At 34.0% G+C, this 69,554-nt stretch overlaps 9 protein-coding genes, 1 long non-coding RNA gene and 1 other non-coding gene across 18 annotated transcripts; 4 read left to right on the forward strand and 7 right to left on the reverse strand.

The window, feature by feature from the left end:
• The first annotated feature begins 1,627 nt into the window (after positions 1 to 1,627).
• LOC105122311 (proteasome subunit beta type-4-like) lies at positions 1,628 to 4,402 on the forward strand. The gene is made up of 7 exons (XM_011021350.1): positions 1,628 to 1,738; positions 1,838 to 1,913; positions 2,043 to 2,119; positions 2,328 to 2,457; positions 2,568 to 2,727; positions 2,847 to 3,032; positions 3,999 to 4,402. Exons 2-7 carry the CDS (start codon positions 1,846 to 1,848, stop codon positions 4,110 to 4,112), a joined length of 735 nt encoding a protein of 244 aa, XP_011019652.1. The 5' UTR covers positions 1,628 to 1,738; positions 1,838 to 1,845; the 3' UTR covers positions 4,113 to 4,402.
• Positions 4,403 to 6,523: 2,121 nt separating this feature from the next.
• LOC105122312 (uncharacterized) lies at positions 6,524 to 11,135 on the reverse strand. 2 transcript variants are annotated; one of them, XM_011021353.1, is made up of 13 exons: positions 11,070 to 11,135; positions 10,275 to 10,882; positions 9,842 to 10,001; positions 8,881 to 9,081; positions 8,737 to 8,801; positions 8,402 to 8,429; positions 8,236 to 8,318; positions 8,080 to 8,166; positions 7,927 to 7,977; positions 7,554 to 7,775; positions 7,290 to 7,383; positions 6,992 to 7,132; positions 6,524 to 6,898 (listed from the first exon to the last, which is right to left on the reverse strand). In XM_011021353.1, exons 2-13 carry the CDS (start codon positions 10,494 to 10,496, stop codon positions 6,813 to 6,815), a joined length of 1,440 nt encoding a protein of 479 aa, XP_011019655.1. In that variant the 5' UTR covers positions 10,497 to 10,882; positions 11,070 to 11,135; the 3' UTR covers positions 6,524 to 6,812. The 2 variants fall into 2 exon arrangements, with proteins under 2 accessions (XP_011019655.1, XP_011019654.1); XM_011021352.1 differs by lacking the exon at positions 11,070 to 11,135 and having other exon boundaries at positions 10,275 to 10,889.
• A 16,286-nt stretch (positions 11,136 to 27,421) lies between these two features.
• LOC105122314 (pentatricopeptide repeat-containing protein At1g62930, chloroplastic-like) lies at positions 27,422 to 31,598 on the reverse strand. Of its 7 annotated transcripts, none has more exons than XM_011021360.1 (4): positions 31,399 to 31,598; positions 29,724 to 31,362; positions 29,561 to 29,641; positions 27,422 to 28,210 (listed from the first exon to the last, which is right to left on the reverse strand). In XM_011021360.1, the coding sequence occupies exons 1-2, from the start codon at positions 31,585 to 31,587 to the stop codon at positions 29,758 to 29,760; spliced, it is 1,794 nt and encodes a 597-aa protein (XP_011019662.1). In that variant the 5' UTR covers positions 31,588 to 31,598; the 3' UTR covers positions 27,422 to 28,210; positions 29,561 to 29,641; positions 29,724 to 29,757. The 7 variants fall into 7 exon arrangements, with proteins under 7 accessions (XP_011019662.1, XP_011019661.1, XP_011019664.1 ...); XM_011021359.1 differs by having other exon boundaries at positions 29,724 to 31,368; XM_011021362.1 differs by having other exon boundaries at positions 29,724 to 30,696; positions 30,781 to 31,598.
• A 6,163-nt stretch (positions 31,599 to 37,761) lies between these two features.
• Positions 37,762 to 39,754, reverse strand: LOC105122313 (putative pentatricopeptide repeat-containing protein At1g12700, mitochondrial). The gene has a single exon (XM_011021354.1). The coding sequence runs from the start codon at positions 39,458 to 39,460 to the stop codon at positions 38,048 to 38,050; it is 1,413 nt and encodes a 470-aa protein (XP_011019656.1). The 5' UTR covers positions 39,461 to 39,754; the 3' UTR covers positions 37,762 to 38,047.
• A 1,859-nt stretch (positions 39,755 to 41,613) lies between these two features.
• On the forward strand, positions 41,614 to 42,889 carry LOC105122318 (uncharacterized). Its single transcript, XR_841680.1, has 2 exons — positions 41,614 to 41,797; positions 42,154 to 42,889. It is a non-coding gene; the product is annotated as an uncharacterized LOC105122318 (long non-coding RNA).
• A 285-nt stretch (positions 42,890 to 43,174) lies between these two features.
• On the reverse strand, positions 43,175 to 47,345 carry LOC105122317 (proline-rich receptor-like protein kinase PERK1). The gene is made up of 8 exons (XM_011021365.1): positions 46,329 to 47,345; positions 45,648 to 46,151; positions 45,465 to 45,551; positions 45,096 to 45,166; positions 44,681 to 44,766; positions 44,165 to 44,312; positions 43,880 to 44,041; positions 43,175 to 43,646 (listed from the first exon to the last, which is right to left on the reverse strand). The coding sequence occupies exons 1-8, from the start codon at positions 47,233 to 47,235 to the stop codon at positions 43,398 to 43,400; spliced, it is 2,214 nt and encodes a 737-aa protein (XP_011019667.1). The 5' UTR covers positions 47,236 to 47,345; the 3' UTR covers positions 43,175 to 43,397.
• A 427-nt stretch (positions 47,346 to 47,772) lies between these two features.
• On the reverse strand, positions 47,773 to 50,170 carry LOC105122316 (pentatricopeptide repeat-containing protein At2g30780-like). The gene is made up of 2 exons (XM_011021364.1): positions 49,795 to 50,170; positions 47,773 to 49,285 (listed from the first exon to the last, which is right to left on the reverse strand). The coding sequence occupies exons 1-2, from the start codon at positions 50,152 to 50,154 to the stop codon at positions 48,290 to 48,292; spliced, it is 1,356 nt and encodes a 451-aa protein (XP_011019666.1). The 5' UTR covers positions 50,155 to 50,170; the 3' UTR covers positions 47,773 to 48,289.
• A 1,759-nt stretch (positions 50,171 to 51,929) lies between these two features.
• On the reverse strand, positions 51,930 to 57,343 carry LOC105122315 (adaptin family protein). Its single transcript, XM_011021363.1, has 11 exons — positions 57,153 to 57,343; positions 56,562 to 57,078; positions 56,340 to 56,464; positions 56,026 to 56,224; positions 55,053 to 55,281; positions 54,770 to 54,936; positions 54,390 to 54,599; positions 54,009 to 54,119; positions 53,703 to 53,879; positions 52,699 to 53,148; positions 51,930 to 52,503 (listed from the first exon to the last, which is right to left on the reverse strand). The coding sequence occupies exons 1-11, from the start codon at positions 57,203 to 57,205 to the stop codon at positions 52,213 to 52,215; spliced, it is 2,529 nt and encodes an 842-aa protein (XP_011019665.1). The 5' UTR covers positions 57,206 to 57,343; the 3' UTR covers positions 51,930 to 52,212.
• Positions 57,344 to 61,354: 4,011 nt separating this feature from the next.
• On the forward strand, positions 61,355 to 64,607 carry LOC105122319 (P-loop containing nucleoside triphosphate hydrolases superfamily protein). The gene is made up of 5 exons (XM_011021366.1): positions 61,355 to 61,941; positions 62,158 to 62,227; positions 63,143 to 63,305; positions 63,712 to 63,975; positions 64,226 to 64,607. The coding sequence occupies exons 1-4, from the start codon at positions 61,458 to 61,460 to the stop codon at positions 63,928 to 63,930; spliced, it is 936 nt and encodes a 311-aa protein (XP_011019668.1). The 5' UTR covers positions 61,355 to 61,457; the 3' UTR covers positions 63,931 to 63,975; positions 64,226 to 64,607.
• Positions 64,608 to 65,491: 884 nt separating this feature from the next.
• Positions 65,492 to 66,689, reverse strand: LOC105122320 (60S ribosomal protein L37-1). The gene is made up of 4 exons (XM_011021367.1): positions 66,576 to 66,689; positions 66,354 to 66,489; positions 65,860 to 65,961; positions 65,492 to 65,748 (listed from the first exon to the last, which is right to left on the reverse strand). Exons 1-4 carry the CDS (start codon positions 66,576 to 66,578, stop codon positions 65,705 to 65,707), a joined length of 285 nt encoding a protein of 94 aa, XP_011019669.1. The 5' UTR covers positions 66,579 to 66,689; the 3' UTR covers positions 65,492 to 65,704.
• Positions 66,690 to 68,186: 1,497 nt separating this feature from the next.
• On the forward strand, positions 68,187 to 68,259 carry TRNAF-GAA (transfer RNA phenylalanine (anticodon GAA)). Its single transcript has one exon. It is a non-coding gene; the product is annotated as a tRNA-Phe (tRNA).
• Positions 68,260 to 69,554: the final 1,295 nt, after the last annotated feature.

Below are 69,554 nucleotides of genomic sequence, written 5' to 3' on the forward strand. Positions count from 1 at the left end.
AAATAGGATAGAAGTTAGTAGCTGAATTACATTCGTTGGTGAGTTAAATCATCAAAGCTAAATATTATTTAAGAGGAGATTTTTTAAATGCCAATATAAAGTATGAACCAAGCTTTGTTTGGCATAGCATTCTTAGTTCTCAAGGGGTTTTAATGAGAGGTTATGGATGGCATATCAGCAAGGGTATGAAGGTGAATATATAGAAGAATCCGTGGTTGCGTATGGGTCCTAACAAATTGCTGAGAACACCTATGAATAAAGGGTTGGATTCGTTGTAGGTATGTGATTTGATGATTGAGGGGGTAGCTTGTTGGGATGAAAATTTAGTTGAGACATTGTTTTCTTTAGTAGATGTCATTACCAGCTTAAGCATCCCATTATTAACAAGACAAGTAGATGACAACGTCATTCGGCACCATACCAAAACAAGTGTTTACTCATGTAAATCTAATTATCATGTTGTCGTTGACATCAACAAGCCTAATCTAAAAGATCATATAGATAAAGATTGACGTAAATTATGGAATTTGAAGATCCCTCAAGGATTAAATATTTCCTTTTGATGTGTGTGTGTCAACATTGCATTCTAACTCATAATCGATTAATTAAAAAGGGGAATGGAAGTTCCTGGTATCTATGTTGTTTGTGAAGGGATAGGAGAATCTAGAGAATATATCTTCTTTCAATGCCTATTCAAAATTGCATATTGATAAAAGATGGATATGGTCTTTTTATATATCAGGCACGATTAACTTTCAATGGTTATTCTTTATTTTGTTTGCTATATTGTATGATGAGAAAATAGAACATGTTGCTATAATTACTTGATTGTTATAGAATAAAATGGTGATGGTATCAAGTGTAGTAAATAGGAGAATTGATTTTTTAAATCAGTGAAAAATAACTTATGTATATCGAGATGGATCCTTTATCAATCATTCTTTTATGTCATGATAGGAGAAATCAACACTAGGAAAGTTGACATACAACATTCATGCAATGTTTTTTTTATAATATCTTTATAATAAAAGCATGATATATTGTTAAGGATAATGATAATATAATTAACTGTTGTGGAAACCATACGTTTATAGGAGTATTCACTTCAGCAATAAAAAATGTATTGGTATTAAAAAAGGTTCTATAAAAACTGATTTTATTAAATATGAGGTGTGTTTTTATGAAAACTAATTCAAAATTTGTAATAAATCACCTAGCATCTAACAATACTGATTTTAACAAGTTTGATTTGATGATTGAAGATTGTCAGATCTTATTAGATATTGTTGAAAATTATCAAGTGTTGCATGTTAAAATAAATGTAAATGTTGTTGTTCATGCGTAACTATAAATTATAAAAATTATGATTGTGATATAAGCTAGCCTTGTTCTTATATTTCTTTTCAATGTAATGGTGATTGATAATTATAAATTATAAAAATAGTAAAACTATTAAAAGTAACATGTTTCTGGGAAAATTATTTTTCATGAAAAATAATATAAACCTTGTTCAAATTTTCAAAAAAGGCATTGAGCCCAAATTAGCGCAAAATTTTAAGCCTGTGAAATAAGCTACGTGGGCCTAGAGAGAGAGTTTCGAAATCCGAATTCTTTCGGATTTTTTTTTATTAATTTCTTTTCTTGTGCAAAAATTAAAGTCTCATAAAAGAAAAGCTTCTAATGTCCTTCACCATACAGATCACAGGCACCTTACTTCTTCCTCGATCGAAACTAAAGTGTAAGTCTTTCTTCCTGAAAACCACTTGTTCTCACAGATTTGTAATGGGTTTTTGTTAATAATCTTTTTTGCTTCTTTTTTGTTTATTTTTTAACACAGCTTAATCAATGGAGTCTAATTCTGAAACCAGACAGCACACCCTTTTGAGCTCTGACTATGGCATTCAAAGAACCCAGTATGCCACCCTTACCATCTCTTTCTATATCTGTCAATGTTTAAGTCTATTTTTTGTTGCAAAATAGACACATTTTAGGGATTTAGCAGTTTAGTTTTTGAGTGGATTTGTTGTTCTATGTCTATGTAGGTACCCATACGTGACTGGAACATCTGTTGTTGCTTTGAAATATAAAGATGGGATTTTGATGGCTGCTGATATGGGTGGTTAGTTTCTCTAACAACCCACTATCTTGTTATAATCTTTGTGGGTTTGTTTGTTATGCTTGCCTGTGGATATGCTTATGGTTAATAGGGGAAAATGTGATCTTTGGCCTTATTTATACCTTATAAGTGAACCGTTTACAAATAATTGCCTCAAAGTACTATAATAAGTCCTGTTGTTGATACATTTTGTGACATTGATAATTGCTAGGTTCTTATGGGTCCACACTTCGATATAAGAGTGTGGAGAGAATTAAGCCTGTCGGGAAGCATTCTATTATCGGTGCCAGTGGAGAAATAAGTGATTTCCAAGAGATTATGCGATATCTCGATGAGCAAGTGTAAGTTTTAGGTTGTGTTGTTGGGGGAAGAATTCATTTTTTTCCCTGTATTGTTGTTTTTTTCTCTTATGTTGTTTTAATTGTTGGTTTATATTGTTTAATATCTGCAGCCTGAATGACAACATGTGGGATGACAGAAACTCTTTGGGGCCCAAAGAGATTCACAGCTATTTGACCCGAGTTATGTATAATAGGCGTAACAAGTTTGACCCACTTTGGAATACACTTATTCTCGGTGGTGTGAAAAAAGGACAGAAATTTCTTGGCATGGTAAGGCATCTGTTGCATAGGTTGTTTTCTTTTCTGTTTTTAAACCTCGAAACAGGAGGGGTGAAAAGGTGTGTGCATTTTGGGGACATGGGTCAATTGTGTTTTTGAGTGTGTTGCAGGTCACTATGATAGGAGTAAACTTTGAGGAGAATCATATAGCAACTGGATTTGGAAATCACATGGCACAGCCATTACTTCGTGCTGAGTGGCATGAGAACTTGACATTTGAAGAAGGTGTTACATTACTGGAGAAATGCATGCGAGTGCTTCTGTATCGTGATAGATCTGCTGTCAACAAGTTTCAGGTTCTGCTCCTTTTTCCTTGCAACTGTATGAGATTAACGTGTTATGGAATGCAATTTCTAGGAAAGTAATTGAATTTCATGTTAACTTGCTGGAATTGCTGCAATGTTTGTGGGTGCATACGTTATTGCTGTATTCTCTTTTAGTTCAGTTTTTTTTCCCTTCTCCGCTACTCTTCGAGAGAACCTCTTGATCATGCTTTCTCTTTGCTTTCGCTGAATTGTCACTGTTTTCAAAATTTAGATAACAACGTGGTTATCAGAATCTTATCACCTCTTAAGATTTTTTTATGTTTAAATTCTCTCTACCTGTCCGCAAAATTGGTGCGGAGCAAAATCAGAATGACAAGCTTTTAATTAGTTAAACACCTTGAAATAATGTTATTTTAGTGTTCTCCCCTGATCCTAGTTAAAAAAGCAACCCTAACAATTTTTGGCAACACTAACTTAATAATGGGGTGAGAAAGATGAAATGAATCATTTTATTTTGTTGAAACTTGAAATAATCTCAATTCTTTTCAGCTCTTGTATGATGGGAATAGACAGCATTTCATAATGCTTTGTAATGAATAGAGACTTTATGAAGGGAATGCTGTGCGTGTTAAAATCTTGTCCACTTGGATCTGCTGAGCATCCATGCAGTCACACACCTTAGGAAGACTTTTTTATAGTAAAAGAACTTCAATCTGGTAACTGCGGCAAGCCGCTTTGGGACTCCCTAAAGTATATCTTACAGGGGCTTAAACTGGATGGCTGAGGAACATCTTGATCTTGTCATCTTTCTATAGCTGTTTGTGCTCAGGGTCTTGTGCATGTCTAATATGACTAAGGATAGAATGCAACTAAAGGAAACCATTCTTCCAATTATTGTTGTTGGGTATGTTTTGTTAGTTCTAATATCAGATAATTACGTGAAACAATGTATTGTCTGATTTGACATCTGACAAGTTCACAATTTCCCAACTGCAGATAGCTAAGATTACTGAAGAAGGTGTAACAATTTCTCAGCCTTACGCATTGAAGACATTCTGGGGATACAAGGCATTTGAGAATCCAACTGTTGGTGCTGAAGGATCATGGTAGTCAGCTAGGAAGCAGCCACTTCGGAAATCTTCACTCAGTCTACAAATGGGACCTAAAGACATGATGAGCTGGAAGTTATTGAAAGTCCTTTTAATGTTCAATTAATGTTTAAAACCTTGAATTGTTAGCTTGGCTTGATCTATGCCACACCAAAATTTCTGGTTTAGGGTTGGTGGCTGGCTTGTGAGGAAAAGGAATATTTTGAAATCATCTGAACTATAAATGCTCATCTTCCTTTACTCTAGCTGCTACTTTTACAGCTATGAATTATGAAGTTTGCTTTTGTAATTTTTTGTTTTTAAATTTTTTAATTTTTTAATTTTGCATCATCAAGTAAGGGTTTAATTTATTTGATGCGTTCATGTCATTCCAATTAAAAATGGTGGGCTGGGAGGAAAAGCTAAGGGTGATTGTGAATAATAAACTTTTCTAAGTTAAAGTTTTGTAAATGTAGCAGGTTTGATTGATCATTCAATTCATGTTATACTTTGGAGGAGTTGTGATTCGGTTGTGAATTTTGCTTGTATTGGCAGCTCTCAGCTCCAGTGGCTTGGTTTTTTCGGCCCTTCTCTTCCCTTTCTCTTCTCCCCTCTCTTTACTTTCCTGGGTTCAATTGGCTTTTCTTTCCTTTACCTCTTCTTGTTTCCTTCTCTCCTCCCCTTTTCTTTCCTTCTTTTGTCATTTTGGAGCCCAAACAGGCTTTGTTTATCTTGCCCCGTCACATACGAAGAAGACACTTGACCTGAAATGGGTAATGGTCCTATTTGATCTATGCTATGCTGAGGAGCTTTCATTTTTTTATAAAAAAAATTATATATGCAAGGTTTTTTATGGAAGGTTTTTTTTGATAAATATTTATATATATAATCTAATGAACCAAGAACTATTCATGTTAACAAAAATCATTAACAATAAATATTAATGAAAATAAAAAAATTTAATAAATATGAGTTTCAAGATATTTGACATTGCAATAAGAGTAATATATACGTATGCTCTGAACTGGTTATATTAAATAAAAAAAATAACATAAATTAAATAAAGATACGAATAAAACATACTTACACTATGAGTTAAGATGTGTATTAAAGGTTGTTGAAAAATAAAAAGATCATATGATTGATTTATATGTGTTGAAAAAATAAATTATGAGGTAAATTATATAAGTTGTGAAATAATAATATTAATATAAATTGAATATATTTATGAAGTGAAAATAATTATGAAATAACTTGATATGAAAAGAGACATTATATGAAAGTGTTTGAAGGAAACCAATCAATTTTAAAATTGTAAGGAATAAATTATATAATAATGAGTTAAACTAAACTAAAAATGAAACAATTATCATGATACAATAATGACAATATAATAAATAAAATGATGGGAAAAAAGTTTATCAGAAAATAATAAAAAATAAAAAATATTAAAAATTAATATAAGATTGGTGTTTTTAAAGAAAAAATTACAAAGTTGGTTTTCATCATAAAATTATTAAACACTAATAACTAGGATAATAATTAGGATGATTAAAATATTTAATATAATTTATTTTATAATTTTATGCTCTGAGGATATCCATTTTGTAAGTTCATCAAGCTACCCTGTATTAATCATAAAGAATATTTTTATTTAAAAAAAAAACTTATAATGAATGTAATTTTTAATAAGAATTGTAATAAATTATATATATTTATAAAATTATTGAGATATATATATATATATATATATATAATTCCCAGAATTTTTACATATTTGGTCATCGAAATCAAGTAAAAACGTTAGAGGGTGGATGGTTGATAATCAAATTTAAAAAAAAAAAAACAGAAGTTGAAAAGTAAATCCTTTTAAAAAAAAACAGAAGTTGAAAAGTAAATCCACCGTCAAATATAAAAATATAAATAGTGGTGTGTGCCCGTTATATTAGCCGTATCTTTTAGATTTTTATATAATTATTATGAAGGAAATATTCAACCAGGGCCCACTCTCGATTCCTATCAGAAATCATAAATCCCGAGCCAGAGACGTTACGGGCATGACTTGTCCGCAGGCAATGACTTTAGAGCAACCTGTGGACCCTCCGAATCTTTTTTTCTTTCTATTTTGTCCCCAATCATGATAAAGAGGCTCTCAACCATTTGGGAACATGCTGAGGTGTAATTATATCTTTATTTTACTGATTAATCACGAGATCATTATTAAAAAAAAAAAACATTGATGGAGCAAAAACTATAATTTATAATTTTTTTAAAATTTCTTTTCTCAATCCGGAATAGCTATCTGTCTTCAGGAAACATTGAATCTCCCCCCCCTCCCCCCCGAATGATCAACAGAAGGCGCAAAGGTGAGAAGTTCAAGCATGGATCCAACGGCAGGCTGCAAGCCGTTGCAACATGCAAACTTGAGGTTATGTGAAATTTCTTCATTCTCTGGATGCTTGTTGCTACAAAATGTAACTAGAAAACAAAGTTCAATGGCATTTTCAATCTCTATCTTCTTATCAGAACTATTGTTTCCCGCAAATAACACTGTCCTACAAGGTCATGAGAACTGAAATTTTTTTTATTACTCCTACATCCTACCAATCCAAGCCCTAAGAACAGAGAGGAAGCATGGGGCATGATTTGCGGCCTCAACAAATAAATTACAGCACAGGGGCATAATTTAAATACGCGATGCAAAATTTAAAGACAAATATTGTTAGCCATCATACTTGCAGAGGTTCTCAAATCCCATGTATTCATGACGATGAATCTTTCCTATCATGTTTGCTACACCAACACCACCTGCGAAGGGAAGCGAAGAACTCTTTGAGAATTCATAGAGTTCAAAGAATTTATAATTTCAGGCCTCAACTAGCAGGAAATAGAAGAGCTCACCTAGTGAGATTGCACTGATAAATATGGTAGATGCTAGAATGAAGATGATAAGAGATGCCCTTCCAAACATAATGATCAACCTTCTCACAATATGCTGCCCTATGAAGGCAGCAAATGTAGCAACAGCTACGAAGTAAACAGCTGCCAGAAAATTTGAAATATTTGAGTCCATTGGAGCTAGCATAAACTACATTCCAACATACCTTAAGAAAATAACCATATCTATCACTTTACAGGGTGTCTTTAGACTGATAAGAATAAATAAAAGAAAGGTTGTATGGATGTTGAGGGCACTTACCATAAGGAACAGGAAAACGTTTCAGAAGGTAGTATTCCACAACAGACATGGATGACGAGAAAGTCATTGCAAAGGTGGCAGTTGCACTTGAGACCTGGATGGAAATCGTAAAGAAATTACCAAACTATTTGGCCTTTCATATGGCTTTGTGATCCGTAAAAATCCCGCCTCTTAGAAATATACAAGCTTCAGTTTTTCCAGTTTGTAGCTTTACACATCATACACTATTACACACTAGAATGTAATAAAACAAAACAAGCTAACCTGAGGAGGGATTCCGAGCTCCAAAAATAGTGGACCCATGATAAATCCTCCTCCCAGTCCAAGCAGCCCACCAACTACTCCAGCTAGTATACCAAAGAGACAGTAGATCACAAGCTGAAGGACTGTGAAATTTGTGTCTTCAGTTCCCTTGGATGCAATTATTCTGTGTCCCTTGTACAGACTGACTGCTTCATACATTGAAACCCCAACAGAAACTGGGATCTGGAAAACAAAGAAAGGATGATTCAAAGAACTGTTTTATTAAAGAGGAGGACAGATTTTGATGCTACAAGATCATTCCCCATTTCACATACAGACACAAAAAAGAAAGCACAAAAAGAAAGGATAGAGACCACTGTTGTGATAAAAGTACCTGTAACAAGTTTAACACCCAATATGCTGTCGAACAGGTAGATGTACCCTCCTGTTACCAAAAGAAAAGGGTTTCTCATTATGTATACATTGATTGAATATAAGCTAGGAAAACAAATGTAGGATGTAATCATTATGATAAAGCACAACAAACCTTTGTAATCTGCAGCACGAGGAATGCAACCCAGACAAAAACAAGAAGTCCAAGTTCTTTCCAGTAAACATTCTCAAGAATAGAGACCTATGGTAATGAATTGTATTAGTTTTGAGAACTCTTTGATGCTGATTTCAGCTGACAAAGTGTACTCACCTCTTCTTCCTTGTCAGCCTTTTGAGGGCTGTTGCTCGGGCCACCAGGAAGAGGCTTGTATTCCACTTCCCCAGCGCTGGCACCTGGTACAAAGGAAAATATATACTGAGAAGCAGGAATCACTCGCTGGGCTTCCATAAAATACGGAAACAGCAAGTCAACTCACCATTTGACTCCAAACGCTTTGCAGCCTCCTATAATGGGAGAAAAAAGGTGTCATTCAAATGGTTAGACTTAAATTTAAATGTTTCTAACACATAACTACGTGAAGCTCTAGTCACAAAGCCTTCCTTTTGTTTTGAAGTTCATGAAAGCACAAATATATCCTCATGGGGCAGTTACCTTGGCAGCTTGAGGACAGTGCCACATATAATTTGTTCTAAAATTAATGATTGAAAACCTTGATAATAATAAGCAGGCAATGAAACAATTTCAGTTTGAAATGCAGCCTGTGCACGCCCAAAACCTATGCATAAATCATGAACAGGCTGATGAGATTACCCGTTTCATTATTGTTTCCTTTTTCCATGTTTCAACACCCTTCAAGAATGCCTTTGTTGATGTGCCTGCAAGCCATTGCAATTAGCAAAAAGAATTAGAAGAGAGAAACATGAGTAAATTCCAATGAAATTCAACTAACATTACCTAAGAAAAGAATGATGAGCAGTACTGTGACCATCCAGTCTGCAAAAATCACATTTAAAGCAACGCCTAGACTAATACCAAGCATAAGCATTGGTTGGATGAGCAGAGCCAGATCATAGTCAATAAGGGGCATGTGAAGTGTCGGATGCCTTAGCTTAAGATTATAGTAAACTGTTGAGATTGCTGCACCCATAATCATACCTGCCAAATTTATATATACCAAAAATCCATTACTTTGTAAGTAACATATGAAAGAGCAATTTATTTTCCAACAAACCAGCCCTTTCACATTTTCTGTAAGCTACCTCACTGTTCACACGACACATTGCATCTAGTTAACAGCTTACTAGTCACACTGATAAATCACAGCAGATGGATTAATTACCCATACTTCACTGTGCAATCTGAATCGAAAAAAAAGGCATTTGTAAATGCTGAAAGTCTCCTCCACTGTTCAGTAAAGCCCATCCCTCCTTAACATACAGAGGCCACATGGACAAATAAAATTTCAACTGTCACAGATCTTTTGAAGAAATAGGCACTGCACCTTCCCCTGACTGTGCCTCCAAGTTTCTAGCTCTAATTCAACATTTTCAAGTTTAACAAAAAATGCCATGACAAGAAGAGCTAGTGAAAGGTGCCAGTCATGGTAATAAATTAGTTCTCCGACTCGAGAAAATCTTTGTACTTGAAAGTTTCAATGATTAAAAAATCAGTTAAATAGTCATTACATTTATGTAAACTGAATTTTGAACCAATTAAGTAGTAGATTCAATAATTTAGTTAGCTTCCCTCCCTATCCTCTACCTCTCCCCATACTCTAACCTCCCCCCCCCCTATCCTCTACCTCTCCCCATACTCTAACAACGAATCAAAAAGGTTTTCCTTTCTCTATGGTGGGGAAGAGCGGCGTAAAAACAAAGGTCACCCTGTTCACACAGAAGATTCAATGGTTTCTTACATTTAGAAATAGCTGTTGCAGATTTTGGATCAAACCCAATTACCAGGCTAAGCATGGGAACAAAAATGCCGCCGCCACCAACACCGCCTACACTCCCAAAAGCAGCTCCAAAAAACCCAATAATCGAACCCAAAACAATTTGCCAACCAAATTTCATTTCCTGCCCACACAAAAACATTCATATATCAATAATTAAAATTAAAACCATACAAGACAATCACTTTCTGATTCCATCCACAAAATGATCACATAATCTAACAAAAAAAGAAGAAGTTACCTTTCCTACATATCAATCACCAACTAAATATATAACTAGCATATAGAAAGTCACCCGTCTTCTCATTTCATGTTATTTTAAAGAACACTGAACATTCTTACAGGAAAAAAAAATACTTAATTCAATAAGTTAAGAAAAGGGTATCAGAGCTTTTACCGGCCAAACATGTTGATAGCCTTTCTGATCAGGCTGCCACAAGAAATTCACAGCTTTGAGAACATAACTTGACACAGAATCTCCTGTTTCATTCATTCTAGTGGATGTTGCTTCACGTTTCAAGCCCCTCTCAGCTGAAACGAACACAAAAGCTAACAAAAAGTTGAGCAAAACCACTAACACCGATCTTAAACCCCTCCATTTCCCTCCAAATTCAGCCATTGATCAGATCCTGGATTCTCTCTCTCTGTAAAAAATTTCTCTCTTTTTTCCCCTCCTCTCCCTCTCAAAGAGTTGACCTTTAGCCAATCCTCAATAACTTAACACTAAAAAAACGAAAACCTCTATAACAAAGAAACAACGATAGCATGCAAATGGTTGGCTGATCGGAAAACCAAGAGGAGAGATAAAAGGAAAGGAGATGCTTGTGACTCGGAGTTATGTTCCTACGAGAGATAAGCGAATAGATCCTTGAAAACAGGAAACAGGATGTTTGTGACCAAGAAAGTTTAGAGTTGAAACAAATAGTCTGCGTTTGGTCTCTCTTCTGTGCTTTGAATGTGGGAGGGGAAGAGAGAAATTATGAGTAGTGAATATTCATAGAGGTGGTGGCAGATATGATATAATTTTTTTTTATGTGTGGTGTTTGGGTCAGTTTACGTTTCTCATGGCTAATTTTCACGACTTATTGAATACCCTACAAATCCAGTAGATATATAAAATACCACGTAGATAATAAACATATATATTAGAGTTAGAATCAGATGTAATGAAAGAAAATAAACTTTTTAAAATGCAGATATGATACAATCCTGCTCTTCGACAAGAGGAGGAATGGCATTAATTTGTTTCTATCTGTGCTAAAGATAGCTGCATTTTTTTCCACCAAAATTAAGCATTGTGTTTGTGTAATTTTTTATTTTTTTTACTTTTGGTGGGACGGACTTTTAAAAAATGTTTGGTTACAATGCAAACCACGTGATTCACGTGTGATTTGAGGTTTTGATTAGGTTAGATTTTAGTGAAAATAAAAGGAAAATTAATCTGTTGTGATCTAGTAAAAAAATCTAGATTAACTTGTTATTTGATCAATTAGGAAAAAACTAGATCAAAACATATGAATCTTTTTATTTTATTTTTCAAAATAATGTGATTTTATTTTAAAAAAATCAAAAAATAAATTGACATATGTTAACTACATGGATTGTTTAAGAATCATGGAGAAAATAATGATTATTATTATTTTGCCATCAACAGTATTGTAATTAGTTTATATAAGTAGAATTAATCCAGTATTTATATATTTTATTTAGAGAGTTTTTGGAAATACGATAAAAATCGTGTTCTCATAAAATTTAATTTTTTTATATAAGATAATTTTTTATATATATTTTTGGATTATTTTGATGTAATAATATCAAAAATAAATTTTATTTTTTTGATGCATTTTTAGACAAAAAAACATTTTAAACCGCTGATATTATAATTTCAAATATATTTTTAATAAAACATGATTTGAGTTTTAACAAAATAGTTTCTTGTTTATAATTATTTATCAACAAACCTTTCACTAGTTACAAAAATAATTTTTTTCATCCATACTTGCTTTTTCAAGGTTCTTTTTTTCCCTGTATGACAAACATATAGAAAAACAGTTAATTCTAAAAAAAACAATTAAATAAGGATAGATACTGAAAGTACTACTATAAATAATGATTTATAAACAAACTTTTCATGTTCAATTTTTATTTAAAGTGATATTTCATCATAAGATGTAAAATTCATGAATTTTAAATGATTTAGATTCTATAAAAAGAATTGTTTCATATATTTGTATGTTTTTATAATGTAATATTAGTAGCAGGATTAATAGGATAAGGTCTTGGAAAAGTTGATTTAAAATTTGCCTATGTGGTTAAAATTACATTTTACCTTAATCACAATTTTGAAAATATTTAATTAATTATCATTCATCATAGTTTTTTTTTTAAAACTTTCTATTAAAAAATTTATTAAAAAAATATATAATTCATAATTTTTTAATTTATTTTTTAAACCACAACTAAAAAATTATTAAACAATGTTAAGAAGGTAACAAATGCAAATGATTTGTAGTTATAGCATAGCAGTGAAAGAATGGGAAGAGAAGACTATGACCTAATAATTTACAGTTGTAAAAATATTATCAATTTCATTAAAAACTCTATTTTTAAATTTTAATTAAATAAATTTATAATTCATAGTTTTTTTTTTTTTAAAAAAAATCCAATCTCTTTAAAGTTAAACCCACAGTCACAAAAACTACTGTCGCTTAAGATAGTGACGAATGCAGAGGATTAGTAGTACGGAGAGAATGGGGGCAGAGGACTGGGACCCCCAGCGACCTAAATGAAACGACGCGGTTCAATGCTCTTGTCTGCTGGTTATTCAATGGAACCCATTGGTGTATAAGTAAATACTACAGCCGATGAGGAAAAAAATCAAATATACCCCTAAACTATAATAATTATTTAAATTGATTTCACAACTTTCTTTTATTCTTATATATATATATATATATATATATATTGCAGAGAGAAACAAATTGCATGTTGCCTTATCGCAAAAGAACCCATTGATTTAAATGGATGGACGGTGCGAAGAAGAACGACCCAACATTTACTGTTTTTAGTCTCCGTTCGGTATTGTGGTTGGGATTATGTTTTATTCCAACCACAATTTACAATATTTTGGTAAAAAATTAAAATGTAGTTTTAAAAATAGGTCCCACTAAGAATTAAGTTCACATCATTGATTTTGCAAAAGTAAAAAATTGCTGCTTTTCCTGTCCATCATTGCCCACTTTGCCTGCGTTGCATAATTAATTCATTCTATTATTGAACACAACAAAGTGAACTAATTAATTTTATATTACTCATGTGAATAGTACTTGTTGAATTAATTCACTTGTTATTGTTCATATAAACAGTAATATCATTGTTTATTATACTGTGTCCAATCTAATAAAAATTATGCTTTAGTATAAAAATTAGTATTTAATATTATTTAACAATAGTACATAAATTAAAAGAAGATTATATAATAATATTTATGAAATTTAATTGTAATTCTAATTTTTTTTATGATATTTTACATGATTTTGTTGCATAATCAAAATACTATAAAAATTATAATTTTTATCAGATGAATTTCATATGTGATGAAATTATAGATAAGTTAATGAAAAAATAAAAAATATTTAATATAAAATATTATTTATTTAATGATATAATAGTGATAGTTAAATTTATAATATTTAAATTAAAAACCATTAATATTAATGTATATATCTTTTTTAGTTATTTTATAACATTAATTTCAAAAATATATTTAACCAAACACATTAAACTAATTTTTATTCAACCTTAATCTCAATAATAATTTTAACCAAATATATATAAATATCAAACCAACTTTAACCAAAAATATTTTTTATAAAATATTTTTTTTCTAACCACAACTATAAAAACTATTACAATATGAAACGATATTAGTAATAATTATTTTTTAAAATGATATTTATTTTGAAATTTATTGAAATAATATTTTTTTTATTTTTTAAAAATTATTTTTAATATCAACATATTAAAACGATTAAAAAACACATAAAAATATTAATTTAAAATAAAAAAAAATATTTTTTTATAAATATGTTTTCCAACCACAAAAAACCAACAAGATCTAAAATTTTATGATTTTAAAACTTGTTATAAAAGCAAAATCTAGGTCATGGGCAAAGAAAGTAAAAAAATAAAAATTGAAGTCAAGAAATCTGTAATGGGATTGTGACTGCGTTCTACCAGGTTGATTAGGTCTTGAATCACCTTTTTTTTATCTAGTTTAGGTTTTATAACTATATTAAATTATGCCAACGTTCTAGACCATTTATATTTTAAAAATTCAAGGAAGCAAGTTGTGGTGATATTTCTCAATCTTTACAAGCTTGCTTTGGTACGAAAGAAACAAGAACCACAAATGTTAAGATAGATGTCCTTGTGTACGTAAATGTCTAATCAAACATCCCTGTAATACATACATACATACATATATATATATATATATATATATATATATATATGCATTGTTAAGTCGTAACCTCCTGTTGAAAATCATGAACATAACTTGTAGGAACATAATGATGAAGCATGTGAGATGCATTGGCTATAAGTTTTCAAAATCATTTGGTTTGATCGCATTTAAGAAATGAAGTACGTACGATGGCTAATCTTCAATCGTGAGAATTTTGAAGAACAATTAATTCAAGCTACTTGTAAATTTAAAACCTTACTTGAGTTGAGAATATTGAAGAACAATAATCAAACAGCATTCTAACAGTCCCTATCGCATCTAGGCGTGTTAAGGCTCATGAGCATTGGATATGTATCGATGCATCGGTGGAGCCAAGGGGTTAAGATTATGAAAGAAAGTCTTGGGATAAAAACTTCAACTTCTACTTAGTTTTCGCTCTAAAATTTTAAACTGTTCAAGAATTATTTTTTTCCAGGAATCCTAGCTCTTGCCACACTCTCCTGCCCTCGCCCTTGTGTCGATGGGATGTGTGTGTGTGTGCATGCATTGATCATGCATGTTAAAATAAAATAAAATCACGAGCATTGTTCGTCGTGATTTTGTGATATAGTGTCTCATCTCTATTAAATATATTAAAAAAAATCATTCATTGAACATGTATGGTATGGTTCACTTATAAATAAAAAGGTACGGCTAAGGTTTTTCTTTTGTTGAGAAATAATTAAGCATGTATATAAATTGTAGATGGTGCAGCAAAAGAGAAGAAGGAAGAAAACTTAAATAAATAAAGGGTCCATGCACGCCATGGACCACGCAACATGTCGTGATGAAGGTAGCCACGATTGCTCTTTTGGTACAACAATAAGAGAAGAAGATAGAAACAAGCTTGCTAGCCATACAGAAGATTGGTAATTATGTTAATCAATGTGTATTTAATGTTAGTGCCTTTGTCAAAATGTGAAAGTATATAGCTGCTGATAATTAATCTTTTATCTTCAAAATCTAAGTAAACAAATAAATATTTTAAAGACATTGTTTTTACAACTCAAAACCAATTGATTTTATAACTTTTTATTTGTTTTCACATCGAAACAGACACTCTTGCGGGTGATTTTCAACCTGGTCATGTTAAAAAATAGAACAAATATTGATATTATTAAAATACCCAACAAAATAGTATTGAAATTTAGAAGGTGTTTTTTTTATATATATATAGAATCTATTAGAGTATTTACAGTCATTTTCTGCGTGTTGAGAAATTGGGTGAACTTCAATTTACTGTCTAATAATTGGGGCGAATCCATTGTTTTTTCCCTGAGATTTTAATCTTAAATTATAATCATGAACCAACCAACATAATTTTTAAAAATATTAAACTTTCGAATTTGACTTGATGAGTTTTATTCAAGACTTTGATGAGATTAAATCTTATACTCCCGACCAGAAGATTTAAATGATCCCACCTCGGTTGTTTGTTTACATTTAAAAATATAGATACGAAAAATATCAAACAAATAGTAAATTAAATATATATCAAGATAAAATGTGTATATATACATGAAGAAATTCTAAACTATAAATTCATTAAAAAATAAAATGAATATAATTATATATACAAAAGACTAGGAATTGAAAATTTTATTTTTATTAGCTTGGATAAAATGAAAGGGAACATTGATTTTTAATGAAAATGTCATGAAAAACAGGGGTAAAATCGAAACCTCATAAAGAAAAATCACATTCCTTCCAAATTTCAAGGAGTAAATTGAAATTAACCCTAAAAAGATTATTCTGTCTAAAGTATTGAACACGTTTTCATGCTTGGGTTACCTACCGCGTCCACAATTCTCCCTCCACAGCCTTCATCATCCTATCTAAAAACAAAACGTAATGTTTTTAAAAGTATTTATTATTTTAAAATAAATTAAACTAATTATTTTAATATTTTTTATTTTAATATCAACATTAATATTATTGAAAAAATATTTTTTAAATATTTTTCAAGTGAAATATATTCTTAAATTAAAAAAAAATCACTCTCAGACACCACACAAATCCAAAGAAATAAATTTAAGTGGTTAATTCAGATAATAATAATAAAAAAAAAAAGAAAAAGAAAAAAGGTGATATATGTTGAAGGTCTCACTATTAATATGCGTGTGAGCGCTTGAACGCCCACCTTATAATTTTCTTTGAAAGGGACTCTTGGAGGAGGTGTGTCCTACGTGGTAAAAAATAAGTCAGAGAAGGGAGATGACCACGATAATAATGCACGTGCTATTCACCGTGGTTTAAGCTCTGCATCTCTGACAGGTGTCTGGCCCGCAGGGGTTTTGGACAGTGGTAGGTGGGAATGCAATTAGTAGCCTACGAAGGGCTATAAATTACAAGCACCACTCAGCCACCACGTTTTTTGATCCACGGGGCACTCTTGTAAATGTCGTAATTACAAACATAATGCCTTTGACGTCAACTTCTACGCATGGTTATGCCTTTTTTGAGATTTTTAAACTTTTTCAGTTTTGATTTGATTTTTTTTAATATATTTAAATCATTATTGATTTTAAAAAATTTAAAAAATAATATTATAATATATTTTCAAACAAAAAATATTTTAAAAAATAATATTTATCACACTTATAAACAAATTATAATTTTTTTTTATAATTTAAAAATATAATAAAATTACTTAACAAGTCAATCTAAAATTTCATTGATATGAGGTTTGAAGAGGTTGATATGATATAACATAATAAAAACTATATATTTTTTAAAAAATAAATTCTATTATTTTAATCTTAAAAAATAGATTTATGTTTAAAATTTAATAATCCAAAACTAAGTATACAAGTCATCTTAGTATGTTGGTGTGGATCATGCAATTAGTTTGGTAATCAAAGTTAGAAGTGTATATATCATACTCTTTTGTATTTTATTAGTGATTTTTTAAAAATATTTTTTTATTTAAAAATATATTAAAATAATATTTTTTTGATTTTAATATCAGCGTATCTAAATAATATAAAAATATTAAAAATAAATTAATTTAAAACAAAAGAATTTCAAACAAAAATATACAAAAAAACACAAAAGGTCGTTGTAGACCAATAATTAAAAATGCAGTGGCTGAGCAACTCCTAAACTGAGGATCTTGATAAACTAAGGGACAACATAATTATTCCAAGATCCAACTCATGTGTAAGTAGGCACTCTGTTTACATCACATGTCCTTTGTCCCCACACGGACTGCCAATCCTATAACGTGAAAGAATAATTAATTCCTTCTTGTTTTCTTCGAAACCACGAAAGGTTTTTATTATTTTTTTTCAACGGGGAGAATTAGTCATCATCCCGTTCTTAAAACATTTAATATTTTCTTATTTCATAAAATTATAGAACGTGGCCCATCAATCCCGCATGCCTAGAATTTGAACATGGCATTGATCCCGAGTTAAAAGTAGCTAGCTAGCTAGCTACTCAAGGCAAAAAAGAAAAAAAAAAAGAGAAAAAAAAGGAGTATTTTCGAGACTGAAACTCCTAATTAATTGTTTTCCTTTGTAAAAATAAAAGAATTTATGAAGACATGTTTTCAGATAAAATATTAATATTATTATTGTTATTGTTATTAATATTATGAAAATATTAACATCCTCCGACCATGTAGATTTACCTGCTTGCCTGGCTCTTCATTCATTAATAATAGACGAGTCAAATCAAAGATGAATTAAATAGATTTCTCAAAGAAAATAAATACTTAGAATTTATAATCAATAATTACTATCACGATCTCTAACATGTATGCATAATGCAAGCAACTGGGATCTCCCTGTCGTCGTCTCGTTCATGATTAATTCCACTGTAACTTTGTTTTACCTGGATGATTAGCATTTTGATAGCAACTTTCATAGGGTGATCGATATATTGTGAACTTTTTTAAAGTATTTTTTATTTAAAATATATTAAAATAATTTTTTTTATATTTTTTATATTAAAATAATCTTAAAATATATAAAAAAAGTTGAAAAAATCAATTAATTCTAAAAAATACTATTACACTGAAAAAACAAAGAGTTTGAAACTGGACAACTTAGTAAATTATGTCGACGTGCATGTGAAGTCAAAGAAAAAGATATATCTGTACACGTCATGAAATGTTGGAGCTCTTATCGCTTCTACCGAACCAGAGAGCCAAGAAAAAACAAAAAAGAACAGTCATACCCCACTCATTTCCTTGCTTTATTTCTGTACTTGGTTTTATTTCAAAAAGAATATTCTCATATTTTAATTAAATTTATTTCCTAATTCAGTTAAAAATATGCACGGGTCGTTCCTCACTCAAAAACTTTTGTTTTTTAGGTTTTTTTTTAAAGTATGTTTATTTAAAAAAATATTAAATTAATTTTTTAAAATATTTTTCATGTATTTATATTAAAAAATATTTTAATATATTTTTAAGTAAAAAAATACTTTAAAAAAATATATGAATCATAAAATTAAATAAATAATAAATATTTTTTTCATAAAAACTATTCATAGTCTAGTTTTTTATTTCAATGATCATTGACGGGGAAAGCCCTCTCGAGAAAACACTCAAATCTCATTAGTTATTGCCAAGGTTATAAAAAATATATTTTTAACGGGGTATGAAAAATATAAAATAAATTTGAAATATAAAAATAAATTATAAAATCATAAAAGAAAATTTTCATATAGAATTCATGCATCTTAAAATATATGATTTAAATAAAAATTTATGTATAATTTAAATATCTTAAAATACATGGTTCAAATATAAATTTAACCTTAAAATACATGGTTCAAATATAAATTTAAATAACTTTTTATTAATTAATAATTAACAAATTTAAAACAAACAATTTACAAATGTTGAAACAATTCAAGAACCAATAAAATCATAAAACCATGTAATTTTTTAATTATTATGGAATCATTCATGTTAGAGCTTAGATGATTCATTTATATATTTAATTATTTATCAAAACCATTAGATATTTACAAAAAAATCCTGAACAATTAAAATCATGAAAACTAGAAGTTATATCCTATATTATGTCTATTCTCCACGTTATTTTTTCTACTAATTAATGGAAAGATATATGATTTCTATGGAGAAATTTTGTTTTCACCCTTGGACATTTACTCTTGAAAAATAAGATACATACAATACATGATTATTATTTCCACACCAACCAAACAAGCTATATGTATTCTTGTTCCAGCAACCACATGGTGGTGTCCACACCAATTCAAACATGAAAAAAAATAAAAGATCCAGAAAAGTCAAGACCACACTTCCCCACCAACCATTACATAGACTGCTGTTGCTGTTGAATGGTTTGCTATTGGATTCCCCACCAACCATTACATAGACTGCATGCTGTTGCTGTTGAATGGTTTGCTATTGGCTCAGCTGCTAGGACAAAGATGGGACTAGGCTGCATCGAATGCCATGGTTCTTGTTCGCAGCTATTAAAGACGGTGTTCAGGATTTTCCTGTTAGTCCTGAGATAAGCATTTTTTTGGCTTCCTTCTTTGTAAATTGTGTATTCCTATTCTACCTCCGGTTCAAGTTTTTTTTGGCAATCTCAGTTATCACGGAGAAAAAAAAAACCTTAAAAAAGCAAATACATCAGCATCATCAAATCCCACATCATAAGATTCAGCATTAGATACCATGTTTCCAATAAAAAACCCATCCCAAATCTATTCTTTTTGAGTGATTGCTGCACTTTACTGGTGGTGGGTGGGTGCCCATGAACATGATTGGTTTGTACACTGGAAACTGGAGATCGGGAGACAAACGAGATGGAGAGGAGAGGATTGAGAAGAGTCAATAAATTTTATTAATTTTGTCGATAAACTCGATTCAAGTTTACCAAGTTGAATCAAATTTGTTAATTTTCAAGTTTTTTATTTAATTTAGTATATTATATTTATATTAACTCGTAAAATTATATAATATTATAAGTTAACTTATGAGTTTACAAGTTTAATTAATTTAGTTTGCTTACCTTCTACTAATAAAACTAAATGATCCTTAATCTTGTATTATTTATTGTTTTTATTTTTTATTTAATTTTTGCTTTCATATTTTTTAAAACAGAAACCTAAAACTAGTTTGTCTTGAAATTTTTTGCTGAAAAAAACCCAAAAACAATTGAGAATCATTTTATCTGTTTTTGAAAAATTTTAATGGACCAGTTATTGAATTTTTATTTTTTAATAAAATAAAAAATAAAAACAAACAAATCTTTTTATTTCTATTTTCAAATTTAATTTTAAAAAATAAAAAGAAAAAAAAAACAATTCAAACCCCCCCTTAATTTGAAGGATTATTTTCCCCCCTTCTCCGTGTTCGTTCTCTTGAACGAAGCAGCCTCCAATTTCTTATAATTATCTTTGATACGAGACTCGCCCTCTCAAGTGTTGCATGCAATGTCAACCCTGGATTCTATGCTACTAAAATCTCAGATCCTAAGTCTCATTGTACTATATTCTCTCCATTATCTGCCCTCACCTTGAACCTGTCTTTCGGCCAGATCCCATATCCTAGCATGTGATCCACTTTTTTCTCAAGTTCTTCCCGACTATTAATGAGAAAAATAAAAAAAAATGAAAGAAAAACCCGCGACAGCATCTTTATAATTATTTATTTTGAATAATTATTTGATAAATTATGATGTGTGTAAAGGATTCACATACATCTAGCAAAAAAATATTGCTTCTCATATTCAGATTTGTTTTGTGGAATCCTAATACCTTTACCCTTGATATAAAAGGTTTGTTTTTGTGATTAAAATTATTTTTAAAAAGGTTTTTAAATTATTTTTTACTCGGTGAAACATCAAATTTATGTTTTTAAGGATTTTAATATGGTAATGTAATTTTTTTAATATAAAATAATATTTTAATATATTTTTAATTAAAAAATATTTTTAAAATACATCATATTCACTGCATTACTCCCTAAGACCTCAATCTGAAGGGATGATAAATGCATCACACTCGTTGGAAATGAATTACAATAACTCAAAACACAGTATTAAAAAAAATCATAAATAAAATATTTAAAACTATAACAAGAGAAAGAAGAAGAAGAAAAACATTATCATGGATCTGAAACCACCGATCAAAGAGGAGGGGGCACCGTAAATTAAGCTCAAAATATGCTAATAATTGAGGCAGAAAACGGCACTCATTTACTAATATTTTTTTTTCAAATTTATCTATCATACATAGAATATTAAATGTAACTATTTAACCACATAGAAGGAAAAAAAAAAGAGATATAAAAAGGTGTAATGGTAGATTTTTTTTTATGATGTCATATATTTATTTATAGTTTATTTTATAAAATATAACTATATGTTTAATATAAACAATTTAAATATGATATTATAGACAGATAACTAATTTTTGGTGTTTGTAGAGCATTGAAAACAATTTTTTTTACTATGATTTACATGTATGATTATTGTATATAATATAACATGTTTTATATTCAAATGTATTTTTATAAGCAATATTATTTAAATTAAAATATTATAAGCACTAACATATCAAATTAATACATCATAATATATTATTTTTTATATAAATATATTAATAATTTATTATTTTCTAATACTATTATATTTTAAAGTATTTTATTAGTGTGTATATAATAAAGTATTGTATCACTTTAGTTTTTGAGTAATTCATAAAAAGCTTTTTCCGATCTTTTATAACTAAAAAACACTTTTCTCCATCTTAAACGTATGTTTTTCTTTAATAGGAAAGTAAATTTTGATGATCAAAATATAGTAAAACATGAAAAAACCAAGAAATTTCTTTTGTAGAACATGTAAGAACTCTAGCATCTGCCTACAATCTGGTGGCTCGGATAGAGCACATCTTAACCAGCACCTCGACTCGAAGATATACGATCATGCCTGAGATAGATTAACCTGAACTCCGAGGAGATCTGTGTTAAATTCGTGGTGTTTTTTCGAGGCAACCCAAGGGATATTATCCTGCGTCTTCTGTCAGACTGGGAAACGAGGGCAGATCACTAGGCTTTCTTGGTCCCCATTTTCATGTCGCCAAGCTTTTATTGCCACTTCAATTACAGCTGGCACCCGACAGGTATGGCCACCATGATGGGAGGCAAGGAGATTCACAATCAATGCCAGCACGTATAAACACGCATGATCTTCTCTTTATGGCCAAGCTTGTATTGCCACTTCAAATTCATTGCATAGTACGGAAGCAATTACATAATTAGGAGTTAATTACTGATAATCATGCTAATTCTACCAAAAGGGTTTTCTTATAAATTCTAATTATTGAATTACCGATCGAGTCCATTCTTTCTTAGAAGTCATTTGGAGAGAAAAATATCCAGTTAGTGAAGAGAAATTCTAAGAATCACTTAATGCCATGAGGCAATGAAAGAAGTTATTTTAATAATTATTCCTACTAATTATTCATTAAAAGAGAATTAATATTGTATTAAGTATAGGCCTAGTGCTAGGGCCGGATTGGTGGAGTAATGTACAGTCCACTCCACCATGAGCTCTCGATATTTTACTGTTTTGGCTGAGATTATGATGCTCCTCCTTCTTCCTCCCTTTTTTTTCTTGTTCTTGTTTTTGAGCAGTTAACCATTTTTGGAACTATTTAATTTCTTTTCCCTCGTTCCTCTGGCAATCAAGGATATATTACTTTATTTAGCTAGCTTTTCCAATCAATCACCTGCAAGCACATGGTGCTGATAGCTCTAAATTTACCAAAAATATTAACACTGGCCAGTGGCCACCCCCACTTGATTATTTTATTTATTTTTGTCAGAACCCTACTTGCAGTTCTTGAATTCCCAGCAACAATAACGCAGACAATTTAACAAAAAAAAGAAAAAAGAAGATAATAATAATAAAATATCGTGATCAATCAAGGTAATTAATGACAAGGGAAGTGCAAAATCAACCCTGCCCTGTGAGAAGATGGACTCCGATGCTAGTTCGACACGATCTTAATTAATCAAAACAACTCCTGAGATCGTTCTCTTCTGGTGGTGGCTACAAAAACAAAGAAACGAGACTTCATCATCTCGATCACAATTTTTTAATTATTACACTCCTTGAGAAGAGCATATAGATTATGCAGATAAAAAGCATTAATTGACTGCTTGCTTGCTGATATATTTTTTTTTTTTTATTTATTTGGGGTGTCCGGGCCAGCTTGTGCGCACCACGACTAATCCCCACGGCCCACTAAACACCCTGCAAACCCAGTAAACATATAAGATATCACGGGGATGACAGACATGCACGTCAGAGCTCGAACCCAGGTGCAGTGGAAGAAGACAAGCCCCTTCCACCACTAAACCAAGTCTTGGAATGCACTTGCTGATATTTTTATTTAGCTGAGAACGTGCGAGAAGATGCATGAAGGAAACTATTATACAAGCTCTCAGCAGAAACTTGTCCAGATAAATCTATACAAATTAAAAGGAATGTGATAATTCTTGTTCACGAACGTGTTCGTTTATCGTAGATGATGGCGTGGATGAATGAAATTCATGTGAGGGTGCGAAGGGCGAACTTTAAAAAGTAAAACGACAGAAATATTTCAGAAATTCTGTGCGCACAAATTAAAGTCGGCTTGACATAACATTTCAAGATTTTATGTTCCCTTCAAGCATGGGAAAAGAGACTCTTTTTCTATACGGGGTAGTTCAAATAGTTCTTCATCCTCAATGGTGCTGAAATTTATAACATAACCATATGTATTAAATCCAACTAACCTGATGGGTTCTACTTCAATTAATTGATTTGATGACTGAATAAATCCGAGTAAAGTAAAAAATTAAAATAAATAAAAATTTGATAAAATCTAGTTTATTTTTTGGATTGTCTCGTGATCCAACAAAATTCTAATAAGATTTATTTTTTTTAAATATGTTTTTTTTAATTAGAGATTTTTTTATATTTTTAATTAGTTATTAACTATTTTCAAAATTTACTGTATAAATAGTAGAAGAATATTTTATATATATATATATAAAACTTATATTCATACAAATTATTTTTTAATTTTTTTATGTTAAATATTAAAACTTTAAATATATATTTTTTAAATTTTTTTAGATTAACCGAGTCAGCCAGTATAATTCAAGACTCGACTCTTTAATTAGTTCAACTCTTGATTGAGGTTTAATATCTATGATCCAAAATTAAGTGGAGAAAAAGAAACTCTTTAAATTAGACCCAAAAAAATCTTGTAAAATCAACAGAAGCATGGGCATACACCCATGCACTGGGCATACGTGTTGTCAGGGCACGCTCCCCGCTGGTGGTCGAGTACCTTAGGTGTTAGGTGCACGCTCACCTCTTGGCTGGGAGTGCTGCCTAGCAAGGATGCTGAACATGCATCTCAATATCTTTTTGGGCTTAGATGTGCCCTAAGCTCAACACATCCAGGTTTAGATGGGTTTCTCAAACCTAACATGTTTGAATATATACACCATGTTTGGATTTATGATTTTATTTTTAATAATTATTAAATATTATTTATTACTAGCAATCATTGAGCTTTTTATATCTAGCGAACAACCACCTAGTTAGAAATAATAAATTAGGATGAGATTATCTAATTATTCAATGCGTTAGACTTATTTCTAAGCTATCTGGATCTTGGAGCTTGTCATTACCCATCATCAATGTATCAACTTGATCGATGTGTCAGCCTATGAATGGGTAGATAAATTTGGCAAATCTTGAGCAGGTGAACAATTTGCCTGGTCAAATATATTTATTTCAGTAGGTTGGCTGCTGGGGTTTCCTTCCTTCTGCAGAAATTACTTTCATTTAACTTTCCAGCTGCTATAAATCTATATGGTCTGGTGTGTTGCGAACCACATATTTAAAAATGTTTAATTAATCAACACGTTACCGTATAGACTCTATAGTGAGATTAAAAAGAATTATAAATTATAAATTTAAATCTTGTAATTGGAAAAGCTAACTTGAACTCGAACTTCTACTTTCTATATTTATATTTATCCCTGGGAGACCAGGCAGATAGCTCAGCATAACGTGTTTGCCATTTAAGAACATGCATGTTTGACATTTGAAGAGCGCCGAGGGGCAAAATCTTGAGAAGCAAAAGCTGGAAACCAGGCTTTTATGAAGACAGAGGGGGGAAATCTACAGGAACACAAGTGGCCATTCTCAGGCCACTACTGTCATGCATTGATTATCTATCCATCCATTTAGAGGAGACAAACATGGATAATTCTCCGATCTCTCCCCTTCCTCTTAGTTTTTGCTCTAGTGGGGTTCTCTTGGATCCATGTTTCCCCTTGAAGACTGCAGCCATTCATGGAATACCTTGAATCTGGGCTCCTTGGTCAACAGCAATCAGCAAGTCACAGCAACCAGCCCACTTAACCTAGCCATTCCTTCATTATTGCTAGGAAAATTTCTTTAAACCGTGGTACAACTAATTACATTAAATACCTTTCAAGTAGTATGCCTGATGCATAAAATACAAGATGAACTCCTTAAAGGAACCATGATAACCTGCATAAAAAGAACAAGAACGCTTGCTAGTAAAAGTATATTATAAAAAAAAGTATATTATAAAGTTCAATTTTTAAATAATTTAATATTAAAAAATAATAAAAGTATATTATAAAGTTTAATTTTTAAATAATTTAATATTAAAAAATAAAATAAAAAATAATTCAAGTTCCTTGAGCTCAAGATAATCTCTTGAAAAAAAAAAAAAAACTTTATAATGGCTAATCCCTAACAACTCATAGGTAAAATAAAAAATATTAAAAACAAAATCAATTAGAAAAAACCACCAACAAACTTGAGCAAGCTTGTCAAATTCTATAAACCAGATTATGAAAATGAAATAACCTAGCAAAAAATAAAAATAAATAAATTATAAAGTTTAATTTTTAAACCAATCTAATATTAAAAGCCAAAACAAATAAATATTCAATCTTACAAAAGCAATTCATTTAACAAACTCGAGTTAACTCATGTTAAATCAAATTTATAATTTAAGTTATAAAGTCATAAAAACTTCATAAAATAAAAAACAAAAAAAATTATGAAGCTTAATTTCCAATAAATTTAGTTTTAAATAATTCAATTTTAAAAATATTATAAAAAAAATCTAAAAATTTGATATTAAACTATTCTAACCTTTCAAACTTATAATCTAAATCATAAAAATAAGATCGTCTAATTAAAAAATTATAAAATTTTATTTCTAATAAGTCCATTTAATTTTGGCTAGGATAATACAAATTTCAAGGAGGAAAAAGAAAAATAAATCGGATCCCCACTCTGCCATGCTAGCTGGTGAGATCTTCATGTTGTTTAAGCTAGCATTGAATGTTGTTTAAACTTCAAGTACTTGATAGCGTTTATCTTAAGCACACAGTATCATTGTGGAAAAACCCTGTATTTTGATTGTGAGGGGAGTCGTCGTATTGCACATTTCTCTGCTGTGGCATTGGTATGGCTCGTCACCAGAATTCCTTCTCCTCCAGATCACGAGGGATCAACTTTGCAAGGAAAATCAGGCAAAATTCGATTGACGAATTCATGCTTTGTATATCCAACGAGTGTATATACATGAAAGGAATCCATGATGTAATCTGTATCTCAATCCTTGCGCTAATTTTACATGTTGGAGATTTGTGAATTGTTTAGCACGATATAAAACTTGAACTGATCAATAACGTAGCCCAATTTTCTTTTCTTGTTTAATAATTGTTAATTAATGGTTTAATGAATATCATCATGAAGAAAAGATGGCCGTGATAAACAAAAAGATGTTCTGGGTTCGACAACGGACTCCTCTTGGACTGAGCTTGAACGGCTGCTATTTTCTAATTGTCTTGTCCTAGTTGGGTAAAAGTCTAGCCATGTCCTACGATAGTCTGGTTTTGCTATCATTTGAACAATCTTGGTTTTTTCTTCTTTTCTCATTTACAAGTCATTGATAATGGCCAACGAACTTAAATTTAACGGCGATAGGGAAAGGTAAACATCATGAGGTGTTATAAAGCAATGAAGAGCTCGCCTTTCCTTTTGCTTCATGGTTATCAACGAATTATGAGTAGATACATGGCAGCAAGCCCCAAAGCAAAATATATTCCTATAACTATATACAAAAGTATGATGGCAAATTCTTTTAGGAGATATGGACGTACACCGCTGTACATGACTGTGCAAGCTGGCCAGACAGACCAGGCTGTGCTTGGGACTGCTTGCGACGAGTAATTGGTAACCTTCCCCAAAATCTACAACTATGAGGAAGCGACATGTTTCTTGTGGCAAGCCATGAGCACTCTACTGAAAAATCATCATCTCTCAACACCATCCTGCCTTTTCTATGAGTTGCAGGAGACCCTTAATGGTCACTTGTAACTGTACGTGGGTTCTGCAAGATATTGGAGTACGGGACACCTGTTGTTTGCTTTTGATACAGTTTCTATAGGTTTCCTACTGGTATTTGATTTTCCAGTCTCTTTTTGGCTGGCCATTTCTTTTTTGATTATTGTACCAAGAATTCTACCTGCCTCTTCTGTCATTCCAGCAGCGCACCATGCTTCGGTAACAAGCAACATGGTCGATTTCTCAGGCTGAACCTCAAATTCTGTCATAACCTGGAGAATTTCTTCTGCCTTCCAAGGCTGCTTGGCTTCAGCAAATCCAAATCAGGGTCTCGAAAGTCTTCAAATTAGGAGTGATTCCATGTTCACATATCTTGTAAAAAATTCTAATTGCATATTCTGCCAGCATTGCACCTGCCACTGATAACAGTCTGCACGAATCGAAGCACTTCTGCATGATCAAAGCAGCCAGGAGAGTTCTGTATGATATTAGTCCAAGCACTATCTTTTACAATAAAAATAATCATTCTAATTTTTGTTCAAATAGACTTCTATAAAGCCATTTCAAGTTTCTTATTGGATTTATCCTTGCAAAAAGCCCAGATAAAAAAGTCCATGAAACTGAAATCTGAGAGAGTTTTCACTCACTATCGAACTCACCTTCTGTTTATTTTTTCCCATTCAATGAATGAGACATGAAACAGACACCCCCCCAGCCATTCAATCAATAAGTTTCTACAGCCCTATAAAATGTCTGATTTCTCGTGAACCTCTTTTCTCATTCTTTGTACACCCTTTTTCGTCGTCTTTTTTCTTTTATTTGAGGTTTTGCTGAGTTAACTACCCTAATTTTTGTCGATTCTTTTTGGATTTTTGAGTGTTAACTTATAAATATTTCATTTTTTTATATAAATTGTAATAATCTCTCTAATATATTATGAATCTAGAGAAACCATCCAAAAAATTAAACATTTACCATCCTCACCCAAAAAATCAGACTTTTCTTACACACTACAGCACAGCAACATAGACCTCTCATATCCCAGCTCAAAATCTTTCTTGTAATGTAGATATGAGCATAAAAGTTCCCTGAACTGCATGCTATCCTCAAGTACTTTCCACACAAGTTTGTACATCCAACTCTATGATTAAAAAAATAAAAATCAGATACTTGGATGTACTAGAATTTCCTTTCCCAAGCATATGAAAATTCCCATAATTGATCATTCACACACACACAGAGACTCAGAAAAAAAAATGCCCAAGAGGACAATATAGATCTTCACAGACTCAAACAATCAGTGAAGCTCAGCAGCACAAAAGATTGAAAGGCAATGATCTTTTTAGGAAACATAGTGTTGGTGAATTGCATAACAACAGCAATATTTTGCTGGCTACAGAAAACATAATATAGAAATCTGATCACAACCATTCATCACGACAGAAGTGTTTGTGAGTGTGATAACAGTTGTTTTTCAAAATATTTTTCGTTCAGAAATACATTAAAATAATATTTTTTTTATTTTTTAAAATTTATTTTTGATATTAACACGTCAAAACAATCCAAAAATATAAAAAATAATTTTAAACAAAAAAAAAAGAATTTTGACCAACCTCTGTTTGGGCCTCAATCCCAAACAGACACTCACACAAACTATTAGTTTAGCAATTGCAATGATTTGGTGCCAAGTAACTAGTTTCATTGTTAAGATATTGACAAGGTTGAACTAAAAATTAACTTGCATGTTGACCAACAATTACTTAATATTTGTCAGCATGGAGAAATAAAAATTTACATCACCTTTTCACCATGACGAACTTCACATAATCCTGCATGCTCCTTCAGAACAAGATTGTCTTCATTAGAAAACAGATCTTCTACCAAGTTGTGGTCCCTGCTTGAAATAAAAATTTACATCACCTTTTCACCATGACGAACTTCACATAATCCTGCATGCTCCTTCAGAACAAGATTGTCTTCATTAGAAAACAGATCTTCTACCAAGTTGTGGTCCCTGCTTCTGCAACAAAACCTCTGTCTCTCATTTCTCCAATAAGTTGTGCTGCCCTTGATTCATCCTTGTGCTGGAGAAATCCTCGAATAATAACATTATAAGAAAATTCATCCGGAGGGCAGCCATCCCCTTCCATATTTCGGAAAGCTTCCAATGCTTCATCTAACAACCCTTCTTTACAAAGATTATTTATTATTGTAGTGTATATCTGAACATTAGGCAGCAATCCTTGGACAAAGAGTTCTGAAAACAGTTTCCTTGCATCTTTAAGATTCCCAAATTTGCACATGGCATCGATCAGGATGTTATACATCGCTATATCAGGCTTCAAGTAAGTACTTTGCATTGCTCGAAATAGTCTGAATGCCTTACCAAGATACCCTTCTTTGCAAAAGCCATCAAGCAACATCGAGTAAGTAAATAAATCTGGGAGATTGCCATTAGTGTGCATATTCTTGAAAAGATCTTGTGCTTCCCTAAGTCTGCCTAACTGGCACAAGCCATGAATAAGAGTGTTGTAATTAACATTGTCCGGGGTTAAGCCTTGATGAATCATTTCATTAAAAAGCTGCTTGGCCTCATCTATCCTTTTGGCCTTACAGTATCCTTTAATTAGGATGTTATAACTAAAAACATCAGGTTTACAACCCTTGGTTATCATGGCTTCAAACAGCTTTCTAGCTTCAACAATTTCCATCCGCAAGGAATATCCATACATCAAAGAACTATAAGTAACAACGTCAGGCTCCACACCCATTTCAGTCATTGTTTTAAACACTCCTTGAGCCTCTGAAACCTTGCCTTCTTTACAGATTGCATCAACTAGCACGTTGAAGGTGAAAATATTTGGCATGATATTCAAACTCCTCATTTCATTTAGCAATGCCGAAGCCTCCTTCCATCGCCTGAAATTGCATAAGCCCTGGATTAAAGAGTTATAAGTGAAAATATCAGGGGAAATGCGTTTAGCCTTCATATAAGAGAAAATATCTAAAGCCTCATTCACCAGCTTATCTTTGCAAAGACTGTCAATGAGTATATTGTATGTCACCACATTCGGCTGGCAGCCTGCCTCTTCCATTTTCTTAAACAACCCAGCAGCCGCAGTAGTTTCCCCGATCTTACATAAGCCATTGATAATCGTAGTATAAGTGTAGACAGAAGGTCGACACCCGCTTGCCTCAAAATCATCAAAGAATTCCACGGCTTGGGCAAATTTGCCAACTTTACAGAGCCCATTGATTAAGGTGTTAAATGTGACAGCATCGGGTTGAAGACCAAGTTTAATGATTTTGGAGAAGACAGAGAAGGCAAGATCGACACGTTGCAAGTGGGAGAAGCAATCAATCAAGATAGAAAGAGTATAAATATCAGGAGAGAGCCCAGCTAATTCCATTTGTTTGGAAAGAGAAATCACAGCACCGTAATACTGTCCCATTTTGACAATTGCAGACAATAATTTAGTGAATTGGATGATACAGGGCAGGGGTTCCCTACGAAGCATGTGATTGAAAGAAGCAAGGGCATCATCAATGTTTCTAAAAGAAGAAGCATCATCATGTTTGTGTTTATCTCTACTGCTTCTGCTGCTGCTGCTGCTATTGCTAGTGCTAGGGCTAGTGCTAGTGCTAGTGCTAGAAGAAGAAATGGAGCTGGAGTGGTTGCTAGACAGCAGTGATGAAGTGGTTGGAGATAGAAGAAGAATCATACCCATCATTTTCATTTGACATCGCTGAGTTTGGAACCCAAAAAAAAAGGTTTCTGAACCTCCTAGTCTCACCGCCGCAGCCGCAGCCGCAGCCGCCATCATCATCGACCTTCCTCTGTGTTTTTTCTTCTTCTCGTCGTCTTTTTTTTTTTGGTGAAGAATTTATCAAAACAACAGAGGTTGAAGAAAGGGATTTGGGAAAGCAGAAGAATGAAGAAATTTCGGGAAGAAAATTGGGTGCGAATGAACGGTTGGGATGGGCACTTCTAAAACGCTGGCGTTTTGAAGAGGAAACACAAAATTTACAGCTAATACAATCCAGTCCACATTTGCTTTCAAATTTTAAATTGCGTCCATTTTCAACATTGGCTTTTATTTTCTTCAGGGAACATGTTCCGAGCAATCTTTTTTTCGGGTGCATTTTCGGCGAGAGTTTCCTCACTCTACTTGCTTAGAGCGTGTCTGTTAACCAGGATTCTGCCTGAACATTGTTCTATGAAGAGGGAAGCTTGTTGATGATGAGGAAGGAAAATTTTCTCCGATAGCTTTGCCCAGAAATGCAGTTTCTGTTGAGCTTCTGGTACCGCTTATGGACTATCTGCCATTGGTGTCCTTGTAAAGGAATCAAACATCTTGCACATCTCTCTGGAAGCAGCTCGAGCTTCCGCAACAATGCCAGGCCCATTAAGTGGAGGCGGAGTGTCAATCATATTGCACATCTCTCTGGCGCCCTTATTGGTGTGGTTTTGGTATGGTTTGTCAGCAGAACTCGTTCTCCTCCAGATCTCGAGGGATCAACTTGCAACTTGGCAGGGAAAATCAGGCAAAACACGATTGAAGAATTCATGCTTTGTATATCCCACAAGTGCGTGTACATGCAAGGAATCCATGGCGTGATTTGTATCTTAATTCTTACGCTAATTTTATTAAACTGATTAAATTGCATAGCAGATTTTCCTTTCCTTGTTTAATAATTGTTATTTAATGATTCAGTGAAAATCATCATGAAGAAAAGATGGCCATGATAAACAAAAAAATGTTCTGGGTTCGAAAACGGGTCTCCTCTTAGACTGAGCTTGAACTGCTGCTATTTTCCACTGTCTCGTCTGATACATCCTCAGGATCGTTATCGTGAAAAGCATCATGAAGAAAACAGTACTTGGCTTTCTTTCAGTTCAAGAACAACGCTGTACACGGCTGTGCAAGCTGACCATAGATACCAAGGCCGTGACTGAGACTGCCTGCGGCATACAATTGGTAACCTTACCCCAAATTTGCAGCTACAAGAAAGAGACATGCTTCTTGTGGCTTGCCATGAGCACTCCATTGGAAAATCATCATCTCTCAACACCATCCTGCCTTTCCTAAGAGTTGCAGGAGACCCTTTATGGTCACTTGTAACTGGTCTTGGTATCTGCAAGATATTGGAATACAAGACATGAAAGAATCATCCAGAACCAAATACAAAGCTTGCATCACATTATACATTACAACAACATGAACTCTCAAAGGAATCGTTACTCATAATTTTCATCACGGCATGGCTAGTAACAGTAGATCATTATCATCTTTTAGGTAAGCCAATTTTCAATATCAAAGTTCACCTTTTCTATTAGAATTACACTATAGGCTATAATATATAATTAGTTAGCTTTTTTTTCTTTTTTGATAAATGGGATCATTAAGGATAAAATAAGTTAATTGCAACAGACCAAAAAGAGAATGGCTAACTAAAAAGACCACGTGGTATCTAATACCCACTGCACTAGAAACACAAATTTCTTTCATATTTCATCTTGTCACAGAAATTTCCATGATAGCATAGTATATACTAGTATAATGCCTGCACTCCACTACGAGCTAATGAAAAATAGTCAATGATTGATAGGGGAAAAAAACAAAGAGATGCAGAAGAAAAAGGGAAAACAATCCACACAAGAGAGGGAAAAAAGGAAAGGAAAAAGAATAGCTATTTAGGCATTTTAAGCAAACCAGCAGGCCAACACTGCCACCACCTTTGTCTGGAATGAGGCATCATCTCCAGATGAGCTATCAGCATTGAACGTTGCATTTATCTTCTTCCCTATCTTAACTGTATTGAAGCCATTTAGAAGAGAAAGAAAAAATGTAAGGAATATATTCCATGGCATCAAATTCTTCAACAAATCATTAAGAAAAGAAGGATCAGCAATCAAAAGAACATTTATTAGAAGAACTATCGCATAGGAATTAAGGCCAAATAGCTGAGATTTTCTAAAAGCCAGGAGGGATTAAGAAAGTACGCAGATAAAGAAGATGGTTAATTTAGCACATCCAATGTAACAAACTGAAATTTTCATATCCGTGCTGTGCAAGCTTCTTCTAGGAATTCGATATGACTCCGTCATCCTCATAAATTTATGGACAGATCACAGAAATAGTGTTGTTCCAATTTACTTGAACATGCTAACAATCTTTTATGGAAAGAAAACAAAAAGAATGGTGCAAGTAAAAAAGATGACTTGACCATTCTTAAAATATAAAGCAATCTTATTTTCACATCAATGTTTGGCATTTGTGGACTGTCTTGCCATTTTGGTGGAAATCGTAAAAGAATTACAAAAATGATTGGTCGTTTGCATTTTATTCCCTATGAGTAGCAAGACGACCCAACCAAGCAACCCTAGTGTACTTTTACTTAACTCATTTAAATAAGCATTGCAAGTGGAACAAAAACTATCCAAATTTTGGTACATGGCCATGAATTCAGAAATCTTTCCCTTCATTTCACTAACAAAAAAATCATAAATCACAACTATTGAATGGACAGGTCATAAAACGATTTGATAAACCAACTCAAGCTGCATTTTAAGCAGAAAAGTGTGGGATTTGGAAGCTTGTTATACATGCCCAGAAAGCTGCGTGTTTAACAAATTACCTCGTTCCAAATCTAAAAACACACCAGGCCCAAACAAAAGAACTTCAAAAACATGAAGGAGATTCCAAATATTAACCTGTATAGAGAAAAGTTAAAGAAAAGCAACAAACAATGTGGGAGGGAAAGTGAGGAACATGTATAAGCAGCAAAGAGAAATTGAGAAGGGAAAGGAAAACACAAAGAACAAACATACAAGGGAAAAAAAAAACAAAATAGAAATGACTCGATATGACGGAGAAGCTGCTAGAGGTAAAAAAATCACCTTGTTCATCAACAGAAAAAGAACCACGCCCCCACAAAAGGGCATCTAAAACCCCAAGGAGAATACACAACAAATGACAACCTGCAAAGACACCAGATAATTTATGGTTGTGAGGGTAAGCATAAGGACACATAATTTAGTACCAATCAAAGTTGACTCCCATATATTTTCATGGGATTTCTATTTTTTATCAACAAAAAATGCAGACGAAAAGTTTGTTCGATGATGTCAACCTAACCAATTTTTCAATTAAAATTTTATAAACTGAAGAAGAGTTTGAATATAAATATGAACAGAAATTGACATGCAAGGATATGGAGTAAGAATACTTGCATGAATGCAACATTACTCAACTGAATTAGAACCCGATAGAAAAATCCATAGGTATTTGAAAGTAGGAATAGAGAAGGAGCTTGTTTAGATGGATAGTGGTGTCATTTGTTTGATACTGTTATGTTGCAGGGATAATAGGTGGGAGAAATTAACTAAATGCCAATAGTTCGAAACTATATTCTAAAAGTTGTAACAGATTTACTTCCTGTTTTTTTCTTCACTATAGTCCAGTTTGTCATGTTCTCTTGCTGCTAATGCTTAGTTTTCTGTCTTTTTTATTTGCCATATTGCCACTATTGATTTAATCTGTCACCACTCAACTTTCATAACTCTCATCCTACGTTTCTACTGATTATTTTATTCTACATACCTTATAATTTTGTTTAGATTTTACTTCAATGAGATACACTAAGCACCGGAACCAGATAGTATCAAATTTAAAATTCACTATTGTTGGATGAGTTATAACCAATGTACGACACGACACCCCTCCTAATCCATAGCTTGTTACACTACCTATCCAACTTTCTTTTCATGATCCACTAAGAAACTTTTTTTCTGAAGAGTACATGCGTGAAGGATTCCTTTCCATAACTTTCACCATGATAGTTGTTTTCAAAATTTTTCATATTGGTTAGCTAATTCGATGGCACTAAAATTGCAGATATTGCTAGGGGTGGTTCTAGCTAATAAAAACAAAACCAAAGAAAACAGAGCACCTGTATAAACACTGAAAAGAAACGGCACGGAGGTGTGTGTTCCAAAAGTCAGGGGATGAAATCCACGGTCAAGAACCTCTCTGTCTCCAAATCATTAATGGCCTCATCAAGAAAATCTGTGATGGCTACCACCGCTTGCTGTGTTGTTCCAAATCAAGGAAACCCCAACTCCCAATTATAAAACAAATCACAAAACCTAAACCATTGGCCCCTTTTGATTAACGGCTCTCCGTGGTTGTTGAGGCATTCCTGAATCCAACCACCCTCTCTACGCTTCTCTTAACCAAACTATATACATAGACTCGTTGTTGCTGTGGATTCACACAATATAATGAGTTTTTCCCATCGATTCACTTCTCTTCTTTGGGTGACTGGGGAGCATACTTACAATGTTTTTTTTCCTCCCTATTCTTCTTTGTCCCAATGGCAAGACCCTACTGTGCTGAAAAAAAGGACAAAACACAGAACAAGCTAACTATCACAGGGCAGCGTAGAACCCCCAGTCCCACGTCAAATCAAAGAAAATTAAGCAGCTGCAGGAATCAAGGAGCTGCACACAATACCAAAAAAACCCAATTAAATGAGCAGCCCTAGGAATTGAGGAGCTGCGCACAATCCCCAAAAAACCCAGTCCTCGAAACACACATATTGCAAGTAGGCTGCGCTTCAAGAAGAAGACACCCATGAATGAGAAGAAAAATTGAGGATGCCAGCCACTATTTGAATCCACAGTGATTCTGTCTCTGGGTGTATAGTGAAACCATGAGCCCATTTAGTTTTTGTGTAATGTAGATAAATTAGCCCAGGCAGTATCCAATAAGCACTATACTTGATTTCCAAATTGTTGAGAAAAATTGAGCCTCCACAGGTTGTCTAGTACCCACCAATATTCACAAATTTCAAATACTGTAAAGAACATTTCTTAAAGAAGTTTCAAAAACAGTATGACACATGGATCCTAAGCTACAACCTAAGGGACTACTTGTTTTAAAGAATTTTCCTTTCACAATCTAGATACATTGCAAGTATCAGCAGCAAATTCCAGTTCTATAAATAAAGCATTCAACCGATCCAACAATTAGCCTTTCACTGAACTGCCACTTTCAAAGCATGGTTCTTTTCACTGACTATGGGGTCACACTTGTTGCATAAGTTGGGCTGTTCACTCCATGTTCAATATGTTGGGCCATTCACTTCCACATTCAAGGACTATGATTTTCATCGAAACCAGCTTGGAATATTTGGAACCATGACAATATAACAGCAACAAGCACATCAACCAAACCATTTACTGTCACCGGACAAATACAAAAAGGACAGGAAAGTGTTTGGTTGGACGGATAGAGATATAAAATAAATCCATCTTTGGAATAGTTTTGGAGTAATTTCCTGTCCTTTCAAATCAAGAGGTACATGGGACACGTCCCCTCTATCTCCACTATCTTTGTCTCTTCACCAAACGCTACTTACAAGAACCTCCAAAAGCACCAATAATTGACATACAAGGAAGACCATACTTTAACATTCAAATTCCAATATGTCAATGATTTCTGATCAATTCCATCAAACCTTGCTGTATAAATCAGCATAGAAGAAGATGAAATATGCACTACATTTTTTTCAGACTTTTCTTACAAACTATAGCATAACAACATAGACCTCTCATATCCCAGCTCAAAAGCTTTCTTGTAAAGTAGATATGAGCATAACAGTTCCCAGAACTGCATGCTATCATAAAATACTTTCCGCAGAACAAGTTTGTACATCTAGCTCTATGAATAATTCATAAAAATTTCCTTTAAAAAAAATCAGCTACCTAGATCTGCTAGAATCTCCTTTCCTAAGTATCTGAAAATTCCCATAATTGATCATTCACACACAAACAGACTCTAGAAAAAAAAGAAGCTCAAGAGGACAATATAGATCTTCACAGACTCAAAATATCAGTGAAGCTCAGCAACACAAAAGATCGAAAGGCAAAGATCTTTTTAGTAAACATCTTGTAGGCAGATTGCATAACAACAACATTTTGCTGGCTACTGAAAATATATATAGAAATCTGATTCAATGTACGACCACAACCATTCATCAAGATGAACATTTAGTTTAGCAATTCCAATTATGTTGTAGCAAGTAACTAATGTCATTGTTCAAATGTTGACATGATTGAAGTAAAAACTAACTTACACATTGAGGAAAAATTACTTACTATTTTCCACATGAATTTGCAGCATAGAGAAATAAAAATTTACATCACCTTTCAACCTTGACGAACTTCATGTAAGCCTCGATACTTCTTCAGAACAAGATTGTCTTCATTAGAAAACAGATCTTCTACCAAGCTGGGGTCCCCACATCTGCAATGAAACCTTTGTCTCTCATTTCTCCAATAAGTTGCACTGCCCTTGATTCATCCTTGTGATGGAGAAAACCTCGAATAATAACATTATAAGAAATTTCATCTGGAGGGCAGCCATCCTCTTCCATATTTCGGAAAGCTTCCAATGCTTCATCTAACAATCCTTCTTTACAAAGTCCATTTATTATTGTAGTGTATATCTGAGCATTAGGCTGCAACCCTTTGACAAAGAGTTCTGAAAACAGTTTCCTTGCATCTCCAAGGTTCCCGGATTTGCACATGGCGTCAATCAGGATGTTATACATCACCAGATTAGGCTTCGAGTAAGTACTTTCCATTGCTCGAAACAGTCTGAATGCCTTACCAAAATACCCTTGTTTGCAAAAACCATTAAGCAATATTGAGTAGGTAAATAGATTTGGGAGGTTGCCATTGGTGTGCATATTCTTGAAAAGATTGTGTGCTTCCCTAAGACTGCCTAACTGGCACAAGCCATGAATAAGAGTGTTGTAACTAACATTGTTTGGAGTTAAGCCTTGATGAATCATTTCATTAAAAAGCTGCTTGGCCTCATCTATCCTTTTCACCTTACAATATCCATTAATTAAGATGTTATAACTAAACACATCAGGTTTACAACCCTTGGTTATCATGGCTTCAAACAACTTTCTAGCTTCAACAACTTCCGACTGCAAGGAATATCCATACATCAATGAACTGTACGTAACAACATCAGGCTCCACACCCATTTCAGTCATTGTTTTTAACACACCTTGAGCCTCTGAAACCTTGCCTTCTTTGCAAATTGTATCAACTAGCACGTTGAAGGTGACAATATCTGGCATGATATTCAAACTCCTCATTTCATTTAGCAATGCCGAAGCCTCCTTCCATTGGCTGAAATTGCATAAGCCCTGGATCAAAGAGTTGTAAGTGATAATATCAGGGGAAATGCCTTTAACCTTCATATAAGAGAAGATATCTAAAGCGTCATTCACCCGCCTATCTTTGCGATGACTATCAATGATTGTACTGTATGTAACCACATTCGGCTGGCAGCCTGCCTCTTCCATTTTCTTAAGCAATCCAGCAGCCGCAGCAGTTTCCCCGATCTTACATAAGCCATTGATAATCGTAGTATAAGTGTAGACATCAGGTCGACACCCTCTTGACACCATGTCATCAAATAATTCCATGGCTTGGGCAAATTTACCCACTTTACAGAGCCAATTGATTAAGGTGGTAAATGTGACGATAGTGGGTTGAAGACCAAGTTTAATGATTTTGGCTAAGACAGAGAAGGCAAGATCAACACGTTGCAAGTGGGAGAAGCAATTGATCAAGATAGAAAGAGTATAAATATTAGGAGAGAGCCCAGCTAATTCCATTTGTTTGGTAAGAGAAATCACGGTATCGTATTACTGTCCCATTTTGACAATTGCAGACAATAATTTAGTGAATTGGATAATACAAGGCAGGGGTTTCCTATGAAGCATGTGATCGAAAGAAGCAAGGGCATCATCAATGTTTCTAAAAGAACAAGCATCATCGTGTTTGCGTTTATCTCTACGGTTACGGCTACCGCTGCTGCTAATGCTACAGGTAGAAGAAGAAATGGAGTTGAAGTGGTTGCTAGACAACAGTGATGGAGTGGTTGGAGATAGAAGAAGAATCATACCCATTATTTTCATTTGGCATTGCTGAATCTGGGACCCAATAAAAAAAGCTTCTGAACCTCGTCTCATTGCCGCCGCCGCCATCATCACCATCGACCTTCCTCTGTGTTTTTCCTTCTCCTTGCGGTCTTTTTTTGGTGAAAAATTGACCAAAACGACGGAGATTGAAGAAAGCGATTCGTGGAAGCAGGTGCGTCTCGCTCTCAAGGAATGAAGAAGTGTCAGAAAAGTAAAAATAGATGGGAATGAACGGTTGGGATGGCCGTTTCTAAAACGCTGGCGTTTTGAAAAATAAGAAACAGAAAATTTACTGCTAAAACAATCCAGTCCACATTTGCATTTTATCACATCCATTTTCTAAAATGAATCATCTATTTTCTCTTAGGAATAAAGGCGTGTTGAGAGTCATGAAACTATTAATTTAGCAATTGAAGGCCCTGAGATACCTCAAATCTTTTCAGAAATTCTTTCTTTTTTTCAATGAAGTCCCTGTTAGTTTTTCATTCAATAAAAAATTATATATTTTTTAGTTGCAGCATTACAAGTCGATTAACATGCCATGCTTCAGCAACAGGCAAGATGGTCGATTTCTCAGGCTGAACTTCAAATAGCATGCCATAGGTTCTTGATAGAGGCTGTTCCTGTTTGATTTTTGTTGGAGGTTCTAGCAAAAATTCTCTTTATCAAATTCTCCCATTCAGGAAACACCTTCTTGCCAATTTCAGAGCCTTTATTAGATCTAACTTTACATGGAATGCAATCAAAATATAGAGCTTCAATTTTTGTCCACTCTCACATTCCCTCTTGGGGAGTTCCTGGAACAAAAAAAAAACAAGAAGAAAACTGAAACAGCCAGCAATTTATGGAATATGTTGCTTGCCATAAATTCAGCAAAGAAGAAAAGAAAAGGAAAAAAGCATCAGGGAAAACTGTAGATTCGGAGCTACTTTGGCTTTTTGATTTTCTAAACCAATGTCACCCTCATCCCTCCTCTGTTAAAAACAAATACAAGCAACCCTCTCTCCTCCAGTGTCCATCTCGGCTAGAAACAGGCTGCCTAGGCAGCAGACCCATTACCAAAAATTAGCATACCAACTCCTACTCATAGCTCTCATCTCCCTCTCGGTGCAAAGCACAGCCTCCTTCATTTCCACAGTCACCACCACCGATAGCCTCCCTTCAAAACCCACGGTAGCAGCTCACAGCAATATCCATGTGTTTATTCTCGGCCCATAAGATGTTGAAAGAGAAGAAACTAGAGAATGTACTCGGTTTGGGTCTTTGGACATTGCTTTATCCTGGGAGGGAGATTTTACCAAGTCCTGGTGGATGAGCAGCCCCACTAGTGGATCGGCCAAGTTTCCTTCTCAGGAGAAGCTGGGTCGCCTTTTGCCGGGAACTCCTGGTGGATGAGCAACCCCACCAGTGGACCCCAAGGTTGTTAAGTGAATTACTTGCCAAATTGATTAGGATTGCTTTCGAGAAGAACTGGAAATGGGGGTATTTCAAGGAGTTTGGACGTGCGCTTGAAACATAGAATTTTGGCAAGTGGAAAAAAAGACTAAGAAGAACAATACTAAGAAAACGAGAGCAAAGGAAGGAAAGTAAAAGAAAATTTTATTTAACGAAAGCAAAGGCAGTCAACTAGAACAATAGCACAATCACATAATGTAAGAACGAGGTCATTATCTTCCTTGCCCGGAAAATAGCCAGCCTCATCTCATTTCCCCGGAAAACATGGGAAAGAGAAACAAGAGAATGAGAAAAGCTTCCAACTTTATAACTAAAAATTAGATTCAAAAGAAACACTTTTGAATATTCACTAATCCATGTAGAAAGAATCTGTCTTTTTCTTTGGAATCTCTCTCTTTCTCTCTTAAAGAAAATATATAGGGAGAAATGTCGGAGTTGTGGAAATGGTACCAAAATTGCTTAGCTGTGCACCCAGCTAAGAAACAAGTGATTAGCTCAGGATTTATTTGGGGATTTGGTGATATAGCTGCAAAATCCATCACTCACTATACAGCCAAGAAATATCATCAAATCAATGTATTTATTAGCATGAGAACCTGTCATTCAAGAAAATCCTTTTTTCTTTTATTTGATGGTGTTTTTTTTTTAAATCTGTTTTTGGATGTTTTGCCTTGTTTTGGAAATGCGCATGTCTCAAGTTTTTGCCCTGTTGACCACTTCTATAAGTGTTTTCTCTTATTTTCATGTATACAATTCATTTCAAATTTGAATGGAAGTTATTTTCAGAAAAAATTGTCTTGAAAATCGTGGATCCTGGAGTTCGCACTTCACCGCTACTGTCAAAAGATTTTTAATTGATGGGACTGCATATAGTACTCTTCCGCAGAGGTGTGTAAGTCATATGTCATGTGCTTCTTGTTAAACTGTTGCAGGTATGAAGGCAGACCGATTTATTAGATCACGACTTCTAATGCGTCCAAATTCCTTGCGGTTTGTTGGTGCTAAAGAAGCAACTGATGGGTTCCTCTTTGGACCACTGGATCTGCTTGTATTTTTCAGTTACATGGGTTTTGCCACTGGGAAGAGCGTTCCCCAAATCAGGAAAGATTTGGACAGGGACTTCGTACCAGCTTTTGTTTTGGAAGGAGGTATATGGCCACTTGTTCAAGTTGCGATTTCCGATTTGTACCTGTGTGGTATCAACTCTTGTATGTCAACTCCTTCTGCTTGTTGGATAGTTGTTTTCTGTAGTGGCTTGAGCAGCAAGAGGATGTTCCTTGGAAGCAATGGTTGATATCTCTTCTCCCTTCCAAGGAGCAAAAAGATCTAGGTGGATGATTTCTTGTCTTCAAGTTCTTAATGTTTCATTCTGAGGCATAGCAATCATGGTGGGTGTACAGGTAAGAGAAAAGGGTTTCAAAAAAAGTCAACAAGGCTGAATCGGCAACTTCAAATTTTCATGTGAGCAATTCAGACAAGTCAAAGGATTACTCTTTTGCTATGCAGTTTTTGCTTCGAATACAAGGAAGCTTATATTGATTGTTTTCCCAACCCTGTCTTTTTTATTTTTTTTAAATCAAAGACATCATTGAAACTGTTTTTGTTAGTGGTTTGGAGAGTTTACCAGGTATGAAATCTTTAGAAACAGATGCTGATGGGATTCTATTTGCATTGCTGGAGTCTTCCCTACTTCTGGGGTCTTCTGTAAATTAACATTTGTAACTTGTGAAAAACACGACCAACCGATTCTAGTGTTTGATGGAATGCATTCTCATTTCTAATCCCAACATGTTTCTGGAGACAGAACTTCTGAAGAAAAGTCATCACAAGTACCTAATGAAGCATTGCTCGAAAGTGTATTTGATACACTTAATTATATCTTGCTTTCCAGGTTTCTTCTTAACTGTAACAATATACCTGGTGGCGTTCGGAAGTGACCGAACCGTACATGACTTGAACGACAACCTCATTCTTCTAATTGTTCATGCCCAGACTCGTAAAGAATATGTGTATCAGTAATCTGTATGTACATTCCACTAGTAGGCTGTATGCTTAGCAATGAAGCTAACACGATTTTCCTCTAAAAGCGTGACTGGTAGAGAATCAAGAAAGAAAAAAGGGCATTACATTAGTCATCAAAACTCTCTCTAATAACTTGGCTATACGCATGTCTTGGTTATCTGCTGCTAGCCTTGCTACTTGAGCTAGATGGGTTAAGACCATACTCGCTGGTGGTTCCAGTGTTCCCACTGATGCCACCCTGCGTGCTGCCCCTTGCCATGTTGAAACTCTCCATGTTCTCCTTGTATTGGTAGGTACTGGAACTTGAACTTATTGAAGAACCATACAGTGTGTTATTTCTTGGCCTGAATATTCCTGCATTGAGATCCTGTGCAGACATTCCGCCTTCCAAAGCATGAACAATCTGTTTGATATGAAACAACATTTTTTACGTTTCGAAGCATCTCAGCTCAATAAAGTTTGGTATAGCAAGTATAGAACAATCGTTAAATGATAAGTCATCCGTGACCATAATTTTTTTGTTCGATTTCATGTGGGTTATGGTCTCACGAGGAAGGCATTTTATGCACAACTTACATTTGTGACTGGCCAGAGGTAATCCTTATATTGAACAGGATAAGGCAAAAAAGTTATTACCTGGCTCATTCGTGGTCGGATCCAGGATGAAGGGTGCACACAAGCAGCAGCACAAGCAACCATGCTAGCCGTCTCACTGTTATTATACCGAGTCCCTAGTCGTGGATCGAGAAGAGCTTCAAAATTGCCATCTTCCAGAGCTTGAGTGAGTAAAGGCCTAGCCTGGAATACCAGTATAGTGGGAGGGAGTTTCCACAAGGTGATGTCAGAGTCATGCTAACATAGACTAACGGGCATGTCCAGAAATTGAAAGAAGATTCAAAAGCCTTGTAGAAGGGAACTCACCCAGACAACCAAGCTTTCATTCATTACTGATTCTGCTTGACTGATAGGTGGATGCCCAGTTATTAGCTCCAAAAGCACAACTCCATAGGAATAGACGTCTGATTTATCTGTTAGCTTGCCACTTAATGCATACTCTGGAGCCATGTAGCTGAAACCATAGCAAGCATTAGTGTTGAGGTTGAGGAAGAAAATGCAAGGTTTAGTAATGCACACTAAAAATTTCAAAGAGAGTGGAGACAATTTAGCATGACCTGCAAACCAGCAGTGCTTTCAAAGCAAAATGATTTTTTTTTTTTTAAGAGAATGGTTTGCCTACTAGCAAATGGAGTTCTAGGCTTTGGACAAACTGGTGTAGAACCGAACCAATATCGTTGAACACTCGGACAAAAGCAAGAGGAAGCCAGCTTAACTAATAACAATAGAAATTAAATACAAAAATCACATAGAAAATGCAAAGAAAATGGCCAAAACTCATCCCAAACAAAAAAAATATCTGAAGAGAAGACATGGCCATACCCGAAAGTCCCCACCACTCTGGTGGAAATGTGAGTGCTGCTAGCACTGGCATCAGAAAAACTTTTGGCAAGTCCGAAGTCAGAAACCTGAACAAAATATGAAAACATTAATCTATTAGTATGTGCAAGAAGACTCTTATTCTTTACCTCAAATATCATTAGACAAGATGATGAAAGGATCTCATTTCTTACCCTATGAAACCATGAATTTAATAGGACCAGGTCTAAACTATTTCTCTAGAAATATGAAAAAAGTGGGTCACTTAATCAAAGGTGGTCTTGAACTCAAGTGCACATGAAATGTTCAATGAAGTACTTAGAATAATATAGTAGTAACCTAGAATAGTTCATAGGTGAGCTTGAAAGCTACGTATCACGAACCAAAAGAATGATGAAATAAGAATTAGAAGCCCTACCTTTGCCTCAAAATTATGATCAAGGAGAATATTGGATGCCTTGATATCACGATGAATGATTTTCGGATGACCTGCATGCAGGAATATTTAATTGGAAAATGTACTATATTCACAAGCATAAGGATGTTCAAATTATTGATTCTTTTTTTTTTTTTTAAAGGCAGCATTTCACGATATAAAAATTCCTTGTGAACTCAATATTTTTACTCTAAGATAACTCCCCCCTGTTAATCCGGATGAATGGGCAGCATTCATAAACACCTACAAAATCTGATAAAGCTATTCGATATAGAAAAAAAATTGCTGAGGCGAAGTGAGGGTGGCTTGGTTGGGGAAGATCAGGAGAAGAGAGCATCCAAGAAAACTCACAATCTTCATGCAGATATGCTAGTCCTTTTGCAGACCCTATAGCAATTTTCAATCTGGTTTCCCACTCTAGAACAGGCTGCCCAGTTCCTGCAATGTGCAATTCTTACAATGAACATCCAACAATGAAATAACTCTCATGTCATATCCATTTTTGTAATAAAGTGTTGATTATCGAAATCTGACCGTGCAAGTGAAACTCCAAAGTGTTGTTTGGAACAAACTCGTAAACAAGCAGTCTAGCAGAACCATTAATGCAATATCCTACCAATGAAACAAGATGTTTATGATGCACCCGACTTATGATCTCAACTTCTGCCTGAAACTCGCGCTCACCCTGATTACTTCCCTCCTTCAGCTGCTTAACTGCAATTTCCTTCCCACAAGGAAAGAACCCCTTGTGAACATAGCCAAAACCACCTTGTCCAAGAAGGTTGGCATCTGAGAATCCATTAGTGGCCACCACTAGTTCATCATATGTGCAAGTTCCCTTCGAAAAACTAAAGGCAACTTCAGGAGGACCTTGATGTGGAAATGCATTCGCAGTCCATGGTGAATTTATGGAACGAGAACGTGTGTTGCTGGTTGAAGGAGGTGGCAGAAAGGTCTTTGTTTGCACAGTGATAACACAATCCCCTGACTGAAAACACTTCATTTCAGAATGGTGGGCGTGAGCATTTTTATTGTTATCTAGGAATGCAAAAAAAAGGACTGATTAGTAAACCAGATCATATACCCTTTAAAGGACTCATGCAATAAATTGGGAATATCGTGAATTTTTAGCATTTCTATTGATTCTGAAAATTAATTTCAAGGAAGAGAAAGGGCTAATTTCGAAGTATTGGTGAGCCAGTTTTAAATCTTCACCTGTTGGGGCCGAGATTTTTGATGTATTGTAATGCTCTTTGGTGCTGTGGTTTCTCCTTCTCTTATCTTTGCAACAGATAAAGAAAAGGCCAAGCACAAGTAGCAAAAACACCCCACCAAAGGCACATGCAACAACGAGCCCTGTTGATATATGAAACTGTTTTGAGCTCATGGGCAGACTTCCTTTTTCTAATGGGAGTGATGGTGGTGAAGATACCATAGATTTGGGTGGTGGTGGAGGTGGAGGTGGCGTCAAAGCGAGTGATGGAGGTGAAGATACCATAGATGTGGGTAGAGGTGGAGGTGGCGTCAATGCGAGTGATGGTGGTGCTGGTCGGTAACTAGGCCTTGTCAGAGGAGGCATAATGGGTGTCGGTGTTGCTGGAGATGGAGGAGCAGGTTTTGGTGGAGATGGAGGTGGCCAAGAAGTTGATGGTGGCTGAGATGGAGGACTTGTTGGCAGAGGAGGAGAAGGTAGTGGTGGTTGGGGTAGTGATGGTCTCGTTGGCAATGGTGGTGGAGAAGTAACTGATGGTATTTGAGGCTCAGGTAGCAATGTTGGAGGAGGTACTGGAATTATAGGATTGATAGAAGCCTCAGGTGGTGGAGCTAGCTCCACAGGTAGTGGTGTTGAGGCAACTGGGGGTGATAAAACTGGAATTGTCATTGGTGGTGGCGATAGGACTGGAGTCACCGGAGGAGGTGTTGGATTGGAAACAGGAGGTATTGCAGGTGGCGACACCACCACCACCACAGGAGATGGTGGGGAAGCAAATGGTGCTATTTGCGGGATTGTTGGTGGACTAGTATTATCCATCCCTGCTGGTGGTTGAGATGGTGGTAGAGGATGTGAAGTGGCCGCCGGAGAATCCACTGGTGCCGGTGACTCTAATGGTGTTGATGACATTATAAAATTTTATATCTTGGAATATTAGTGGACGTCTCTTTTAGTACATAGCATGCAATATAGTAGATCAATCAACCCACAACTTAGTGGGATTCATAGCTGTATTCCTTTATGTGGTGAATTTCTCTAATCAAATGGTTAAGCGCAGAAGCGTTGTTCAGTTTTATTATTATACTGACAGTTGCAGTTAGAATCCTGCTCGTGAACAACTAATTTATGAGCAGCAATCAGGGCAGCAGTTAGTTTTAGTCACAAACTCCAACACCTATCAAACAAAACAAGAGTTAACACTCGAGAAGGTCTGATCTGTATAATGGTCTAGCCACCGTGGGGCTAGTAGTTTTTGTGTAAAATACAAACTTTTATGCTTCTGTATACTATTAGCACGAGGCAGCTAGCCACCATATGACTCGTTGTCTTTTGCGTATGGTCATGGTCATGCCCCATTAGAGCACTAGTTCACATGAATAAGATGCTAGGCAATGGGAACTGGGAAGTACAATCCTATTGTGATTTGATTGGTAGAATATCAAACTGTGAACATAAACAAAGTCGAGCAACCATGCTTAAATTCCTCTCAGATAACAACAAATGGCAGATATTTTCCGATTAAAATGGCAGCGTAAGCAGGGGACACGACCATTAATCTGTAACGAAAAACCTCGTCTTCCAAGAAAAGGTTTTAGAAAGTGTTATCTGGTTATATCTTCACTCCATGGCTTGAGTTTTTTAAAAAAAATAGTGCAGGAAAGCTCCACTGAATGCAAGAGCATAAATGGAATCCACTGAACTACTCGGGTTTTTCCAGGAGGCTACTCGGCATCAATCTTCAGAAAATGAAGGAACTAATTAATGTCAACCTATTAGAGGATCTCATATGCCAACAGCATATCCTTAAATCACATCTTGCGAACCTGTTTTGGCAAATTCAACCCTTGAAACTTCAGTGCTAAATAGACTTCATCGTTCAATTGAGCCAGTAATATCCTACCAAGTAAACAACTTAACAGAGCCCATCTGAATTTGTTAGAGCTTAGCATCAAAAGCCAGGACACTATAATCCTGCCAATTTCATATCCGCCATCACTAAATTCAACTTCTCCATCAATCCAACTCTTCTGTAACCAGCAACTAGCAAATCATAAGTTGATCTAGTGAGCTTATAGTAGCTCTTAATATGTTCCAGAAACAAGTCTAGCCTCTCATAAGCCTCTTGCCTGAAGTAGGAAGAGATAACCTTCTCAACATCACTTGGAATTTTAAATGACATCCCCTGACTCATCATCCTCCCAACAGAGAATTCAACATCATCCAACCTATCCAGCATGGCGTAGAATCTTATAATCCCACAGTGCAGCTGCAATAATGCTTCACCAACCTGATTGAACTCCATTAACATTTCGAGTAGCATCTCCATTTCATCCACTTTCCCAAGCTCAGAATACAGCCTGACAACATTTTCAATCATATTCCCATTGATCTCAAACTTACATTCCAGCAAAAAATTTAAAAACTCTTTAACTTTATCACAGCTTCCCCGTTTGCAATGCCCTTCCAGCACCCATTCCATTATGTGTAAACTAGGCATAATTCCCAAGGACATCATCTCTTCATATAGTCTATCAGCAGTATCAAAATCTCTTGCCTTAACACAACAAGAAATGAGACACTCATAGTTTTGTAAAGTAGCAGAGAAACCAGCAGCCCTTTTCCCCACAAACCATGCTTGCATTTTATTTACATCTCTTAAATTCGAAAACCCTGCTACAAAATTGTCATAAGTTTCAGAATTAGGTTTATAGCTCTCGGAATTCTCCATTATCTCAAACAAGCTAAGAGCTGTTATCACATTGCTTGATAACAAGCAAGCATATAAAAGAGAATTGAAAACTGAAGTTGTGGGTTTAATTCCCCGAGCCTCCATCGAAGTAAACACGCACATTGCAAGGGACACATTTTGAATCTTTCCACAAAGAGATATTAAACTGGAGTATTCATCATGATCTATCTCATTATCATCAAGCATTCTCCCCAATCTCCATTCTAAAACCTGATTAATCAAACAAAAAAAAAATAAGCAACCTCTCTTCAATCTACTAAAGAAATTGAGCAAAAATCATTACTTTATAACTCTTAACAACTCAATTCAACCAAACTTTCAGTTCTGTAATAAGCAGAACTTGACGAATAATAATTCTAAAAGAAATTCCAAATATTGAAACTCTTCCAAAAATGAATTTCTTCAAAACCATCAGTCAAGATTTCAATGACAAATTGAATATTATGATACTTAACCATTTAATCATGCTCAAATTCTTTGACTTTATATAAAAGAAATAAAAAAAACATTTTGGTATTTCTCTACTCTTTAGTCTTTAATTCGTCTTGAACTTGCTATACGACCCAAGAACAGAACCAATCACTCATGTTTCCCTACCAAAACACAAAACAAGAAAAACCCATATTCCCATTTCCACTGCTTTTCTTTCTCACTTTTCATTTCTTACATTTTACAAGAAGACAAGAAAAAAAATGAATAGAGAAAGTGAGAGCAATCACCAAGTGTGCTTTCTCAGGAGAGGAAGATCTGAGATTGGTAATGAGAGGATCCCATGAAAGTTGAGAACTTTTGAGGTTAAAACTGAGGTCTGAATCGAGTGTACTCATGATTTTGGAGGTTGGTGTTTGAAGCAACTTTGAAAGAAGAGGATCAGAAGAAGAAGCGGTGGAAAAGGAGTGCTGGGTTTGGAATGGAATTGGAAATAATAATTGAATAATTTGAGGGATTCTTGAACCTCGTTTAGCTAATGAAGGAACTCCCCTGAGTACCAATGCCATGTTTTCTACATTATTTCTCTGGTTCAAGTTTCCATAGCACTTGTATTTCGCAGTGCCGGTAGAGTTAACAGTAGACGACATGTCGTTGATGCGTGTCGTGTGGCTCGTTTACTCCAACGGGTATTCAAGCACTCCCAAATTGTTTATACTGTTACGCTAAATTGTAAAATATCCCTGAAATAAATATTTTGTTTAACAAAAATAAATTCTGATTTTGCTCGCTAAACTTCAAGATTTCTTGAATTTATTCCTGTATAATAGAGATTGACAGAAAATCATAAAAATCCTCTTGATTTTATTCCATAGATTGTGCATGATATGATCTGAAAGGAATGTGTAGAGGTGGCAGCAGCTCTTGTCATTGGTCTTTGATATTTGGCTTAGAAGATTATTTGTGTTTTTATGTTACAAAGAGCGGAAATTAAGGCCTCACATTATTGTTGAATTAGTTTGAATAAACTCTCATTAATATCATGCAGCAAAATAACCATATGATAAAATAGTATGTGAAGATGTATTTAAGAATGAATATTGTAGTAATCTTGGAGATTTAATCTTACATAAAAACTTCCTTTTATTTATTTATATAAACATGATTTATAAGTGAACGATCGCTTTCAAGAATTAAATTATAAAGAAAAGCTCGTCAACTCAAGATTCATAGAAATTTTCTACTTCTAATTAACTTCTTATCACTATACTATTATCATTTCAATTGCAAGCTCACTTACATGGATTTAGATCCATAAATCATTTAATTCAAATCAGAAAAAATTTCTACTTCTAATTAACTCTTTTATCACTGTAACATTATCATTTCAGTTACAAGCTCACTTGTACAATACCTATATTTATAGATTATCTAATTCAAATAAAAAAATAAACTATCTCTTTCTAATTAACTCTTTGATCACTATACTATTTCAATTATAAGCTCTATTATCATTTCAATTATAAGCTTCCTTACATGTAACCTAGTTCATCTAATTAGTTAATTAGTTTCTCTTCCTGAATTAAACGGCTTATATCCATGTAATTTCAAGGAAGTTCGGATTGAAATGTCATCATCGTTTTTTTCTAAGAAAAACACCCATCATTACCATCTCAAGTGTTTGCAACTAGCTAAAGCTGCAAATGAGTAAGCTGCTCTTTAACTGTTCAAAAATTGACATTTACATATTTGAGTGCTTTGGGCATAGCCCAAACAGCTAGAATTGTTCAGTCACTTGAGCTAGGCTAACATAACTAGCTCAACCCAAAAGCCTTTGTGCTCATTTCCCCTGGTGCAATAGAATGGGTCCAGGAATAAGTACTGTTCATCCTTTTTTATAGCTTTTGGTTCTCGTTCCAAAACAACACAGAAGGAATCTGTACACTAGAGAGGTAATTGTTTGCGGATATATCCCTTCTCAAGGACAAATTCATGTTTGACCTGCCCTGCTCAGTAGTCACCAGTCAGAACTAACTCAGAACACGGTGGTTGTCAACAAAAACCATAACAGACTGGTTTTTTCCTTCTAACTATATCTTAACAAATAGCTATCGCCAAACAAGGAATGCTAGGTCCAGAGCTGGCTCCATTCCATGGTTCCCTTCCCACCCCACATTCTTGTCTACCCTCATTCCAGGGGCCACCAGTTTAGGATTGCTCACTCTTGGGGGGGCTACGCAGGGGCCACCAGTTTAGGATTGCTCACTTTTTTTTTGGGGGGGGGGCTAAAGTGGCAACTAAGATTACAGACACATCTTGATCACAAAGAATAGCTTCACGATGTTAACAGGCACCCAGAAATTAAAATGACTTTTGTCCCTAATTTGCTTCTTACACAACCTATGGAAGCTCAATGACATCGAAGTGAAAAAGTAAAGGGCAACCCAGTAACACAATCAATACAACAATTACCATGGTTCTATAAAATGTTGAGCAACTGAAATGGAGTTTATGCAAACAAAAATGTGACAAGAAAAATCAAAAAGGAAGAACTCTTTGTTTTCGATCTCATTGTACACTCATCTACAGCAGTCCAATAATATTTTTTTCTCCTCATTATTTCATTTTTCACTTTTCAATCTTCCTTGCAGAAACAAGAAAAAAAAAAGCCCTACCTACTGGGAGCTCGAGTGAAAAACTGTGGACATTCATGATGTGCCAAACCTGGACAAAGCTGACTGGAACAAAGTAGAGAATGCTTGAGACATGCTCTGATCATCAGCTTTGATAGTTATTTGTGTTTTAGCTGATGATGTGTTGATTTTACACTCTATAAGAAAGATCGATGACTCTTCTGCTTTTTGAGCAAAGAAGAAAAACTTCAAGTTAGGTGATTGACCGCCAGATGCAATACAGTGGATGGAATGGCCTTGCATATGCCGGAGAAGGGCCTGAGGTGTTGTTAATGCCGCAGCTCCTTGAGGACTTACAGAGAGTTCCTGTAACAATGATCGATCCATCACAAAGATGAGTACAAATCCAGTGGGGCTAACTGTAAACAAGTAAGCCTACACATAATGAATCAGAAAGCTATCTCATTCTATCCATAAGTTTCAATACCACAAGTCTTGACTTGTACTAGGAGCTGGAAACAAAAAAATGAATTCAAGCATTTTCATAAACATAAAGCAAACCTCCGATAAACATATTGGTAATTGACGCCATTTTTGCTGAAAAGTGCCAGGATCAAGGACAGCTCCGGCATTAAGCTTCAAAGAAGGAAGTGCAGGAGCAGGTGAAGGAGCAGGAGATGCGGGTAGACCCAAACCAAGTAGATCATCAATAGCCAAGCTAGATTGTGAACTCAGGCCAGCTGCTGCAGGGTTTGAAATTGGCAACTCTGGTTGTACTTGTGTAGCAGTAGATAGCAATGAATTGTCATATAAAGGTGCTGTGTATGCAGAACCATTGGTACCAGAACCTCTGCTTTCTTCCTTCTCGGAAGTACCTAGAAGCAGATCCTTGTCATTTGCCTCGACTACATGAACTGGAACATCAGATTCTGTCCTGATAGCTAAATTGCCCAGCTCATCTGAAAACTCAAATGGTCCGCGGTGTTCCTTATCGGTGAACATGTATGAGGGCTGCAAGATTCTTTTAATGTCAGTTAATTCAGAACATATCTTGAAACAATTTAAGCTGTTCTACAGAGATACCAGCCAAAAGCAGAAATATGAGGATGGTAATAATGCACGCGGGTTGTAACTAGTGGAACAAAATTTTGTTGAAGTGATTTCAATTGAGCACAATTCAATATCTTTTTGACAATAAAAAAAAAAAAACTAGAATGTGCAAGTAGGAAGGTTTGTTACGTTGTTGAGGTGTTGTTGAGGTGCTGCTAGGTGTAGGAAGGTTTGTTACGTTGTTGAGGTGCTGCTAGATTGTTACAAGAACTGCTTTCTTGATTCTTAACTACTCTAGCACAATCTGACCATGTGTTTTGAGTATCAGTCTGACACCAGCCTAGTCCTCTAAACCTATTTCTTCTTTCTAATCTCTAGATGTTCTTTCAGGTGCCCCCCCACCCTCCCACCCAACAACAAAAACTTCAAAACAATTCTAAAGGATAATGGCAATGGGTAACCAAGAAGTAAGGATGAGTTAATTTCAAGTACCAAGGGTAGCAAACAGCAGTTACCTTCTGGTACACAACAGAGAGGCTATTAAATTCATCAAAAATGCGGTCTTTGACTTCACTGCTCTGGGTATCAGCAAAGACAGAAACAGCTTGCTTTGGAGGATTCACAACACGTTCTGCAACTGTTACATTGTGTTGCAATAACCTGTAGTAGAACAAGGCCCTGTCATGAACATCCTGCAGCCAAATGTGGATTAAATTGAATATTTGAATAAAAACTAACTATTATTAAAACTAGGATAAACAAAACATGTTGATCCATAAAAAACAAAAAATTGGGAGAGTGAAATACTGATCAACCCACACCTGGTGAAAATCAGCAAGACCTGCAGCCAATGCAGCTCCTAATGCTTTCTGAGTCTCAGGTGGCCTCTTGAAAAAACACTTCATTACTGCTGTGAGAAGATGTAAACGGACCTGCACAATTTGATAACTCATTACTTACATGGTGAACAGTATTTTGTTATTCCAATGAAAATGTTTTGCTATAAGCAAACGCCAGACAAACTCAATCACAGACATGGATGTGGAAGATTAGGCAAATCATACCCTTGTTCTGTATAATGAAAAACCTCATTTCCAATAAGAAAAACAAATGCCAGATGCTAAGATCACTTAGCCAAAGACGTGTGTAAAGACACAGGAAAAACACAGCAAGCCAAGGATAACTTGAGCAAATTTAATTACCTCTGCAGAATGCTCCTCATCCCAATTCTCAGTTAAACTCTCTAGGATATAAGGAGCATCACTCATGTCTTGAGAATATTCCCCTAGCATCCATATAAGAGCAGCTTTAGCCTTCGGTTCTTGTACATTCTGGCTGCTGATATTCCCAACAACTGCAATGCAATCATGACTCCACTGAGGGTATTTCCTCAGAAGATCTTTAACAAGAACCTGAATAAGAAAACCCAGCATGTAAATCTGATGCTCGTAGTTAAAATCAGACAAGGGATAGCTGTTTATTTGACTGCATTATGTATTTTCTCAAGGAATCTATAAAGCAGCATGCAGGTGTTTATAGTCTTAACATTGGATAATTGAACCACCAAAGATTAGTTTCTTACTAGAGCTTCAGCAGTGACATAGTCCTTTTCCATTTCCAGAAACTGAAGCAGCCTATCAACAATAGCATTCACGTCATACTGCTGCAGTGCTATTTTTCCAACGGCTCGAATTGACTCTCTTGCAATGGGAATATCAACATTGGCAGCATATTCACACAGCTCAGTCACTGAAATTGACTCATCGAGGACATGCATCAGTCAAACATGTGGAAAGAATATAGAATTGCCCATTCAAATCTTGCCACATAGGCTGCAAAATGACACTGAAAAATTACATACTCACCAATTTCATAAGTACTGCTCTCATTTGCAACTGCAGTCAACATTTCAAGCTTCAGCTTTTTGACATAAGATGGCTCATTGTACTGGCAATAGAAGTGTTTATAGTCTGAGGAAAATACATATGGTGCACGCATCACCAAGAGATGGAGATGGCTTAAAACTGCATATGATTGCTCTGGACTTCCAGAACTCACTAGGGTAAGCAGCGGGGCTTTAATACGTTCATATACCTGATCAACAAAATCTTTCTTTAGTAAAACATTGGTCTGGGAAAGGTTACCAAAGTTATATATTATAAGGCATGATCATTCCAAGACAATAAAAGTAGGAGTGGCATTACAGCCACAATGATTCTTTTAAAATAATCAGATTTGCTGCCCCATAAAAAGACTGACTTTTGATAATAGGCTGGACCTAAAGTATCTGACTACTTCAGAAAATAGCTATCAAGTGGTAGAAATGCTATTAGGATAAAGAAGGGAACCAAAGAAGAACCGTGCAACGGATACCCAATGTGAATTGTTAAAATTGCACAGCTATGAATCAAAACACTTTCACAGTTATTCATCAAGGCAATCTGGGGTGGTTTAACATGGTCGATCATGTTCTACATTACTAGCTAGATGGTGTTTTTATTTCTGATTCCTGAACTAAAGCTGGGACGACACACAATAACTTAAATTCTTGAATTCTGCGTATGTACACCATGACAAAACCATATGCATTCTATTTAGTATGGGGATTAGGGCCTTCATAGATATTGCATTACAGATGAATTCAAACAAAGTAGACTCACATAAAAATATTCTCTTTGTTAATAAAGTAATAACATTTACCAAGTTTCCTAACAATGAAACCTCACTCCTGTGATTACATGCATGCAAGATATTTACTGTTAAAAAAACTCATAACTGTACAGTTTCCCTGCTCTTTAAAATAAATAATTAGGGAGTAAAAGGATCTTTCAGTAGCACCTGCTGGTGAACATCAGTCATGGATAATGTCATATGTAGAAACACTTTAGCGGTTGCCAAAACAACCGCACCATTTGCATGCTGAAGCCTATCTTCAAGAAGATTCATGATATCAAATATCTCACTACTATCTGCCGGCACATATTTCACAGCCAAATCAAGCACAAGACATTGCGCCCATTCACTGAACTCCTTAATCCTGCCATCAAAAAACACATAAAGAATTTACCAAAATTGTTATAATGAAAACACAACCTCTCAAGCAACGAACACAATATAATCAGGCATTTAAATGAATTCTCAATAAAACATACCGATTCAAAAGGTAATATATAACCGGCTTGCTAAGCAAAGCCTCCCTCTCCTTTAACGCTTCCTCTGACGTACTAGCTTCCCCATTCCAAATTTCTTGCAATGCCAATAAACAATTTGCAACAACCTAACAACAAACCCCCAAAAAATCAACACAACACAACTCGGCAATCACATTAAACCTGATCGCTTCTAGTTTATCAAAACGAAAACAACAATTTCACCTGAGCATCTTTATCAGTGAGCAACAAATGCTTCAGAACCGCGGGAAAATCAGCATCAATGCAAGTAGTCACGGAAATATGATACAATTTAAGAACACCAATAACCGCGACAATTCTAACATAACTATTGCTATCTTTCAACCCAGCATTCAACGGTCCAACTAAATACTCAACTAAATTCGCAACGTTAAGAGAACTCAAGCTCCGTAATGCAAGTCCTCTAATCATTGGATCTTCATCTTTACAGTCTCTTTGCAAGAAATTAATCGTTAATAAAGCTAAATCAGGATTAACTTTCGCGTAATTACCAACATATAAATAACACATCTTTTTCAACACTATATCTGATGTTGCTGAGCACATAACCATTTCACCGAATACAGACGACACGTCGATTCCGATGGTCATGTATGATATTACTTTTTTGAATAGTTCGCGTTTCGAATCGTCGACGCCGGGGAGTCGGCTTCCGGCGAGTTGTCGGAGTTGCGATTTTAAATCGGTGACTTCGCTTTTTCTGTATCGAAAAAAAATGAATTGTTAAGTGTGGTGGCGATTTTGTAATTTTAAGAGATGAGTTTTTACACTTACCCGGACGGTTGTGATGGCGACGGAGATCGGTTAGTTTGGGCCGGAGGAGCCATGCCGAAGTTCTGTGAGGTGCGGTTTGTACAGTGAGATCGAGCAGGGAAGGAGAGATCTGACGAAGAGAAAAACACAGGGAGACACCGAGACAGTGAGATGAATTAATTAGAGGAATTCGTGTCCGGGCTGAGGTGGCTGTGGCTTATTGGTCTGTTGTCTGGATATTTACAGAGAACTTTCGGTTGATTGGTGATGAGCTGCTAAAACGATGACGTACAGCTTAATTTCCTTTTGATAATAATTATTTTTTAGAATTTATTTTTATATTACTGAATCTAAATAATATGAACATATTAAAAAAATTAGTTTAAAATAAAAAATAATAACTTTTAAAAAATACTTTAAAATACAGAAATAAAAAATCTATTAGAGTATAAACAGTCAGCTTTACCTCAAAGATCTTGATTTTAAGTTCTGATAATATTTTGTGATATTTATTGGAGAGGTGTAAAATAATTTGTTGTAAAATATAAGATTAATGATTTGTTTTAGATTTGTTTGAATAAAATTTAGTGCTCTATTTTATCTTTTTTTTTCCTTGTAAATTTTATTTAAAACTTTTTTTTTTTTGAGAATTCATGTCCAATCTTTTTAAAAAAATCACAAGTAGTTTTCTCCAACAATTAAAATGAAGGCCAAACCGATAGCTGGCTTGTTCTCTTCTTTCTCTTTATATATATATAGTTTTTTTTTTTTTCCTAACGCTATGGAATGCATTAATTGAAATGGAAAATGGGGATAAGTGGGCCAGAAAGAGTGGTTTGTTAAGGGGAGAAATATATGAAATTCATAAAAAACAAAAATACATTTTATTTGTCTAAAATATATCAAATGATATATTCAGTAAAGAGGAAAAAATAAACAATTTAATTTATAATAAATATCTATATATTAGTTTCATATATTTTTTACAATTTAATTTACAAAAATATATTTTTTTATAAAGTAAAGAATATAATATGTATTTATTTATACAACTTTAATAAATATTTAATATTTAAAAGAATATCAACTATAAATATTTTATGAATAAAATTTTAATATAATAAAAAACTCATAATTATAATAACTTTAAAATTTTATTTTTAAAATATTTTTATTTCATGAACTTTATCTATACTCTACATTCATAAATCTGATATTATATAAATATTAAAGTCAAATTAAATTTTTATTAATAATAAATATATATTTATATAAATATAATAATATCATATATAACTAACAGATTAGTAATAGAGCATATTAAACTAAAAATATATATTTTATTATATTTTAAATGAAAAACAATCTTTAAAGCATCGTATCTGAATTTTTAAGTTTATATATATAGATTTTGATGAAAAATTTAGCTTGTATAATATATGCTTTCACCAGAACAAAGCCCAATGAATCCTTAAAACCTCTTGTCCACGTTTTTTATTTTTTTTATTCGACTTCCCTTTCTTCATTGCTCTTTTTCAACCCTTTTAAAAAAGCTAGATTTATATTATATCTGCCATCACTTTTGAATTTTTAATTAAATAATAAATATATTTGATTAGAAATAACTTCTGATTTAAATTAAAAGTTAATCGAGTATGAAAAATAATCTGGATAATTTTTTTTTATTTTTATATGTACGTAAAAAGAGAGAGGGAGTTTTTTTTTCCTGTAATGGGGGAAAAAACAAATTCCAGCTTGGCTGAACTATGTGCGCACCTTCTCTAATAACCCTCGACAAGCTGTTGCTTCCACCCTGATGCAACAGCACTTGAGGTATTATAAAATTATAAAATTATCAAAATTATCAAAAAAAAATAATATTAGGCTGTTTTTTTAATTTAAATTAATGTTTGTTTTTATATTCTCTTATAGTTTTGATGCTGGTACAAGAAATAAAAAATATTATTTTAATATATTTTTAATTAAAAAATTTACAATATAATATCAAACACAAATTTAAATACAAGGATATTTCCATTCTTAAACAAAATGAAAATATTCAGGTTGTTCTATACTTTATATGAGACCTTAGAGGTTATTGGATTATATCATTATTGAACAACGTCATGTGTTGATAATTGAAATTGACTATTTGTTTATATTTAACTAATTAATTATCCATTAGCTGTGAGACTCACATGAACTATATAAAACTAATTGTGCGTAAAAAAACAAAAACAAAAATAGATGTTAGAGCACAAAAAATGCTGGATTATAATGTAACTTTGTAATTAAAAAGGAGTTTTATTTTAAATGAATTATAACCTTCTTATTTTGCTGAAATTTTGATGAGATAAAAACATGAATTAACTTGTTTAAAAAACTTTAAGTTAAATTTTTTTAAAAAAATATTAAAATAATAACATATTAAATTGATATCGATCTCCCACAACTCGTGTTATAGATTTTCTTAAGTTTAATAATAATTTCTATTTAATTATATAATAAAAATAATTGGTTATAAAATTAAACATTAACCTAAAACACATACACTTATTTGAGATAATTATTTTTATAAAAAATAAATAAAAATCAATAATTTAATTTATTTTTCTACTAGTTCAATATTAAACGATGAAAAAAAAATTTATTGGTAGGTAAATTTATTAAATTTATGAATTAGGTAATCTGAACTAGTATATTAAACTTGTGAATTGAGTTATAGATTCTACTGATATTATAGTTTTTTTTAAAAAAACTTTTTTTATTTAACTATACGATAATAAGTATAAATAATTGCGAAATCAAATACAAACTCAATACCAAAATATTTTTTTTAGATTATGAAAAAAACAATTATAAAACTAAATTCTCAATTAATTCAGCATTTAGGATAAATATTTTAAAAAACTAATTAATAAAATTAAACTTACCATATCAGTGAAACAAGTCAATCATCCGAACATGTGAATAAGTCTACAAACTTTATAAAGTTTAATAACATAACCATCCTTTGAATTTTTTTTTTAACTCTACAAGAAAAAAATAAACAATAAAAAAACCAAGTTTAATTAAAAAATATATATATCAAACTCGTAAACCAAAACAAACTCACAAATCATGCTAACCTTATAGAATCACAAAATAAAAGGCAATAAATTATGATACTAAATTCTCAACCATTTTATTAAATCATTAAAAATAAATTTTTTTAAAAAACTAAAACAACATGGATTATTATTTTCATTTGTAATGCAATTTGTGTGGGTGAATAATAGTCTACTCACATCTTTTATTTTTTTATTTTTACTTTATAAAGTTTGATGACAATTTTTTTCTAAATTTTTTTTTTAACTATACCAGAAAAAATAAACTATAAAAAAAATAAAGCTCAATTAAAAAAAAAACAACTTATCAAACTCATAAATCAGACAATTTCAATTACCTTGACAAATCAGTAAACGATGCTAAGCTCATATAAATACAAGATAAAAATAAATAAATTATAAAATTTAATTTTTAATAATCCTGATTTTAAATAATAAAATTAATAATTAAGTCATTCATCCAAACCCGTGAATAAATTCCTAAACTTTATAAAATTTAATAATATAACATTTCTCTGAATATATATTTAGGTTTAACTCTATTAAAAAAAACAATGAAAAAAGTTAAATTCAATTAATAAAATTCACTAAACTCATAAACAAATACAAATTTATAAATCATGCTAATCTTATAAAAAGATAAAGTCATAAATATTTATTTTTTTTAAAAAAATTATTATGAAATGCTATTGGAATCTAAAGTGCAATAAGGTTAGGTGAATGATGATTTCATTATATTTTTAATTTTTGTTATTTTATATAATTTAATATTATGATTTTTTTAATTTTTTTAATTATATATAAAAATAAACTATAAATAAATTTTTTTTCACTAATCTATAAACTAGAGGATCTTGGGTTACAATGCAAATTATGTTAACTTCATAAAAAAATATAAAATTAAATATAATATTATTTTAATATTAAAATTAAAATAAATAAAAATAATTTTAAAATAAAGAATAACAAAAAAAGAAATAAGAGTTTTTCTAAGTGTTTTTTTATTAAAAAATATTTTTTATATTAAATCTATCCAGATGATGTAAAAATAAAATATTAAATTAAGAAAATATATATTAAAAAAAATACTTTAAAAAAAATAAAAAACAATACTCAGATTTATCTCTTTGTTGCCTCCTCCTCTCCCTCGTCAAGACCACACCACAGCAAGCATAGCTGTAGCAGATGCTTCCACCCGCATGCGAAGAAACACATAGAAATGGCTCTTTCTCAGCTACCAAAATTCACTCACTGCCCGCCTTCTCTTTACAACACCCATATCAACCTCCCTCTCCTCACCAAGCTCAAACTACCTACCCTTACAAGACTCAAATCCACACTAACCACAACAGAACCTATACCCATCACCGAAGCCCACAATTTCTTGACACCCCGAGAAGAAACCCAAACCCAATTTTCAATTGACAAACTATTTATCCCACCAGACACTGAGGTTTCAATCAACGAGAATAGTGGTCTAAGTGCTAGGATTTTGAAAGGGTCTAATATTGTGTTGAGCAAGTATGCAAGGGATGCACGGGTTGTTCAAGCTGAGTTTATTAAAAGTAGTGTCAAAACTGAAGATTGTCCTTCTGATGGCTTGCCCGAGTTTGCTCTTGTTGGAAGGTCTAATGTTGGAAAATCTTCTCTTCTTAATTCTCTTGTTAGAAGAAAGAAACTTGCACTTACCTCCAAAAAACCTGGTCAGTTCATAATAAACTTATATTTTTTTCTTTACTGATTCATGTCGATTTTGTGTTATGCGATAAATTTTGCAGAAAGAAATGATGGGATTTTTTTTTATTGTAGCATTTGTGTTGTGACTAGTGAAATGAATTGTATTGAATTTAGGGTACTCTAAAGGAGGAGACTTTGTTGCTTAGAACTCAATATTATTTGTGTTTTTGTTCTTGTTGAAGGGAAAACGCAGTGCATCAATCATTTTAAGGTCAATGATAGCTGGTACTTGGTGGACTTGCCTGGATATGGGTATGGTTTCAATGCTTTGGTTCGTTTTGATCATGTGCGAATTTTGTATAGGTGCAATATGGAATGGTGTTCTCGGGTTTAGAATCTATTTCCTGGAGAATAAACTAAGTTTAGTTGATAATGAAACTTGACTATCTGTTGGTTGATGCTTACAAGTACCTATTTCGCTTTCTCATGCCTTGCCGTTAATTTTACCACTCTGTTCTCTCTGTTTTTTTTTTTTGAATTTTAACTTTTGTTGTTGATTTATCTAGGTAGTCCAATTTATTGAATTTGCAATGTTTTCTCAAAATAATGTAAGTCTTCTATTCCATTAAGACAGAAAAGAGCTTTGAACGTGTATGAATTGCAGAGTGCAATGATGGATTCTGTCTTCAAGTCATTCTTGCTATTTCTGCTGGCAGTATTTAATGGTCTTGAATTTCTGTTGCGGCAAATGAACTCATTTTTTTTTTAAAATAATAAAGTTGTTACGGAAAGTAAATCTTTGTTTTTGATGCCTAAGCATCTATTTGTATTGCATTGAGCTCTTAATTTTTTCGAGTTTGTCCAGTTGTATTGGATTGTGAACTGCTTCTTCACGACTGTGTGGTGTTTCTATTCTATTGAGACAGTAAAGATGAATTTTCTTTGTGCATAGGATATATTTGTTTTATTGTGCTTACAATGCTCTACCTTGTATCCCTCATGCTTGCATACATCTTACTTGAAAACAATTTTGTGACAATCGTTGAGTTGATCTTAGGATTCGACAGCTGCCAAATCAAAGTTTGGTGTTTTCCTTTTTCTTATTATATTTATCATTTAGTTATTGCTTATGATGCTGATTTTTATCCAACCAAAACTTATAGGTCCATGTTCATCATTCATGTCAGAGAGTTTTAACTGTATTGCATCTGTTTCTGCTCTGAACAGGTATGCATCTGCACCTCAGGAACTTCGGACAGATTGGAATAAGTTTACTAAAGATTATTTTCTCAGTCGCTCAACCTTGGTCTCAGTTTTCCTTCTTATTGATGCTAGTATTCCTGCAAAGAAGATTGATCTTGAATATGCCAGCTGGCTGGGTCAGAATCAGGTAGACTCATCTTTCTTGCTAGAATGAGATAAAAGGAATGCATCAACTGATGACCTGCTGCGCCATTAGCTTTTGAGTGTGTTTTTTGCTGACGATGCATGTGCAATTACAGTTTATATCTTCTCCTTTCCCTAGCTGTTCTGGAGACTGTTGATTTTGGTTAGGGCGTTCCAGGCTTAAATTTGCACAACACTTGCCAGTGGCTTCAGTTGCATCTTCTTTTTCATGTATTGATATGAATGGACATTAGGGTTTCACCTCTGATTTAAATCTCCTCAGCTAACTTGCTAATAGTTACATGTAGATTAGAAACTCTCCCTATTAAAGATAGCACTTGCTATTATATGTAAGTCAAGGTTGGAGGGAAGGGGAGGATATCTATAAAGGTGATTTTCTTGTCTCTCAGGTTCCCATGACATTAATTTTCACCAAATGCGACAAGCGGAAGAAGAAAAGGAATGGTGGGAAAAGGCCAGAAGAAAATGTGAATGAATTTCAGGAGCTCATACGTGGCTTCTTTGAGACAGCACCTCCTTGGATTATGACCAGCGGTGTTACCAATCAAGGTCGTGATGAGATGCTGCTGCACATGGCTCAATTGCGGAACTACTGGCTCAAACACTGAGATAAAAAAATGTGGAATCAAATATGTTCGTTCCCACATTCCCTGGTGAGTATTCCTATATGAATAGAGCCATGTTTCCATTTACATCATGGACAGACCATTCTGGTAACATTGCCATTCCTAATCCTGGCAAGAATTGCAACTAAATTCCCAAATTTGTCGAGTGGATTACAAGATGATTATAATCATTAAGAAAGCTTTATACTTCCTGTTGAACTCCATGCATTTGATGCCCCATAGAAGATAGATGGGACGGAGACCTTAATTGACGTGAGGTGGCTGTTGTGTTTAACAGATTGCCGTCGTGCTCTAGCAAGTCCCAGAGTGCTAACTAATGCAAAAGAAGTGTAAACGAAAAACACATTGGAGGGTAGAGCTGGACAGGTTGAGCGGTTCACCATGCAGTATGGATTTGCTCCGGTGATGAGAAGGCAGTGCTGGAGTGGCTGTAAGTTTCGCTGGCTACAAAAATGGAGCGATGACTTGATTTCAGTGATTATAAAGTTTGAGTTTCACTCTCGCACTGGTTTAACCAATTAACTCCAGGATTTTTCTGTTAAAGTTGATTAAGTAGTAAATTCCGGGGATTAAATGTTTTGAAAAGCATGAGTACATGTAATTTACCTTAAGCTTATTTTGGCTTGTAGAATAAGCTGCGTAAACGTGATGTGTCTCTAGGCTTGTGGAGTGAACTTAGACCTGTTTGTTTGTGTTTAAAATTGATTTTTTTTATTTGCTTTAAATGAATATTTTTTTTTTGGTGTTTTTAAATCTGATGTTAAAAATAACTTTTTAACAATAAAAAAATATTCTTTTAATATATTTCTAAATAAAAAATATTATTTAAAAAAATCACAACTCTCAAATCGGCATCTGAATTTCTGACTGCTTGCATGCGTATTAACAAAACATTAACAAGGTCAAATCATGCTTGTAATATTTGAAACGAATATGAAAAAGACACCCTTCTCAAGTTCAATCCTCGTTAAAGCGATAGCAACAGGGCGTGAATGTTGCGGACGTTTAACCAATCAGGTGGTTTCACAACAGGTAGGTTTAGATTTCATCCAACGAAGATAATGCTTACCAGTAAATAGCCCTGAGCCATACATGGTCTAATGTTTACAACGAAAGTTGTGTCCATGGATAAATTGAAAATCATATGGGGCTAATCGAGAATCTCACTAGCACACCAGACGCTTCCTATGCCAGTGATGAATAAGATTGGGATCAGCAACATATGATCAAAAGCGGTGGGCAGGGCAGATGTATCCAGAAGAATTAGCGTGAAATTTTTGTTTTCCTTAACATGGTCTAACTATATTGAATCAAAATGATGCTTTGTAATTGAGCACAAAGCACACCGAGACTACAAAATCCTGCACTCAAGCCTCTCACAACATACACAATCAGGTTTGGAGCAAGTAAGCTCAGTCCTTAACATGGACTGCAGCTGGAATTGGCAAAGATTTTGTTAGTAAAAACCATTCAACCAATCCATGCTCTTTAAGCACCATAGATGCATTTCATTGCTGTCAAACTATCAAATATCATCCGAATGTAGACATAAAGGCGATGGGCAGACCTATAGAATACGTGAAAAGGTGATAACCATCCATAACCATACTAGAATGGTAAACTTTTTCAAGTCTCCATAGTTGAAAACATCTTTCAATGGCTAATAAGTAACAGCAATTAAACAACAATTCAAAACTTGTTTGCAAATTTAAAAGCATTGAAACAAAACAGACTTTCATTGCCCTTCTAAGCCTTACTATGCTGCTGCAGCTCCCTTGTTCCTTGGAGTAGCTTGAGTACCTAAATAAACCAAAGAATAACATATCAAAACTGAAACAACAACTCAGCAGGAGATTGCCCACAATCTCTGCCCCGATATTTCCCACAACAAAGAAGTGAATTGAATTTTACCTTCTCTAAAGTTAGTCTTGAACCTGCGTGGTAGGTGACGGAGGTACTTCATGCGGCCAGTTCCAGTGGTCTTTCTGCGGATAGCCTTCACACTCCAGTTATCTAGGAAACCAAAGACAAAACATTCATACAAATTCGTTACAGTTTGCCAAAAACAACCCTCAATTCCAAATTCGCTCAAACAGAAGAATTCCTTAAAAACAAACCCTATGATGCGAAAACAACATGCTTTCTGCGGTTGAAACAGCTCTATATCTCTCATTCTTATAATCAGAGTAAATCGAAAAAATGGTCTTAAAAGCTGGCCAAAGTAAATCAAAATACAAATCCAAAAAATCCCAAAAATGTTAAAAAGATTCAAAGAACATAAAGGCAAGCAACAAGATCATAACAATAAACACCGAAAAGCAATCGAGAAACCAAATCTTGCTTTAAATAATAAAAAAATAACATCTATCTATCAATTCTTGATCTATTAAAAGGGAGCAACTTACATTTTCTGACACGGGCAGCAGGAAAGGCACAAGCACTACAACGGCTTTTCTGGAGATGAAAGCTGCGGCGACCGCATCTCACACAGAGAGTGTGTGTCTTGTTCCTTCTCTTACCAAAACTCCCTGTTCCTTTCCCCTACAAAACAAACACGTCAGAATCATATCATCAAGCAACAAACGCTGTTGTTTACTATTGTTCAGAGGAAGTGAAAGGAGGAGTACCATTTCTTCTTTTTCTCGAGCTGCAAAAACCCTATCACCGGGGACAAAATTTTATGCCGCAGCGATAGTAAGGAATTTATATGGTGAAGATTTAGGGTTTTCTTAAAAGGACTGTTTTGGGCTGGTCATTATGCCGCCTTTAAAGTGAAATGGGCCTTTGATTCTGACTCATCTAATTCAATATTGGGCTTATCTTGTTGCCTTTGATTGCAGTCATAGCTGTCAGAACTGCCCCGAAGGTGCCTGAGGCATTGAATAATTAGGTTAACTTCTAAATCACTAATTAAAATGTATATATTTTTATTTTATATAAAAAAATATTGATATTACCTAATTGATTTTGTGAGATCAATTGAGTTTTTCTTAGATTAACAATTAGAGAGTATTTAAAATAGCAATAAATATTATTTATTTAAAAAATCAAATAACATATATAAAATTATTCTTAACATTAACATATCAAAATAAATTTAAAAAATAAAAAATAAAAAATAAAAAATCTTCAAAAACATGATCAAATTAAACTCAAATTTTTTAAAATAAACTTATAAATATAATCCGATTTCAATGTAATAAATAATTTAGTTCATGCATAAATTCGGTTTAATTTTTTAGTCTCTAGTTTACAGTTTACAAGTTCTAAAGAGAAAAAAAAAGGTTAAAGAAATAGTTGTATTAGCTTTACTTAACTAGCTAATACTTATCGCCTTCTAATTAGTTTTTTATTGGCTATTTGATTTAATTTGTAGTTAAAAAATATGCTTCATTGGCAGGTTAAATCATTTTTTTTTTTGAAAATTTTCAATGTATTAATTCAAATTTCAAATAGAATTTAACTGCTAAAAAATATTCAAAAGTAAATAGACGAGAAAATCTCAAATTTGTTATAATAATATAAAAAAATATATTCGAGAAACACTTTAAAAGCAATATCTACTATCCCCTCGAACACGCGTGAAGTCTCTTTTAATAATCAATGCAAAAGGCCACATTTTCCCCCACCCGCCACTTAATTTCTTCATAATGTTGGAGTTCAAATACGCACAGGGAACCTTGACCTCTGACTTGGTATGATTCTACTTGAATCCATGAGCTCTACCGTGGAAAAAAAGCACTAAAAATAAAACAAAATTTCATCACCCATATTGTGCTTCCATTTTGAATCAATTAGCCCACTTATGCCACAAGCACAGGTTGAGCTGCTGCAATCAGGCCCAGCTCCCAATTGCCTATTCTCCTCCTCTACAAAGCTTAGGAGGCAAGTGGACAATGGCAAAGATGACTTAAGTGTTAGCTAGAGTACATGACCACTTGTGTCGAATTATATGGCAATGCCTCTTTGGCCCATATCGATGCCCCAGTCAATTTTTCTATGTTGAAGCCTAGGAGTGATCATCTCAAAATGTTATTGATATTAATGATTCAAGCTCATTGCCTTGCCAACAAGGAAATCTCTAGAAGTATTCCTCCACCATCTATATTATTTTTTTCAAATAAGTGTTGTTACATGAACCTAAAAAGTGACAATGATATCATTTATGCTGCATGGACCACATAATCAAGTTCTCGAATGATTATCAACTTATAATGGAAGAGGAGGAGTCAGCAACAGCGGGGATAGCTCAGTTGGGAGAGCGTCAGACTGAAGATCTGAAGGTCGCGTGTTCGATCCACGCTCACCGCACTTGACTGCTTTTTTATTTTGTTGAAACAAAATGGGCTTTCCTAATTTTGGTTTCTGGGTGTTCCTGATCTTTCCAAAGCCAAATCCCTTTCAATAATTCCCTTGGAAGAGGTTGGAATTGCGCTCCAAAATGCAATACGCAACAAAATCTCACCCTTGTTGGTTTAGCATCGGCCAAAGGATTGATATCCTTGTCTATTTCATTTGTGATAATGGGAATGTCCTTGTATATTTCTTGAGTGGGAATTTTGATTGCAATCTAGAGTAAATGGACAAGGCAACAAAGGGAGATAGTGAATGAAAAATGGTTTGCTAGAACTAGGAGGAGCATGCATGTACTAGTAGAGAAAAATAGTTGACTTCGATGCCACTAGAAATAGAAAAAGCTAAACCATGCAAAAACATATGCTACTTCTTATGATTCAAGTTTAGAAAAAGAAAAAATAAGTATGTTCTTCTTCTTCTTCTTCTTCTTTTGAAAATGATAGCATCAATCATTCAAAAAACTAGAAAGTATCACTACCCAACACTCACAAAGATTCTAAAAGGAAGGGAAAAAAGAGAAAAAAAAAGTGAGCAAGTGGTTTGGATCTTCTCCTTTCATAGCAGCTGTCGCACATAGCTAGCTAGAGAAATTAAAACCTGTCCATTAACTCGGGCAAACTCAAAACCTACGTATAATAATCCTTGTGTTTTCATCTAGAGAGAAAGTGTACATGATCACGGACCTGCAAAAACACACTTCCACTTTGGAATCTATATACGCGTGAGGATGAGAGACAGAATGCGATCATCAAGTGTGCAACTAAAGAAGAATGGTCGTGGTCTTGCTGCGGTCCCAAAGTTTAGAGAGAAAGGAAGAGATGAGGATGATGGATTATAATGTGGACATTTTCACGTTCACATGAAGGACAGAAGCACTAGTGAGTTAGTGACATGATCTTCGAGCTCATGATCAGCACTGTGTCATTCTCATGTATATGCACGCCTTTGCTTGTCTTGCACCTTTCATACACACATGTCCTAATAAAGATCTAGCTAGCTAGCTCCCATCTACTCAGGAGTTTTGTGAGCCTTGGAGACTTCAAGCTTGCTGCTCGCTACTTGCTAATCCCTGTAGCATGGGGCCGGTCTGAAAAAGTGAGCTTCATGCAGTAGATGAATCGATTGGGATCGATCCGTGTGTTATCTACAGCCGTTGGTTGGTTGTTGGGTAGGAAAAGATTCAACAGAATATAGAGAATATGAATATATATATATATATATATAGAGAGAGAGAGAGAGATAGAGAACAA

The sequence above is a fragment of the Populus euphratica genome, unplaced genomic scaffold (genome assembly GCF_000495115.2).
Source record: "Populus euphratica unplaced genomic scaffold, PopEup_1.0 scaffold19.1, whole genome shotgun sequence".
NCBI lineage: Eukaryota > Viridiplantae > Streptophyta > Magnoliopsida > Malpighiales > Salicaceae > Populus > Populus euphratica.

Coding starts and splice junctions, on each gene's coding strand:
- LOC105122311 (XM_011021350.1), top strand. CDS start 1,846: ATGGAGTCTAATTCTGAAACCAGACAGCACACCCTTTTGAGCTCTGAC. Junction 2,120..2,327: donor GATGGCTGCTGATATGGGTG/GTTAGTTTCTCT, acceptor GATAATTGCTAG/GTTCTTATGGGTCCACACTT. Junction 3,033..3,998: donor CTGCTGTCAACAAGTTTCAG/GTTCTGCTCCTT, acceptor TCCCAACTGCAG/ATAGCTAAGATTACTGAAGA.
- LOC105122312 (XM_011021353.1), bottom strand. CDS start 10,496: ATGGCTGAATTTGGAGGGAAATGGAGGGGTTTAAGATCGGTGTTAGTG. Junction 8,802..8,880: donor GCTCATCATTCTTTTCTTAG/GTAATGTTAGTT, acceptor AATGGCTTGCAG/GCACATCAACAAAGGCATTC. Junction 8,167..8,235: donor AGGCTGACAAGGAAGAAGAG/GTGAGTACACTT, acceptor TCATTACCATAG/GTCTCTATTCTTGAGAATGT.
- LOC105122314 (XM_011021356.1), bottom strand. CDS start 31,587: ATGATGATGGCGGCTGCGGCTGCGGCTGCGGCGGTGAGACTAGGAGGT.
- LOC105122313 (XM_011021354.1), bottom strand. CDS start 39,460: ATGGAATTAGCTGGGCTCTCTCCTAATATTTATACTCTTTCTATCTTG.
- LOC105122317 (XM_011021365.1), bottom strand. CDS start 47,235: ATGTCATCAACACCATTAGAGTCACCGGCACCAGTGGATTCTCCGGCG. Junction 45,167..45,464: donor AGCATATCTGCATGAAGATT/GTGAGTTTTCTT, acceptor TCCTGCATGCAG/GTCATCCGAAAATCATTCAT. Junction 44,767..45,095: donor ATCATAATTTTGAGGCAAAG/GTAGGGCTTCTA, acceptor TATTTTGTTCAG/GTTTCTGACTTCGGACTTGC.
- LOC105122316 (XM_011021364.1), bottom strand. CDS start 50,154: ATGTCGTCTACTGTTAACTCTACCGGCACTGCGAAATACAAGTGCTAT. Junction 49,286..49,794: donor CTCCTGAGAAAGCACACTTG/GTGATTGCTCTC, acceptor TTGATTAATCAG/GTTTTAGAATGGAGATTGGG.
- LOC105122315 (XM_011021363.1), bottom strand. CDS start 57,205: ATGGCTCCTCCGGCCCAAACTAACCGATCTCCGTCGCCATCACAACCG. Junction 55,282..56,025: donor TGACTGATGTTCACCAGCAG/GTGCTACTGAAA, acceptor TTTGTTGATCAG/GTATATGAACGTATTAAAGC. Junction 52,504..52,698: donor TACCAATATGTTTATCGGAG/GTTTGCTTTATG, acceptor TCATTGTTACAG/GAACTCTCTGTAAGTCCTCA.
- LOC105122319 (XM_011021366.1), top strand. CDS start 61,458: ATGGCTCTTTCTCAGCTACCAAAATTCACTCACTGCCCGCCTTCTCTT. Junction 61,942..62,157: donor ACTTACCTCCAAAAAACCTG/GTCAGTTCATAA, acceptor TTCTTGTTGAAG/GGAAAACGCAGTGCATCAAT. Junction 62,228..63,142: donor GTGGACTTGCCTGGATATGG/GTATGGTTTCAA, acceptor TGCTCTGAACAG/GTATGCATCTGCACCTCAGG.
- LOC105122320 (XM_011021367.1), bottom strand. Junction 65,962..66,353: donor TGCTGCCCGTGTCAGAAAAT/GTAAGTTGCTCC, acceptor TTGGTTTCCTAG/ATAACTGGAGTGTGAAGGCT. Junction 65,749..65,859: donor CAAGACTAACTTTAGAGAAG/GTAAAATTCAAT, acceptor TGGTTTATTTAG/GTACTCAAGCTACTCCAAGG.